Source organism: Medicago sativa, chromosome 1, assembly GCF_051527215.1.
Source record: "Medicago sativa cultivar Bolivia chromosome 1, Bolivia_mono, whole genome shotgun sequence".
Classification (NCBI taxonomy): domain Eukaryota; kingdom Viridiplantae; phylum Streptophyta; class Magnoliopsida; order Fabales; family Fabaceae; genus Medicago; species Medicago sativa.
Genome location: NC_140749.1, coordinates 35,139,095 through 35,211,183, shown reverse-complemented (window position 1 = coordinate 35,211,183; position 72,089 = coordinate 35,139,095). Strand labels below are relative to the sequence as shown.

At 34.0% G+C, this 72,089-nt stretch overlaps 1 protein-coding gene, 1 long non-coding RNA gene, 1 other non-coding gene and 1 pseudogene across 3 annotated transcripts; 1 reads left to right on the top strand and 3 right to left on the bottom strand.

Moving 5' to 3' along the window:
- Positions 1–1,506: 1,506 nt before the first annotated feature.
- Positions 1,507–2,080, top strand: LOC146954581 (uncharacterized). Its single transcript, XM_085758769.1, has one exon. The coding sequence runs from the start codon at positions 1,507–1,509 to the stop codon at positions 2,029–2,031; it is 525 nt and encodes a 174-aa protein (XP_085614895.1). The 3' UTR covers positions 2,032–2,080.
- A 5,248-nt stretch (positions 2,081–7,328) lies between these two features.
- LOC146954580 (small nucleolar RNA R71) lies at positions 7,329–7,435 on the bottom strand. The gene has a single exon (XR_015025124.1). It is a non-coding gene; the product is annotated as a small nucleolar RNA R71 (small nucleolar RNA).
- Positions 7,436–25,377: 17,942 nt separating this feature from the next.
- Positions 25,378–30,887, bottom strand: LOC146954579 (putative inorganic phosphate transporter 1-4; annotated as a pseudogene).
- A 14,873-nt stretch (positions 30,888–45,760) lies between these two features.
- LOC146954578 (uncharacterized) lies at positions 45,761–50,772 on the bottom strand. The gene is made up of 2 exons (XR_015014082.1): positions 50,586–50,772; positions 45,761–46,059 (listed from the first exon to the last, which is right to left on the bottom strand). It is a non-coding gene; the product is annotated as an uncharacterized LOC146954578 (long non-coding RNA).
- Between the last annotated feature and the right edge of the window lie 21,317 nt (positions 50,773–72,089).

The following is a 72,089-nucleotide window of genomic DNA, read 5'->3' as shown; positions in this document are numbered from 1 at the left end:
CGCTATTAGCGTGTTCAAAGAAGTGTCAAAGTCCAGAGAGATACGCTATTGGCGTATCTGGAGCTTAAAGAAATTTCGCTATTAGCGATTTTGGCGCTATTAGCGTGAGTTTGGCGGTTTGCTCAATTCAAGTGGCCCACTTGCTATTCTTGTTAGATATTATTTAGATATTATGTTAGATATTATTTAGATATTATGTTAGATATTATTTAGATATTATGTTAGATATTATGTTAGATATTATTTTAGATATTTTGGGCTAGATATATTATATATATTAGAAGTTCATTAGAGAAATAAGAATAGATATTAGTCTTAGGAATATCTCATAGTTTTCTCTTAGTTTTCTCTAAGCTTTTCACTTGTAATATCTAAGAGAGAAATAAGGTAGTTAATATAGAGTGAGAGTGATTTTGGAAGTTGGATCTTATTCCTTTGTTGAGACATCACTAGGAGAATGAATCCTTCCTTTTCAAGCCATCCTTGCAAGGCTTCCATGATGATGTGTAGCTAAATACTCTTTGTTGGGATGAGAGGTACTTGATCTTGCTAAATATGTAATCCTTTTGATTTTGCAAAATATGGTTCTAGCAATTTATATTCAATATTGTTGTTATTCTTGTGTTAATGCTTTCAATGAGATTCAAGATGCTTTGGACACAAACTCTTAAATCTAGAGCTAGAGTAGCAATATATCTTAGGTTAACTTACTTGACATCTTTGTTAATCTTGTGATAATCACCATAATCAAGAGTTAAATGCTTTCAGATATTTAATCAGGCTGGACACGGTCGATTAGGTTATTCGATCGACTTTGTTATCGTTTAAGGGATTTGGACACGAATGTTTAAACGATACCTTAGAGTTAATTATATCACTTTGGACACGAAGGATAGTTTAGAATTGATTGTGATAATATTGGTTATAAAGCTAGAATTCGTATGTTTCATTAGGCTACGTGTGATGCTTGGTTAAGGAACGCTACTCCTAACAAGTTTCAATCCTTATTAATCTCATCTTTTACTTTTTGCATTTAATTAACATAGTTGTAAATGAAACAATCACCCTTTTAACTTAGAATGATATTTGATGTTAATCTATCCGTGATGTCGCACTAATCCCTGTGGAGACGATACAAATACTTATCTTGTTTTTTATGCAAAACTAAATTCATCAAAAATGGCGCCGTTGCCGGGGATTGGTGTTTAGATATCATAGATAGAACGATTGATTTATCATTTTAAGCATTTGTACATAATCCGTAAATAGTTTTATTTATTTGATAAGTTGTTTGTACTAACCCCTTGTTGATAAACAAAGAAAAGTTCTTGTTAGTTGTTTCCGTTTTAGGATCACCACCTAGCCAAAATCATGGCTGATCATGGTTACTTCAACTTCTACACTCCACCCGAGTATGAATCCTATCCACAGTATCAGCAACATTCTTATGAAGATGAAAGATATTCGGCGATTGAAAATACTTTGAACATCTTCATGCAACAATCCATGATAAACATGCAAGATACCAACCAAAGATTGAAGACTTTATCACTTCAAATTGGGTTGATTCAAGCACAAATCATGGATAGCCAAGCCAACAATCAATCCACTCTTAGAGAACAAGAAAATAATCCAAACATGTTTGAGAGAGTTGGAGAGATTGTTGAAGAAGTTGTTGTTCAAAATGAGGAAGTTACAACATTAGAAGAATGTGGTGCACCACACAAAGACGAACTTCCTCAAGAAAGGTCAAATATTGAAGTGGCCAACACTGTTGATAATGGAGAAGTGATAGAGGTGGTAGAGAAAAAGGAACGGTTACTTAGCAAGGAAGAAACATTTGAACAAAAGGGGAAGAAAGTGAGCAAGGCTGAAATAGACCGGGTCATTGATGAAATTTGCGCCTTTTTCAAATCAAAGTTAAGGAGGACATGGACTCCACATCATCTGTACTTAAAGTTCATGGAATTCCTCCCAAAGAGAAGGAACACAAAGGATGATGTATTGTCCGTCTCATTTTGGCCACCCTAACAAAAAAGGCGTCGAGCTAACGACGTTAAACAAGCGCTTGTTGGGAGGCAACCCAATTTTGTGCGTTTATTTACTGTTTTTAATGCATAATAAGTTTAATAGTCATGAGCATGCATCAAAACATTCAAAACAGAAAACAAACAGAGAGCAGAATTCTAAATTGTCTCAACTCGCAATGGCGAGTGAAACAGCTCGCAACTGCGAGCAAATTGGTCATTGACCATTTTTGACTGCCTCTTAGCTCGCAACTGCGAGTAAAACTGCTCGCAACTGCGAGTAGCTGCAGTTTGGCCAGTTTTAATCATTTTTTTTTTTGATATTGGTGTGTGATGACAATTGTTCTTAATTAGTATAGTGATGTTAGTATTCATTTTTAGTATTGTATATAGTTATCTTTTGTTAGTTAAAATTATGTGTTAGCACTTTTGGTTAATTTAGTACTTCATTTTAATTATGGAAGTTTCTTGCGTATCACTCTTGCTTAATTTCAAATCTCAGATGATTGATAATGATTCATAGTTGTGATTAAAGCGCAAAGCCAAGGTACAAGTTTCCAGTTTTTCTAAGCTTTTACTCGAATATGGAACGAGTACTTTGTGCAAATTTCTTTTCATTTAGTTTTTCGCAATAATTTATTTATTTTTGAACCACTTAGTACTAGCTAAAAGTGAGGAAACCTCAAGTGTTTGTACATATGCAAGGAGACCGGTATTCATTGTTTAACTCGGTTGTGTTATTTTAAATCCAATAATTGTTTTTAATTGTGTGAAGGCATGGAAGTGATCAAGGCACATTTTTTGTTTATGAGTGAAGCTTACTTGACCACAAATAGCCTACCTTGTGAGAAGAGCGAGTACTTGCTAACCCACTTGAGCCAAATAAATCGGAGTCATCAATTTTGGACTGTCAATTCATAAGCACAATGCTTGATGAAGTTGCCTTTAAATTTTTCAAAATTCAGTTCATTCTTGACGCACTTTAAGACTCTGATATGTTTTTAATTGTTGAACCCTAAACCTTCAATGTTTATTTGTCCCTTATGCCTTAGAGTAGAGGAACATTCAAATAGGGTATTTTGATTCAAGTTGGGGAGAGAAGGTAGATGTAAATCTTATGTCAAGTATAATGGTGTAATTTTATCTTTGATCAAGACAACATGTTGTTGTAAATACAAAAGAAAAGAAAAACAATGTGTACATGAAAAGAAAAAGAAAGAAAAATCCAAAAAGAAAATAAGTTGTCAAGATCAAAGTTTGTCATGTTTAAGCACCAAGGGTTTGTAATGATTGGTAGATAAGATTGTGAATTTTAATGGTTGATACAAGGAATGTCCTCTTTGATAGGCTTTTTGATTTCAATTGCCCCACATATGACATTTCTTTTGTAGCCAAGCCAAGTTATAACCCTCAAAGACCTTTTGATCCATGTTTTTATGCCTTTTGAAATGATATTTGGATGGACACATAACTTGATTGGAATGTTAACTTGATTGCCGGATGTGTGTTCATAATCCTCATTCATTTGATTTCAATTGTTTATCTACTTTCATAGAAGTGTGTTAGGTGTGGTTCGTAAGTAAATATATCATTGTCTTGAAATATTTGACATGAACTTTGTACTTAGGATTCATCTCATATTAGTAGTAGAATTCGAAATTAGTTGGAAACTTAAGCTTGCCCGCGCATTCACTTTTAAATCATTCATCTGAAAGAATTTTCAAAGCCTTTTGTACTTGTGTCTTGTCAATAACTTGTTTGATTTTCAATCCTTTGTTTGAGGACAAACAAAGAGTTAAGTTGGGGAGAGTGATGAGTGTCATAAAAGTGTTAAATTCATGTTATATTTTAAGCACTTTTTGTTACTTGTTCTGCAAGTTATTGAAGGAAAAGCCGAGAAATAAGCGTTAAATGCCTTATTACGCTTTACTTATCATTACTCTATCCTTTTGTGCAGGAATTAGCCTCAAGACACTGATCAAAGACCAATTTATCATGAAAAAATGCGAAATGGTAAAAGCTGTCCAGCAAGCTTGAAGAAATGGCGCTAATAGCGTGTTCTACGCTATTAGCGTGTTCAAAGAAGTGTCAAAGTCCAGAGAGATACGCTATTGGCGTATCTGGAGCTTAAAGAAATTTCGCTATTAGCGATTTTGGCGCTATTAGCGTGAGTTTGGCGGTTTGCTCAATTCAAGTGGCCCACTTGCTATTCTTGTTAGATATTATTTAGATATTATGTTAGATATTATTTAGATATTATGTTAGATATTATTTAGATATTATGTTAGATATTATTTTAGATATTTTGGGCTAGATATATTATATATATTAGAAGTTCATTAGAGAAATAAGAATAGATATTAGTCTTAGGAATATCTCATAGTTTTCTCTTAGTTTTCTCTAAGCTTTTCACTTGTAATATCTAAGAGAGAAATAAGGTAGTTAATATAGAGTGAGAGTGATTTTGGAAGTTGGATCTTATTCCTTTGTTGAGACATCACTAGGAGAATGAATCCTTCCTTTTCAAGCCATCCTTGCAAGGCTTCCATGATGATGTGTAGCTAAATACTCTTTGTTGGGATGAGAGGTACTTGATCTTGCTAAATATGTAATCCTTTTGATTTTGCAAAATATGGTTCTAGAAATTTATATTCAATATTGTTGTTATTCTTGTGTTAATGCTTTCAATGAGATTCAAGATGCTTTGGACACAAACTCTTGAATCTAGAGCTAGAGTAGCAATATATCTTAGGTTAACTTACTTGACATCTTTGTTAATCTTGTGATAATCACCATAATCAAGAGTTAAATGCTTTCGGATATTTAATCAGGCTGGACACGGTCGATTAGGTTACTCGATCGACTTTGTTATCGTTTAAGGGATTTGGACACGAATGTTTAAACGATACCTTAGAGTTAATTATATCACTTTGGACACGAAGGATAGTTTAGAATTGATTGTGATAATATTGGTTATAAAGCTAGAATTCGTATGGATCATTAGGCTACGTGTGATGCTTGGTTAAGGAACGCTACTCCTAACAAGTTTCAATCCTTATTAATCTCATCTTTTACTTTTTGCATTTAGTTAACATAGTTGTAAATGAAACAAACAATCACCCTTTTAACTTAGAATGATATTTGATGTTAATCTATCTGTGATGTCGCACTAATCCCTGTGGAGACGATACAAATACTTATCTTGTTTTTGATGCAAAACTAAATTCATCAAATGACTACAGCTGAATCTGAGATTATCAGGGACTTTCCTTTCATCATTAAGGAAAGCAATCCTGAAATCTTAGCTAAAACAGTAGCTGAGTATGTCATGGAAACAGATGCAAGCCCACAGGAGGAAGCTGCTCCTGTTAAGACCAAAGGGAAGAAGGTCAAGGGAGTAACTGCATCAGAAGCCACAGATGATAAGCCCAAGCAACAGAAAGATGCTAAGAGAAAAAGGGGTAAAGCTGCTAAGGAGACGGTGCAAGAAGCTCTTGAGAGGTGATGAGTCATAGAATAGTATATTTTAATGCTTTATTTAGTTTAGTTTTAAATAAGATTTGATTTAATTATATTGCATTTTATTTCCTTTTAGAATATTTTACTTTAAATTGTCTTTTATTTTATTTTAGGAACGAATATATGGTGGAAGGTGTCTTGGAGCAAAAGAAAGAGGACTGGAGCAAATACAGTGCGAAAATACGAAGATACGGAACAAAAATATGTTCCCACCAAGTCAGAAGCTTGGCACGGCCAGTGCCAACATGTGGCACGGCCGTGCCACCTCCAGAAGCCCCTTTTGCTGCTTTTTCTTCGGGCCCAAGTTACCCTGTTGCAGCTTTACTGTTTTACCCTTTTATTTGCTTAGTTTCTAAGTCGTTTGTAAAGCTATAAATAGAGTAGCTCTCCACCATAAACATTCACCTTTTACTTTGTTTATTTGAAGCATTATTTCAATAAAAAGTCTTTATTTCCTTTTACTTCCTTTGCAATTTACTTTTATCGCATTCTCTCTTCTTCCCCCATGTCTACGATGAACATGAGTGAGTAGACTTCTTTGTCTTGGGATCGTTGGATAAGTCTAATGACGTAATCCGGATCAAGCCAAGCCTTAAACCCTAATTATTTGTTACCTTAATTCCTAATCTAAATTCACCGTTTTAACATGAATTAATTATTATCAAACTGTGGAAGCGAACGCGGAGGGTTTGATAATGGTTAATTCATCATCACAGTTATCAATTCATAAAGCGAACGCGGAGCTTTGATATCCGATCAAGTGAATTTAGACAAGGTTTGCGAAACATGAGAATTGTCTAGCAAACCTTGGGACACATAAAGTTTCGATCTTCAAGGGTCCCAAAGGCAATCACCCATGAGAATAGGTGTGGTTCTCACTGACTTCGAGAGGAGCTGTGATATGCTAAAGAGAAACTTGTCCTTAGTAATTAAGATTAACGTATAATTATAAGTTTAAGGCTTGCTTGTGAAAAGATTCGTTATTATGATGAACCAATGATCCCGAGGCTTTTTAATATTATTGTTATTTACTTTCAAAAACTGCACTCTCCAACTTCTTATTTCTTTCTCCTCTAATCATTTTCTAAAAGTTAATTAGATTGACCAACTCCTTAGCGGAACGATAACTCTACTTACTACTATTACTTCGATAGGCCGTGCACTTGCGGTTTGGCCCTATCAAGTTTTTTGGCGCCGTTGTCGGGGAGTTAACTAATTTAATTAGCTTTTTCTTAGTGATTAGAATTCTCTCTTCTTTCTCTTTTCTTTTTATTTTTAACTTTTTATTTTTTTGTTATCGTTAACTTCTTGGGTTCTCAATTTTTTTTTATGCGAAAAACCAGAAATCGAGTTGTAATAATCAACGAGATCGAAAGGTATTTGCATAGAAGAAGGAGAGCGGCACAAAATAACACCGCCATGGCCAATCGCACTCTCAAAGAGTATGCAACGCCGTCTACGGCTGAGCCACAAGCTGTTATTGTGTACCCAACGGTTGAGGATGACAATTTTGAAATTAAGCCTGCCCTACTTAACTTGGTGCAGCAAAACCAATTCTCGGGATCCCCTACTGAGGATCCCAATCTTCACATCTCTGTTTTCCTACGAATTAGTGGAACCATGAAGGAGAACCAAGAAGCCGTAAGACTTCATCTCTTTCCCTTTTCCTTAAGGGATAGAGCTAGCGCTTGGTTCCATTCCCTCGAAGTCGGTTCCATTACTTCATGGGATCAGATGAGGCAAGCATTCCTTGCCCGTTTCTTTCCACCATCTAAAACCGCTAAACTTAGAGACCAAATCACACGGTTCAACCAAAAAGATGGGGAATCTCTCTATGATGCGTGGGAGCGTTTCAAAGAAATGCTAAGACTTTGTCCCCACCATGGCCTAGAGAAGTGGCTTATAGTCCACACTTTTTATAATGGCTTGTCTTATACCACTAAGATGTATGTTGATGCAGCTGCAGGTGGAGCACTTATGAATAAGAACTACACGGAGGCGTATGCCTTGATTGAAGACATGACTCAAAATCATTACAAATGGACCGACGAGAGAGCCACCACTAGTTCTTCATCCTCCAAAAAGAAGGCAGGTATGTACGAAGTCTCTAACTATGACCACCTTGCTTCTAAAATTGATACACTAACCGAAAAACTTGAAAAACTCAATGTTAGTGCTATCAATTATGCTTCTACTCCTTCTTGTGAAATATGTGGTATAACTGGTCATGCTGGTGTTGATTGCTAACTAGGTAGTGCTATTAATGGTGTTGAGCAAATGAATTATGCTCAATACAACCAAGGGATGCGACAAAATCAAAATTTTTATAAAAACCAAAATCCCTATGGACAAGTAGCACCACCCGGTTATGCAAACAACCAAAGATTCACTCAGAAATCCAATTTGGAAATTTTGTTGGAAAACTCTATTGCCAACCAAACCAAACAACTTCAAGAACTTAAAAACCAAACCGGATTTCTGAATGATTCTCTTTCCAAGCTCAATACCAAGGTTGATTCTATTGCTACTCACTCTAAAATGCTTGAAACTCAAATCGCTCAAATAGCCCAACAAGTGGCTACCTCTTCCCAAACACCGGGAGTCTTTCCTGGTCAAACCGAAGCCAATCCCAAAGCCCAAGTTAATGTCATATCTTTTGGGGGTAGTAAGTTAAACGAAACTTTTGCTAAGGTTAAATACATTGGGAAAGAAAGTGTCAAGCCTTTAGGTGATAAAATTGTGATAGAAGAAGCAAAACCGCTTGAAGAAAACAAAACTCCATCCCCCTTAAATCTTGATAAGCTTAAACTAGAGGGTAAGTTTGAAAAATTTGTTAACATACTTAGGAAGATTTGCATTAAACTTCCCTTTGCTGAAGCTTTGTCTAGGATGCATCTATATGCCAAGTTTTTAAAGGAAATTTTTTCAAAGAAAAGGGCTATAGAGCATAATGAGACAATAGCCTTGGCCAAGGAAACTAGTGCAATCATTCAAGAAGCACCCCCTAAGCTTAGAGATCCAAGTAGCTTTGCCATACCATGTGAAATTGGGAATGAAACCATAAACAAAACCTTATGTGACTTAGGAGCTAGTGTTAGTTTGCTGCCTTTGTCTCTTCTTAAAAGGATAGGGATAGGAGAATTGAAACCTACCGAAATGGAATTAAAGCTAGTTGATCATTCTACCATGAAACTTGTAGGATTTGTCGAGGACATACCCGTTAAGATAGAAGGGATATATATCCCAACTGATTTTGTAGTCGTTGACATTGCGGAGGACGAAGACGTCCCCATAATCTTAGGTAGACCTTTCCTAGCCACTGCAGGAGCTCTCATAGATGTTAAGAACGGTAGGATAGTATTCCAAGTGAGTGATAAGATGGTAGGATTTGAGTTGGAAAATGTTATGAAGGGTCCCGCTCTTTACTCTTGTTGCATGCTTAACGATCATGTTGTGAAAGAACGTTTTATAGCATCATCTACACAATATGATATCTTTGATCCATTCTAAGGACTCTTTCTAACCGTCAAGCTAATGACATTAAAAGAGCGCTTCGTGGGAGGCAACCCACGCATTTAATTGCTTTTGTTTTGTTTTTCTTTGTTTTAAGTTGTTTTGTAGGTAATTGTCCAAGTGTAGTTCGAAAAAAATCAAGAAATTGAAGAATTCTGAAGCCCCCAGGACCCGAGAGGTGGCACGACCCGTGCTAGCATTGGCACGGCCGTGCCAAGTTTTTAAGGAAAAAGGCAATGTTGAAGTCAGAAAGATGGCACGGCCCATGCCAATAGGTGGCACGGCCGTGCCCGACCTCTTGTGCCTATATACATAAATTTTTCTCTTCTTCTTCCTCATTCTCAAACCACAAACCTCTCTCTACTTTCAAACTTCTCTCTAAACCTCCATAACCTTCAAAACTTCAAACCCTCATATCTCCCTCAATTCTTACCCAAATCACTCAATTCTTTCACCAATCAATCACAAACTTCCTCCAAAACAAAAACCACCAATCAAAAACATCTTTCATCCATCCAAACCCATAATTCACCAAAACCCTAATCTTTCAAAACATAACCCAAACACCACAAAACCTTAACCAATCTCCACATCCAAACCAACAAACCTTCCTTCAACATCAACCCCAACCCTAAACCAATCCTTTCCACCAAAAATCTTCCCAAACCCTAAACCTTCAAAACCAATTCCAACAAGGGTCAATGGCTTCAAGAAGAAGTGGTAAGGAACCAGCAAGCTCTCAAGGAGGACCTCCCCCAAAGAAGCAAGCACAAGTGAAGAATCATGGAATCCAGTTCAAAAACAACAAGCAAAGGGACAGGTATAAAAATCTCACCTCTAAACACTTGCATCCTTCTCGTTATCCTGATCCCAATACTTTGGATGTGCTAGAGCTTTTTGATTATGTTTCTAGGCTGATAGGAAAGTTAGGATGGACTGAATTGCTGAAACCTATGCGGGGTTATGAAAATTTCACTTATGAATTCTTGAGCTCAATAGATTTTACCAAAGATAAGTTGGATTATGATAACCCTAACCATAGAGTTGTTTTCCGGTTGATGAATATTGATAATGACATGTCACTTCAGCACTTTTGTGAGGCCTTAGGTTTTGCAAATGAAGGATATATTCATGATCATTGGGATCCTAGTCTAAAACCGGTTAACTATGACCCAGCTGCCTTTTGGAAACAAATCACCGGTCTTAACAAATACGTCCCTAGGGCGAACAAAGCTAGCAACATTCACAACCCCGTACTTAGGTACCTTCAGAGGGTAATGGCTTGCACTATTTGCGGTAGAACCGAGCTAGGAAACACTAGAACCGATGAATTGTTCATGTTATGGGCAATGCTCTACAACCACCCCGTCAATACTTGTTTTTATTTGATTGATCACCTAGACTTTGTCGGTACTAGACCGGCCGGTAGAGGAGACATAGTGGTGGGTGGCATCATTACATATATAGCTAGGTGTTTTGGAGTGGGTGAAGATGAGGGTATCAAACCAATTGAGGGAAACAATAGGCTTAACATAGAAACCCTTATTGCTATGAATTTCATCAAACATCGTCCACCCCTTCATTACCAACTTAAGCTAAATGTGCCAATCATGTTTTTATTGCCTAACCTATCTCGGACTACCACCGAGGTGGAAGAAAATTGGTTGTATGTTAATGATGTGCAGGTTCTTGGTGAGCAAGATGACGATGAGGGAGAAGGTGCTAACTTGCACCATGATGAAGGAAAGGGTGCTAACTTGCACCAAGAGAGGCACCATGGCCATGAAGCCGGTGAGCTTAATGAAAATCAAAGATGGACATGGATTCACAATGAAATCGAGAGGATGAGCACCGAGCAACAAAGGCAAGGTGTTGAGATCTCCGGCCTTCGCAATGAAGTTCAAAGGGGCAACCGTGTCAATGATGAAAATAATGAGATGCTCCGCCGGATGATGCAACACCTCCATCTCCAAGGTCCTCCTTATGGACCCCAATAAATTGTGAGCTTTCCTCTTCCTCTCTTCCCTTCTCTCTTCTATCCCTCTTTCTCCTACTCTTCTTCTACTCCTTCTTTCTTCTTCCTCTACTTCTTCTTCTCTTTTAATTTCTTTTCTTTTTGAATCATTGAGGACAATGCTTCCCCTAAGTGTGGGGGGGGGGGGCCTAATAAAGTGTCTAGAGTCGTAGTGTCCAAACTCCCTTGAACTTTATTCTTTTGTTTTGTTTTTATAGTGAGAGGCATGACTAGTAGCTTGTTTTTAATGTAGAAAATGGCATGAAAATTTTTGTTTTGTCTCTTCTTTAGGTTGCTTCTTATACATAAAAGTAGTTTCTTGTGTTTCTTATGTTCATGCTATACCCACATCTTGTTTTATTGTGAAAAATCTCCAATGAGAAAAGCACCCGGTTGCAATCCTTGAGCAAATGTATGAATAGGTATTTTAAGGAACACGTTCTAGCTTTAGTGTTAACTTAGACCCTTTAAAGACTTAAGAGTAAAAGTAGTATAAGTTTGTGTGGGAAATCAATGTTCTTAATTGCTATATTCTTGAATTGTTAAAGTTGTAATGGGGCGGGAGAATGGCACCAACATGTGGGGGAAAGGACAATCCCTAACTTCCTAATTGTGGTGGTCACTCCCTAATTTGAACTTAAAGTAAAACAAATTCATCAATGCTAGGGGGAAAGGACAATTACATCCAAAAAGACTTCCTACACGGAGATGAAACAAATGAAATTTTGCAGCACTGCTTAGGGTGATTTTGAATCTAGGGGGAAAGGACAATTACATCCGAGAAGACTTCCTACGAGGATAGATAGCCCCTAAGCATCTGCAGCCCCTTGTGCTTAATTGTTAATCTAATCTAATTTTAACTTAAATTCCCATCACTCTTATATGAAATGAAGAAAGGATTTTTCTCGGTTACTTTAGCACTAAGGATAGAACCTATTCCTCATAATATCTGTCTTATACAGGAGCAATAAAAGGGTTGGACTGTACACACACACTCACTTGAGACTTGATGTTGGGTAGAATAGGTTCATGAGAAGCATTTGAAATTGTAATTAGTATACTTGAAGCAAAGCCTTTCTTTTGAGACATGTGTTCTTAATATTGCCATGAATAAATCTTTTGTTGCTGCTATGTCCATTGCCTTTTGCTTGAGGACAAGCAAAGATTCAAGTGTGGGGGAGTTTGATGAGTCATAGATTAGTATATTTTAATGCTTTATTTAGTTTAGTTTTAAATAAGATTTGATTTAATTATATTGCATTTTATTTCCTTTTAGAATATTTTACTTTAAATTGTCTTTTATTTTATTTTAGGAACGAATATATGGTGGAAGGTGTCTTGGAGCAAAAGAAAGAGGACTGGAGCAAATACAGTGCGAAAATACGAAGATACGGAATAAAAATTTGTTCCCACCAAGTCAGAAGCTTGGCATGGCCAGTGCCAACATGTGGCACGGCCGTGCCACCTCCAGAAGCCCCTTTTGCTGCTTTTTCTTCGGGCCCAAGTTACCCTGTTGCAGCTTTACTGTTTTACCCTTTTAGTTGCTTAGTTTCTAAGTCGATTGTAAAGCTATAAATAGAGTAGCTCTCCACCATAAACATTCACCTTTTACTTTGTTTATTTGAAGCATTATTTCAATAAAAAGTCTTTATTTCCTTTTACTTCCTTTGCAATTTACTTTTATCGCATTCTCTCTTCTTCCCCCATGTCTACGATGAACATGAGTGAGTAGACTTCTTTGTCTTGGGATCGTTTGATAAGTCTAATGACGTAATCCGGATCAAGCCAAGCCTTAAACCCTAATTATTTGTTACCTTAATTCCTAATCTAAATTCACCGTTTTAACATGAATTAATTATTATCAAACTGTGGAAGCGAACGCGGAGGGTTTGATAATGGTTAATTCATCATCACAGATATCAATTCATAAAGCGAACATGGAGCTTTGATATCCGATCAAGTGAATTTAGACAAGGTTTGCGAAACATGAGAATAGTCTAGCAAACCTTGGGACACATAAAGTTGCAATCTTCAAGGGTCCCAAAGGCAATCACCCATGAGAATAGGTGTGGTTGTTGGAGGGATACACTCACTGACTTCGAGAGGAGCTGTGATATGCTAAAGAGAAACTTGTCCTTAGTAATTAAGATTAACGTATAATTATAAGTTAAAGGCTTGCTTGTGAAAAGATTCGTTATTATGATGAACCAATGATCCCGAGGCTTTTTAATATTATTGTTATTTACTTTCAAAAACTACACTCTCCAACTTCTTATTTCTTTCTCCTCTAATCATTTTCTAAAATTTAATTAGATTGACCAACTCCCTAGCGGAACGATAACTCTACTTACTACTATTACTTCGATAGGCCGTGCACTTGCGGTTTGGCCCTATCAAGAGGCTAGAACAAGAAGAAATGGAGCCTAAAAAGAAAAAGAAGATGGCAGATGTTAGGAAAATTGATGATGAAGCTGAACGGATGGTCATGAAGAAAGCTGATACTTCAGAAGCTGATGCTTCAAAGTCTACGTCAGAAGCTGTTGATAACACATCAAAGTTATCTCAGGTATCAAATGTCTCACACACATCTTGTACCACATCTTCTATCCCTTCTGAAGACACTTCTTTTTTAGATCACCTAGAAAGTCATTATCTAGGTGAACTACCCCAATCTAGCTTTAACACAAACTCAGAGAAAGCCTCTGAAATGACTCCAGAAGCATCTGCTTCTAACAAAGTCACTTCAGAAAGCCCCAACACCATGAACCTGAACCACAAAAGCCTTCACTAGAAAAGACCACCTCACCCCCACAACCTCAACCAGAACCTACAACTTTATCACCTCCACAACAACAACCTACTGTTCCTAACCTTCTGTTCCTTAACAAGCCATTCCTCAAAAGACCGTTCCTGAACATATTGTTCCTGAACAACCAGTTACTAAACCCATTCCTGAACCTGAATCTATACCAGAACCTGTATCTGAAGCTGCTGCTCCTGAACACAATGTTCTTGAGTCAACCCCTGCTTCTATAACTTCTTCACTAGTACAAGCTGTCAAGATCACCCACTACACTGGTGTGTGTGATATGGACACATATTCAGAGGATGATCAAGATGATCACTCCTCTAATATGAGAATTGACAACTTTGCTGACCAACCCTCAACTAGCAACACCTTACCTACAAATGGCCAATCACCATCTGACCTAGCCATTGTACCCACTGCCCCACCTAAACCCTCTAGACAACCTTCACCTCCTACCATTTTCTTGGACTCTCAAGTATTACAGGATGTGTGGGAAGACATTGCTTCTGAAGTTCTCAGACTGATAGCAGGAAGAAATGACTTGGGTCATACAATAGACTATCAGAAGAAATGGAGGAGAATCAAAGAAAGGGTCGTCAACCTGATCTCAACACTGCATGATTCGTGTATTGAGGCTCAAGAGCAAGCCAAGCAGAAGTTGGAAGATTGGTTGAATGGAGTGGAAGAGAATACTGGGGATGTAGAAATTCTTGGTACTTGGGTGAAGAATCCACTTAGTATCAGAGGTGAAAATCATGAGGAATTATTGCCTAAGGATTTAGACTTGATAATACCTTCTGAGATCCTCTTGAAGAATGGTGCACCCAACCTGGCTCTAGTTCAGGAAAACAAAGTGTTGAAGGAAAAGAATGAGATACTGGAAACAGAGCTTCTAGAGCAGAAGTTGAAGATATCAAAGTTAGAAGCTGACATGATAGAAGCCAGAATTAGGGATGAAAAATACAAGTCAGACATGGATCAGAAGTATGCTGAAGTTCAAGACCTTCTGAAGAAGATCTTAGAAAAGCCCAATTAAGCCAAACCCTTAGTTGCACACCTTTAGCTTACTTGTGTTTCTTAGGCTTCTGATATATTTTGATTTTATCTGCTTCTGAACCTTTTCGCTTTAGTTTTATATCTGCTCTGATTTTGGTGTTTGAAGATGGTTTATATGCTTTAGTTATATGGTTTAAATGCTCTGAATCTTTATCTTATGTTTTTCTCATCTCTCTTTTTGTTTATTTCTTTTTGCTAATGACAAAAGGGGGAGTATATGTGATAGTATTTAAAGGCTCTGAGCCTCATTAATAATATTTGAAAATTTTGAAAATTTCCATCCTTTTGTTTTACCTTAAAACGGTGTATCAAAAAGGGGAGTATCAAATTTCAAATAAAATTAATTGAACCATTCTTCTTATCTATTAATCAATTCTTTCAATTTTTTTAAGCTCTGATATTATTGTGCGAAAAATGAATTTAATTAACCTGGATAGAACTTAGGGGGAGCTTACAAACCTCACCTAAAGACTATCAGACTCAGGGGGAGTTAGAGCTTACAAACCTCAGACTCTGAGCTTACAAACCTCAGAACCCCAAAGTCAACTTGTTAATTAGATTAACAACAATTGATCAATTTTAAATACTATTGTTTGTCATCATCAAAAAGGGGGAGATTGTTGGAACAAAATGTGTTTAACAATGAACCTTAAAGAGTTTTGATGATAACAAGGTATTAAAAATTGTAAATTGGACAAGCTAATATTTGTTCAAGTGTACAGGACCACAGTTAAAAAGTTACATTATTTATTGGTTCTGAATGAGCAAATAAAGAGCAAAAGAAATCAATGAAATTGAAGCTTAGGCGCTTCTGAAGGCAATACGCTCCTGAAGATGGAAAGCGCTCCTGAAGTCTAGCTGCTCCTGAAGATGGAAAGCGCTCCTGAAGTCTAGCTGCTCCTGAAGAGAAAATAGCTGCTCCTGAAGATGGAAAGCGCTCCTGAAGAAAAACGCTCCTGAAGACTAGTGCTCCTGAAGACTGGAAGTCCTGAAGTGTTACGTCATCATCAGAAGCTACATTATCAGAAGCTGCCTCATCAGAAGTCATTTCACCAGAAGCTGAAAATCAACTGGATTTGCAAAGATTCAAGGATTGAAGAATCATCACTGCAAAAGCTGTCTATTGGATTCGAAAACACAACAAAAGATTAGTGGAATTTTGCAACGGTCATTTCAAAGGTGTTTGAAGGCATGTGCTTGAAATTTTGGATGAAAGCGTTGACATTGTACTTTTGGAGGAACTGTACAACCACCTTCTCCACTACTCTGTTTTGTGTCCACGCTACAAGACAAGAAAACAGCTCCAGAATACGGCTTTGCCTGCATAGATGTTCCTTTGGATAAGGAATGGATTTCAAATTGGTTCTTCATAGGACAACAACCAAATCAGGCAAAAGATCATTGGTGCAAGATCAAGCTTCAACAACGACTCTTTGATGTGCTGGCAATTTCACAACGTCTCTTTCACACCTCTATATAAAGGAGTGAAGACTTAGAGATTTGGCAATGCTGAACGAAAGACTCACAACATTATTACAAGTGCCAAACCTCTGCTAAAATTGTTCTGCATTCACTTAGAATTTCTGTGTCTCAAAGTTTCATTTTAGAAATTCTTAAGTTATTGAGTCTGTATCTGATTTGTATTGTGAGCACCTCTGATTGTATATCAAGTGTTCAACCTTAAACAATTTTCTGTGTAATTTTGTTTAGTTAGAAGTCTCTTGCAGTTGTGCTTGAGCAGGGAAGTCTCTTGATTGTGTTCTTGAGCATAGGAAGACTCTTGCAAAGTGTGCTTGAGCAAAGGAAGTCTCTTGCAGGTGTGCTTGAGCAATTGTAATTAGATATTACTCTTAGTGAAATCTCCTTGGAAGTGCAAGGGGGACTGGACTACTTCCGGATTGTGGAAGGAACCAGTATAATTTCTTTGTGTCGTTCTTCTTCTTTCTCTCTGTTTTATTCTGCTGCTTTCAGATTCTGATTATCACTTCAGAAGCTGTTTCACTTAGCTTCTAATCAGTGTGTTCAGTTTTAGGAGAAACGAAGAATTTTTCAAAACACAATTCAACCCCCCTTCTTGTGTTTTTCTCACTTTCAAATTTAACCAATTAATACTTCGACCTCCATTCTTCTTCGAACCCCAATAAAATGAATTCATCATGCGCTCTATTTCTTCCCCAACAGTGGTAGGGAGTAGAAAAGCACTCATACAGTAAGTAGGAATAGATTGTGCAATGGACTTAAGAAGCACTTCCTTACCTGCACGTGAAAGGAACGAGCATTCGAGTTTTGTATATTTTTCCAAATGCGCTCTTTAATAAATGTGAATATCAATTTTTTATCTCTGCCTATCATAGATGGGAGGCCAAGATACTTAGCGTGCCCCATAAATTCCACGATTCCCAAGAGATGAATAATATTGTTTTGGAGAGTTGAATCTGTATTTCGGCTGAAAGCGATGGAGGATTTTTGATAATTAATAGCTTGCCCACTAGAAGCCTCATAAGTATCCAGGATATTCTTGAGGGTTGTCACTTCAGAGATAGTAGCCTTACAGAAAAGAAAACTGTCATTTGCGAAAAGGAGGTTAGTAATCGATGGACTCCCCCACAGATGCGTGCCCCGTGGATGAGACCGCTATTCTCATGATGCCTGATATAAGAACTCAAACCTTCTGAACAAATAATATAAAGGTAAGGTGAGAGGGGATCCCCCTGTCGAAGGCCACAAAGAGGAGTAATAGGTCCCACACGATCATTGTTGACAAGCGCATGATAGTTGATAGAGGAGACACACTGCATAATCCAGTGAATCCAAATATTTGAAAACCCCATTTTTTGCATTACCGCTTGTAAATAACTCCACCTGACCCTGTCAAATGCTTTACTAAAGTCAAGCTTTAGAGCAATATTTCCTTCTTTACCTCTGGGTTTAATGAAGTACTTCAAAAGCAGTGAGAGCATTATCAAGAATATCTCTACCAGGGACAAAAGCTGCTTGGGTATCAGAGATGCACTTATGGAGAATTTGTTTGAGTCGATTGGCAAGGACTTTTGAAAGAATCTTGTAAATGACGTTGCAAAGTGATATGGGACGAAGGTCCTTCATGCTCTCTGGATGATCTACTTTTGCAATTAAAGCAATGTTAGTATCATTTAAATTAGGAGGAAAGCTACCTTCATAAAGCCATGAACAACATCCTTCGAAAATCTCTCTACCAATAAGGGGCCAGAATTTTTGAAAGAAACCTGGATTAAGACCATCAGGGCCTGGAGATTTGTCAGGGTGGATAGAAAAAATAGCATGTCTGAATTCCTCTTCCTTAAAGGGAGCCGTTAGAGACATATTGTCTTGAGGGGAAAGGCATTGAGGGATAGTAGCAATAATTGGTGAATGATCCCCATCACTAGGTGTGTAGAGGTTACAAAAATAGTCTTGGGCAATGTTACACAGGCCAGATTGATCTTCAACATAGATGTCATGAGCATCCCGTAACTTTTTTATAGTATTTCTCTTGCGTCTTGCAGTGGCTGATGCATGAAAAAACTTACTATTTTTGTCCCCGTCCTTAAGCCAAAAGACTTTGGATCGCTGCTTCCAATAAATATCTTCCTGCAACAAAACACAAGAAAGCTTGTTTTGGATGTTAGTAACAGATGCATCAGTTGTGTGGTCATTACTACTTCGGATGGCAGCAAGCTTGTTCTGTAATTTGTTGGCTTCACGATGAAAATTTGGAGTAATGGCTTTGCTCCAAGCTTCCATATCATCAACACAGTACTTTAATTTCTGTAAAACATTATTAGTTGGATAGTAGTGCCAGTTCTCATCAACCATATCAGAGAGACTTTGATCAAGGAGCCATGAATTTTCAAAGCGAAAACTACGTTTGGAATGAATATAACTCTCAGGATCCAGCTTTAGAAGGATAGGAGAATGATCTGAAGTGGCTACAACAAGATTAATTAATCTTGCATTCGGGAATAAAGTAAGCCAAGAGGATGTGTGGAACGCTCTATCAAGTCTTTCTTCTACCTCACGAGGGGTTCCAAGACTTTTAAACCAGGTAAAAGGATATCCTTCGAAAGGAAGGTCATGCAAGTTACAATAATTGACTGCTGAACGAAAACCATTATAAAGCCAAGTCGGTCTCTCAGATCCCCCTCGTTTGTCATCACTCGTAAGAAGATCATTAAAATCGCCTATGATACACCAAGGGTCGTTGGACATAACAGCAAGATCTCGAAGAAGATTCCAAGATTGTCGACGCTGAGCATTCTTAGAATAGCTCCAAAAAGAAGTTAGGCGCCAATTGCCTTTGTCAGACTCATAAATTTGCAAATTAATGAAATTAGATGAATAATTGATGATATTACATTGAATAGAGGACTTCCAAATAACAGCAAGACCACCACTACGACCGTCTCTATCAACAATAAAATAAGAATCATAACCAAGCAAATAACAAACTTCTCTTATTTTATTAGAATGCGACAAAGTTTCAATAAGGAAAAAAATATCTGGTTTATAGACACGGATAAGGTTTTTAAGACTAGGAACTGCCTTAGGATGTCCCAGACCTCGGCAGTTCCAACATAAAATACTCATTTCGTCTAGCAGGTCTGGGAACCAGACTCTGTCGATAAAAAATGTTGTGTATCCACTGTGGTTTGCTTCTGAACTGTAAGTTGTACACCCTCCATAGATGTTGAAGTACTTCCTTGTGGGGTCTTTACTGCATCATCAGTTATGACTTCTGAATTATCATTATTGCACCTTGGTCTCTTTTTTAATGTGCCATCTAATTCCTCCTCCATTAGTTCTTCCTCATTAAAGACATGATCATGAACTTCCTTATTTTCTTTACGTGGCACTTGGGGAAATAAAGTGGATGGATTGGTAAAAGCTTCAGCCAAAGAAATTTGTTCTCCTAATTTATTGACAATTATGGGCGGCTTTGACTGCTGGTTATTTCCTCCATCAGTGACGTTAGCTTTTGTAATGTTTCGTGGATTCTGTGTTGCACCCGCAGTCCTAATCGGAACTTCGTCCTCTCGCAGCCACTTAGAGCCATAACCGCAATTGTTGTTTCTTTTTATTTGAGCGCGGAGATCAGAGCTCCACATACGTGTTCCATCATCAGTAGGATTTTCAAAAAGAGTGCTACAGAAATCATCTGTATGGCCCAACAAACCACAATAATAGCAGAAAGAGCCTAATCGCTCATATTTGAAACGAACTGCGTGCGGACCAATCTTTGTCTTGATCTTCTTAAACCTCATCAAAGGTTTACGAACATCGATCAATACTCGAATACGCATATAGGTAGCAAGAAAATTGGAGTTATTCTTCTCATCGTATTCCATGAATTCACCAAAAAAGTTAACCGAGTTGTTTGCCTGCCGTTAGAGACATACAACCGATAGGAACGTCATGGACTTGTACCCAACAAGGGATGTGATTGAGTGGGACAGATTTGGGTGTGGTTCGTTGTTGCAGAAGCCCTAGAATAAGGGTGCGGCCATCAAAAGACCAAGGACCTTGTTTGTTAACCCGTTCCATGTCGCGAGGGTGAAAAAATTGGAAAAGTTATAGGTTAGGTTCAGCCTCCTTGATAGAAACTTTGCAGACAGGACGCCAAATTCGGCCATCTTTTCTTTCATCATATAGAATCTAATTGGTCGATCCGTGAGAAAACGCCCTACCAGGACATAAGACGCTCCAACGACGTCATTAGTTATTTGTCTTTCATCAACTAGAATTTCCAATTCATCTTCTTCACCTTCAATGTAGAGGTGCTCCATGATGAGTAAAAGGAATTGAGGAGAACGTATAAGTGTAAGGGAAAACAATTAGGGAAGAGAGAAATCAGAGATCGACGTAAACTTCTCACTGAGGAGAGAAACTTCTCACTAGGTTTTTGGAAACCCTAGGAGAGAAAAAGAATCGCAATCGTAAAACGTTAAAGAATCGCTTTTGTTAACGGTTTTGAAATAATTCCATAGGAGTAATAAAAGTTGTTACAAGGAAAAATTGGTAATAATATGGAATAAAAGTTGTTACAAGAAAAAATTGTTAATAATATAGAATAAAAGTTGTTACAAGATAATATAACCTATAACCTAATAATAGTAAAAGTTGTTTCAAGGATAATATAACATAATAATAATAATAAATGTTGTTACAAGGATAATATTGAGATTTTAAATTAATATAAGGATAATTTTGAAGGTGCAATAAAATTTTCTCCCCTCCCCTCCCCTTCTAAAAATTGAACCAAACACTTCAAATTAAAAATCTCCCCTCCCCTCCCCTCTAAAACTCTCGAACCAAACGGACCGTTAGTCTCTAAACTCCTGGTATTTATAATAAAAAATTATGTTGATTTTTTTTTTTTTAAATAGAAAAGTTATGTCGATATATTTTAGAAAACAATAATCTTATATTTCTTATATGAAAAAATGACATTGTATTTCCTTTTATTAAAGTTTGTCATTTATTTCTACGGGTACAAATTAAATTGCTAGATCACCACCAATAAAAAATATTAAATTGCTAGACTAAAACTCAATTATATTTTCTTGCAAATCAAGCAACACCATTTTCGGATCTTCTAGACTCTTGATTTCTTTCTACCCAACATAAAAAATATATTTTTTTATTTTATTAATCAAGGTGGCCTTTATTAGAACTAGTAAGATTTTAGGTTTTATCTAACCTGACTAACAATAGGAAATTATACCCTATACTCCGACACATGTATTTTCACTTCTACACATTTTCATAAATTCTAATATTATCCTTTTATATATCTAACATGTTTCGGAAACACTCATGTGTATGTTTCCAAAATATTTCCGGAATCTCATGTTTAGGTTTCCAAAATGTAGACTGGAATACTCTTTAAATCCTTACCGAAGTAGTAAACCGGAAAATATATATATATATATATATATAATAGTGTTCCAATGTAGTTTTTTTTTTTATTCTTTTTTTAAAACTAAGAACTTGCGTAGTTTGTATTATTTCCTAAGGACACGGGGAAGAAATCACCTTTGTTGTCCAAACACGCACAAAGCATTCTTTTTATACACACATTAATATTTAAGACCTGCTTGTTTAGTTTTGTAGAGGACAATACACAAAGCACACTTTTCTTGTTGAGTTCATATCCTATAACATATTTAAGTTTGCTCATGTTGCTCCTCTGCTTGATGTAAGGCCGGTTGATCACGAACCACCACATACCACATGATGTTGTGGTTCGTTTGGCCCTATACATGCCACTGGTTTAGCGGGCCAGCCCGCCATATAATTTTTTTGAAAAATTAATTTGTCAAAAATAAAAGAAAATAATGAAACTTGACAAAACTGAATCACATTTACTATATTCACTAAAGCTGCTTGAATCACAATTTTGGATTGAGGGGACCATCCCTTTTCACAGAGCAGCCAAATCTCCTCCCGAGAGGTATATTGAATTGTCAAATTACGAACTGTCCACAGTGGATCTTTATAACTAACTAACTAACGGGTCTTGTTAACCAGTGCCCCAGGGGCACCGGTTAACATTTCCCCTAACTATTTAATTAGCAAGGTAACTTGTTGTCTAAGTAAACTAATTCTACTTAACTTCTTTATAACAATCTTCTTGATGCAATATCCTCACACAAGTTGGAGGTTAATAGAAATCTATCAAGTCCAAATTGTTATCATTCCCCTTAAAATATTTCCTTACATTAATCTTATCTCAGCAAACACATTTTCATGAATTTTACACTATAGTTAACATAGAGACTAACAACTACAAACTAAGGAACTTCACATGTAGCTTTTTCGATGTCAGTACTTTGAATTTTATATTAAGCCTAGAATACTATGCTATAAATCTTCCATTTGATGCGCAGTACTTCAAATATATTCTATTTTGTATTTGCCTTCTTTCAATTTCGTCTCACGGCTTATATTGCCACACTGCATAATATTCAAACCTGCAAAAACAGGGGAAAGAAAGTATATTGGATAATATATAGGCAAGAAGTATATAGTTTATTTATTTGTACACAAATATAAAATAAACACCTGAGAAATGCTAACAAATGTCTTTAGAACACTCTTTAAACATCCAAATTAGTAACTTTTTATCGAAATTTATGTTTCAATGCTTCTAAAATAAAATATTTGACTTTTTAATTGAATAATTTCTTAATGTGGAATCCTTAAAGATTGCCCTTAGGGCACTTGTTAGCAAGACTCATTAAAATTTTATTGAAAAATATGTGTTTGGTACACAGGATATGTGTTTATTGAAAAAATTGAAATCAATCAATTTTCTCAATTGATTGGGAACAAGAAACAATTATCTCGTTGAAATTGAAATCGACGGGGAAGAAAATCAGGAAAAAAATTAAAAAAGATTAAAACATGAATAAACGTAGAAGCAGTGGGAGTCGAATGATGTCTTGTGAGGAATAAAGGATACGTATTTGATAGTTTTATGCTATAAGGTTTCTAATCCACCAAAAACTAAGGATAAATATAACAAAGGATGAGTTACATGGAAGGAGTTGTTGTATCTGAGGTCATATGTACTTATGAGCCCGATAAATCCTTGAGAACAATGGCTATGTCAGACCTTAGGTTTATGTAATGGTTTATTATTTCACTAATGCTACATCTCGCGAAACAAAATTCACGAAATATTCACGACAGCCTAATAATTACTATAGCACACCTTCCCTTTTACTTCCACCAACCTTTTTATTCCACAAATCACGTGATCCAACGGCTGTTGTTCCTTCGCTATACCTTCGGGATAAAAAGTCTCGCTGTCAATAGCATCACTCTTATTATTTTGTAGGTTATTATTTTGTAGCATCACTCTTCATGTTGTTGACTTTAAATTAGCGCAATAATGAGGATCAATAAGTTTACATTATCTCTCTCGTTTATTCTTGTTAATATTTTAATTGATGCTTTTATTTATATCTTGGTTATCATTTATAGATAATTGTTATGACTAATTTATACAACAAACAAAAGGCAAAAAATAAAAACCAAAACCACAATTTTTTAATGATTCATCCACCAACGTAAAAACACAGAAGGGAAAACCCAAGTTGGTACATCACAACATTTGCATTTCTTGTCTTCTCATCGGCTTATGCAGCTCCAACCACTACTTGCATTCTACCAAACTCACTTTAACCTAATTTTTTTGTTATAGATAATCAAAATCAGAACATAGAAGGAGGAGAGAAAACCGAAACATATGAAACAAAAACAAAAAGATATTACGTCCTCAACAAAAGCTGATGCCGTAATTCACTCATTTAAACTTTTGTATGATGGCATTAGCTTTTGTCGAGTACCTAATATCATTTTGTTGATATATTGAATAGATTAATATTTCTTTAATTTTGATTTTTTGTAAAGTTGTAGATCATCATATTGTATTGATTTTTCACTCATTTAAACTTTTGTAATTTATTTATTTATTTATAGGATAACACTTGGTCAGTGCTTCTCGTTCTTGGGGATGAAGCTAACATCAGCATCTTTTGCATCTAATGTGATGAATGATCTGTACCTTCCATCACCTTTGTACTTGCAATAATTTTCAGTAAGGTAGTTATTCTAATTCAAATAGTTAAATAATACAAGAAGAACCCTAAATGTAGAATGTGGTTTCGTTATGATTCTGGATGCTGTTGATCTTAATCACACTCATCGTTGTCACACTTTTGGTACAAATCAGTCAACAATGGAGCACTAACAACGTCATACAAGAAGAAGTGTGATGAATGTAGAAAGTGATTTCGTTATGATTCTAGATGATGTCGGTCTAAATCACAGTCCTCTTCGTCACACTGTTGGTACAAGTCAGTCAAGAAGGTTTAATCGCTTGCTTCCTTAATGTTATTGGCCACCATAGCCACGCCAACAAGGTTCCGGTTAGTGGAAGTTTCTTTTGCAATCTTCCGAGAATAAAAGTGAGAGAAGGAATGATAGAGTCTGAAACTATGGCATGCTCTGTGTGCCTTGTAGAGCTTTTCGTTGGATCAAAAGCGGTTCCGGTCACATTCCTATCATGAAGAGTGCATTATGAAATGGTTAGATAGATCTAACACATGCCCTTTGTGTCGTAGGGTTGTTTATGATGTTTCCTCGTGACATGTATTAATTGTTAGTTTGTTTTCTTGTATTTGTTAGAGAATATAAAATTTCTTTCAATGATATTTGAGTTATTATTTTTTATCTTTCCTTTCTATCTTTCTTTATTTTCTATTATATTAATACATATACAAAGGCATTGCGTTTAAGACACCCCCTAACCCCTTCATGTTGTAACGAAAAATGTTTTTGATTTTATAAGTATTTTCGGCAACTTGGTCACGAAATTGCAACAAATATCATATATATTTCAATTAATAGGCTCACCTTATTATATTATTAACATGTTTAATTCAAATGTCAAAAATGAAAAATATAATAATAATCAACTAGATATCCCATCAAATGGATAGTAAATGTTCCTCTATCTTGTCAATGAGAGCCACAGTAAACCAGTAGCTTGAAACTACTGCATAGAGCAGTATGTATTTTAGCAGCTCTTGCAATTAATCTCAACGTGCAAAATCTTAGGCATATATGTGATGTCTTCTTAGCAACTAAAGCGGTGTACCAAACAGTTTCCGGCATCTTCATCTGCCAATAGTAAGTCAATGCATCTGGGAGTGCTCCTATCCTACCATCACAATTATCCTCCAAATGTAGTCTGCCTAGGGAATAGTTGAACCGAATGAATCATCTGTGTAAGGTGGAGGACCAAACCAGGCCTTGAAAGCATCTGAAGTTATAATTGTGAAATACCTCCTCCCAAAATTCACAATAACTTGAAACTTTATGAAAAGATTGACCAACACTTCGATGAGCCAATGGAATGGGACTATCATGTCAACCATCGCTGCAATACCTTCTTTGCTTTTTTAGTTCAATTCAAGCCTTCCTTGGAGCGGGATTAGTACCCTAAGCTCTGAACATACTCTCGGCGGAATTTCTTGAGAGGGAAGGAACTTGTTTAAGTGCTAAGTAGTAGGCCAAGATCAAAGCAATAGCATAACTTAAGCCAGAAAATGCTCTGACTTCTATGAAGGTTATGTGATTAAAGCATTTAGAAATTTCAAATTGAAAATATTCCGAGTCTCACTTTTGTTCCTATGATGAAGTTTTTAACAAATGGTTTAATTAAGTTTTTAGTCCTATAAAAATTTCAAATTTCGTTTTTAACAAATGAACTGTAAATGTTGTATCAGCGAGATAATTAATTAAGTGCTTATGAAACTACGTTGAAGCCATTTCTTGAAATATGAAATATGATGAAGCAACATTGATCATCATCTATACAAAATCATGCCACCTTTCAAATATGTTTGAAGCATCAACATCACAATAATCATACTTGACAAAAATGAAAATGGACATTTCTTGAGCCTTATCTAAAATTTGATAACTAGTTAATGAAACTCTTTCTTTCTATCATCATTTGATATAAACTTTAACGTTAGTATCATATGGTTGGCGGCAACAGTTATGATTTGTTATCCAATGGCCGAGTGATTAAAGAGGAAGGAAGAGGCATGTATGTATGTATTCCATTATTATTATTGTGATAGTTCCGAAGTTGTCCCACATCGAAAGTGTGTAAATAACATAGACAAACACATACCTATAAAAAAAGGATTGTGTACATACTTTAAATCACATTTGGGCATCCATGTTTTATGGTTGAGCTGTCCCATGTATTTTTGTAGTATATCACTAGTCATTGCTCGGGCGACAGTGTTGGGGATTCTAAGTGGATGCTTTTTTTGAATGCCTTAATTGCATCATCATAGAATCCTTCTTCCTGTCGCTGTCGAGTAATGGTGGTATATATTAAAATTATTAATAAATCATTATAAATAAAAACTTTTATCTACATGCTATAATTTTTTCATGAGAAATGTTAAACATACTCTCTTTCTAACAATTAATTAATGTTTATTTTTGTAAGAAGTGAGTATTGTGGGACTAGAAACAAACTGCAAATAACTTTAACACTCACCCTCACGCGGGTATTGGTCAAATTACCACATTGCAATCTTTGACCCGGCTCTAATACCATGTTAAATAAGTTTGGATCTCTCCCAAAAGCTAGTTTAAAATATGAGGGTACTCAAGCATATTTATACACTCAACAACTCAGGAACCTGAGCAATGTGAAACTAGAAACAAATTGCAAACAGCTTCAAAACCAACTTCAATAATTTATACATGTGGGACCAGTTTAAGTACCCTAAAATAGGTGTCTCCATTGTGGTTGCTCTAATGCTTCTTTTGTCTTGCGTCCTTGAATTTTGGGTAGATTAATTTCTCCTAGCAATTTTATTCTTCTGTCCTTTTTTTACCATTCAATTTTATTCTTATGATAAGAATATGGCGGAGGTTAACTAGATCCCTTTCAAGTGTTGATTTCTAAAGGAGGTTAAAAGCTTAATAACAAGATAAGTAAATTATAATTTCAATTTAAGTGAATGCGGTACTGTACTACAATATAAGTGTCACTGCAGTCATTACAACTGACAAAATGATTTGAAAGAATTAACATGGTTGAAAGATTTAAAGTCTGATTATACTAGCTCTCAGGTTGTGGTTGCTAAATCCTTCATGCATTCTGCCGTGAAATTTCATGGATTTCCTGAGAGCATCATTGTCATTCGTGACAAGGTGTTCAATAGTCGATTTTGGCAACAACTGTTTAAGTAAAACGGCAAAGTTTGGCGACGAGCAACTCTTATCATCCTCAAACAGACGAATGGTTAGTCAGAAGCGCTTAAAAAATATTTAGAATTGTACTTATGTTGCTTCACATGGTCGGACACCAAGTCCTTGTCTCTGCTGTTGTCTTGGGCCGAATATTGGTATAATAAGTCGTTCCAGAGTAGTATTGCTATGACCTCATTCAAGGATGTCTGTGGAAGGGACCCCACTGGTCTTACCGGTTATGTACCAATGCCTTAAACCCCCAAACATGCAACTGTTGTTGACTTATGACGAGAGACACAATTCTACAGCAACACAACTTGAACATGTCAAAAGCTCAAGCGTTCATGAACAAATTTGCTGAAAAGAGAAGGTCGTTGTTAGAATTTTACATTGGTGAATGGTCCTTGTTAAACTCCTACATTCAGTCTCACTCCAAAAGAATCATAGATTGGGTCTTAAGTAATTTGGGCCTTTTCCTATTGTGGTCAGGATTGGACGTGTGGCTTACTAGCTTCAATTGTGTTTGAGTGGCAAGATAAAACCTATTTTCTAGCAGAAGAATGAGAGGGTGATCATTCTATTCCATATTTATCATTACCCTTGTTGTAGCAGAATGAACATGGACGACTGTTCGTGCCTTTATGCATTTTGCACCATTGCGCAGTCTCTAGCAACAGTCGGTTGATCAAGCAAGTCCTTTTGCAGTGTGATGGACTCACGAAGGCCGAGGCTACATGGGAAGACGTGTTGACATTACAAGCTGATTATCTCTCTCTTAAAGGGGAAGGTAATGTGACGTATGCAAACGGTAACAGATGGCAGCAGTTCTGAATGATCCGGAAAGGAGAGAAAATAGAAGTCATAATGCATATCAAAATTTAAAAATTTTAATCAATAAATTGAAAGAAACTACGAGAACTCCAAAATATTATCATCTAGTTGGATCCAAAATTATCGAGATAATAGTGTATGTTGCCTAAGAGTAATTTTTATTTTACAACTTTATGTTGCTTCTCCTTTTCAGGTAACCTTGGCGCAACTGGTAAAGTTGTTGTCATGTGACTGAAAGGTCACGGGTTCAAGTCCTGGAAACAGCCTCTTGTGTAAAAAACAGGGTAAGGCTGCGTACAATACACCAAATGGTGGGACCCCTTCCCGGACACTGCATATGCGGGAGCTCTAGTGCACCGGGTTGCCCTATGTTGCTTCTCCTTTTCACTATAAGGTACTTATATGATATGTGAAGGCTACATTAATTAGCACTTAGCAGTAAATGTATTGATTTGTGCTCGCCACACTTCCATCTTTACACAAACCATTTGCGTTCATTCACAAGAATCGTAAGATATACCTAAGTTGATTGAAGGAAAAGAAGTTGCTGGTTTTCCACAATAACAATTCAAAGTAAAAGGAAACATGAATTGTAGTCTACATATGCAGGGGAGAAGAAAGAGATGAAAAACTCACGAGAATCGCAGCCTTTGATGTTGTTTGCCCGTTATCTTTGTAGCTTCTTCAATAGGATCATCATCCATAGGAGGATTCGTGGTAGTTTTTTTTTTCCATTTCTGCTAGTTTTTTTATCATTGTTGAATGCTAGGTATGTAAATCCTGCAGTAGCCAAAGAACAACCAATTTATATGTGTTAGAGATTCAGAAAAGGCATAACACAAGCCATGCACTGTAAAGAATTTGAATAAAAAATTCATCAACACAAATATGTGCCGTGTTATGGTCCAATGTAGTCAAACAAGCAATGAAACATATAATAATATAAATTCTTCAAATTTGAACAGAAATGGATTAAAGTTCTAATCATAAATACAAAGCCAAGTTAGTAAAAGGATCAAAGAAATCAAAACTCGGATGAGTGGCAATAGCTTTTTTTGGTTCATTTATGCACATCAATTGATTGCATTTGATTTGTAAAGGATTCAAATCTAAGACTTAGAGACACGTTATCATATTTCAATAGCTCACTTTGTTAAGTCTCCTTCTCTGTTCTCTCCCCAAATCTTCTTCTATTCCTCCATCCTTTTTCTACCTTTTCCCTCCCCGGAAGCATCAATCACCTAGAAGGGAGAAGATTTGTACATATTAGTAAGGAAGAAGCGTGTATACCATTTATGTAGTTTAGCAGTCCCACATCAAAAGTGTGGAAACAACACATAGGAATATCTACCTATAAAACTACAATGTCGACCACTTGATTTCATACATATTAAAATCATTAGTTATTGTTCAGTTTTGTAAACTTGAAAATTTTAACTTGATTTAATTTGATGCATTTTTTTATGCCTCTAGTCATTTAGAATTTTCGGTTTGCACTTTCTGAATAATAGCATGGATGATTTTCTAGTTTATCCTGATTTGGTCAGTCTAATATTAGACATGCCCATTTATTTATTTTTAACTTTTATACAAAGGTTCCCTCAAAAAAAAAAAAAAACTTTTATACAAGGAGAATCTTTTGAGTGCATTGATTCAAGTATTCTTTAAATCTCAAACTGCAAATAAGTGATAGGTTTTTCGAAAAAATAACTAATCAATTTAAGCATGACAACATTCATCTTAATCTTAATATTAGACTATTAGAAGAAAGCCTGTTTTAGGTATGTTTTGACAAGTGTCAATTTTTTAAGTCATCCACCTATACATCACAAAAACTAAAAGGTACACTCTTAGCCAAACCAATGAGGTACCAAACCAATTGCGCTCAAAATATTGTTGTTCAGCTTTAATCTCAACGTGCAAAATCTTAGGCATATATATGCTGTGTCTAAGCAACTAAAGCGGTGTAACAAACAGTTTTCGACATTTTCATCTGCCAATAGTAAATCAATGCAGCTGGGAGTGCTCCTATCCTACCATCACAATTATCCTCCAAATGCAGTCTGCCTATGAAATAGTTGAACCGACTTAATTAACTGCGTAAGGTGGAGGACCAAACCAGGCCTTGAGTGCATATGAAGTTATGATTGTGAAATACGTCTTCCCAAAATTCCAAAACCTTTCATGGGGCGACTCTAGCAATGAAGGCACCTCGAATCTTATTATAATACTCTGACATTATGGTAGCCGAAAGCAGGTAGTTTCCACCAATACTGAACCCCGACCAGAAGTGGAATAAGCAAGGAGTTGCCATGAAAGATGTTGCAGTGTGCCAAAAAGAAATGCCATGACCAATACCGTCATTGTTTAACAATAACACATCAAAATCAAGATGTTAACTAATGAAATCAAACCCATCATATAGATCATATTGATTACACTATGCATGATCATGATCAATTACCTATAAAATTCTGAATAACTTGAAACTTTATGAAATGATTGATCAACACTTCAATGAGCCGACGGAGTGGGACTGTCATGTCAACCATTGCTGCAATACCTTCTTTGTTTTTTAGTTCAATTCAAGCTTTCCTTGCAGCGGGATTAGTACCCTAAGCTCTGAATATACTCTGGGCGGTATTTCTTGAGAGGGAAGGGACTTGTTTAAGTGCTAAGTAGTTGGAAAAGATCGAAGCATAACTTAAGCCAGAAAGTGCATTGACTTCTATGAAGATTACATGATTAAAGCATTTGGAAATTTCAAATTGAAAATATTCTGAGTTTCACTTTTATTTGAAATAGCCAAATTCTTTTTCTTAATAAATCAAAGCCATTGTCCTGTGAAATTATTTTGTATTTGTAAATAGTTAAAAATATTATGAGACTCCATTGATACATACAAGTGAAATTTTCATGGAATAAAGTTTTATCCAACTCCAAGTTGAATACAAGTTAGCATTAATAAATACACTGACTTTAATTGAAGGTGTTCTTCCATCACATAGAATGTCACACATAATGAGAAGCCCTTGTCAACCATACAAATACAAACCAAAAGTTCAAACCACAAAAACAGAAAGAAAACAATTTATTTAGGAAACATAATCAATCTAATAAGAGATAACACTATATAGTTTAATATAATCCTTATTTATCTAAAATAATGTTCTGATCCTCTAGTTAATAGCCTTATGTCGAAATGTTCCTGCGGGTATGTTTTAAGACAACGACACGCGGTACTGGGATGTAAAAACGATAAATTATCAAATGCAACATGATGTATATAAATTTAAATCATACACTAATTCCATTTCAAACACGTTTCGTAAAAGAATTCATTTCATTTTAATTATTTTAGATTCCAAATAAACAGGAGTTAAAGTATGTTCAGTTACTGAAGCTTATTAGACCAGTCTAAACGTCAAAGAAAAAAAATATTAGACCAGTCTCTGCAGACCCCGGAACAACGAGTTGGGTTCCATAAGTTCATTCTTTATGACTTTAAGATTGATTACAAGGCAGACAAGGATAATATACATGTGGATCCTCATGATGGTTCGGTAAAATTAGAAAGTTACTTTAATGATCTTCTAATAAATTCTCCCAAAAATAGAAGTCAGACAATTACACACTCCCAAATATCTAATAACAGTATGCAATCAACTTTATTTTTTCCTCTCGTGTTTACATGTCATTCATCAATCCATTTTTTAGTTTGTTGCACAATACACTTATGTATCCTCATGTTGGAGCAATAGCAACATCTCAAATAATTTGGGACCAGGACGACGAGCAACATCACAATAATCATACATGACAATAATAAAAACGGAGATATCTTGAGCCTGGTCTAAAATTTGACCAAAATCAAATTATGTTCAACTCACTTTTAACCAAAATCAATTATGACAAAATCAATTTTCGTCACCGCACAACCAAACACACACTAAGTGCTATGAAACTACATTGAAGCCACTTCTTGAAATATGAAATATGATATGTATCAATGTTGACCATCATCTATAAAAAAATCATGATACCTTTCAAATTGAAGTATCAACATCACAATAAATCATACTAGACAAAAATAAAAATGAAGATTTGTTAAGCCTAGTCTAAAATTTGATAATTATATATGAAAATGGTATAGTAGAGCTGGAAAATGGCCATTGTTGAAAAGTGGATTAGTTCAAAATCAGTTTTCAAGTATGATTATCCATCTCTTAATATGATGTATGCAAACGGTGGCGTATGCTAAAAGCCAAATTCTGTTATGTTGCAAAGACAGATGGCAGCAGATCCGAATGATCTGGAAATTAGGAAAGCAAGTAAAAGGCGGGTGACAAAAAATGACGAGCCATGAAATTCTCATAAGCAAGAACTGACGAACCAATCACTGAATTAAAATTAAAACAATTGAAACTATATTTGAACTTATTCACTTGGCGACAAATTTTTTTGCCATCAATACAAAGGCAAGGGTGACTCTGTCACTGTGAGTGAATGAAATCAAATGCTCCTCCTTTCCATTTTTCTTAAATTTGCTTGATTCCATACTAGAACGGCAGTGTTCCAAATAACATCTCCATGGTTTAAATCCCTCTCATTGTGCTTATAATCACCATGGCCAGGTTCTGCAAATTCATAACTCTTGTTCTCTCGTGTACAAAAGGCAAATGGCATCATTCATGCTTCTTGTAAGCATAATTCGTATGAATCAAACCAACCTTAAACTAACCCTCACAACCTGAGTTTTGGTTAAAGAGGAGCTTTCATAGTGTACCAACCTACCGCAAACTCAAATAGCGTACCCGACTATATATGCCCCCACACATACCAAATTCGTACCACATATGAAGCGAAATACGAACCGTGAAAGAAACTACAGAACTCCAGAATTTTATCTAGTTGTATCCAAAATTATTGAGAAAATAGTGTCAGCTACATTAAGGAGAAGAATAGTGCCAGCTACACACTTTATTCATAGTAAATGAATTCTCTGATGAGTAGACTACAGGAAAACATTGACGATTGTCTATACAAAATCATGATACCTTTCAAATATATTTGAAGCATCAACATCACAATAATCATACTTGACAAAAATAAAAATTTAGAATTTTTAAGCCTGATCTAAAATTTTATATCTAGTTAATGAAATGGTATAGTAAAGCTGGAAAATGACCATATGAAACTTATGATATCTAAAATTTTATTTTACTATGAAACTTATGATTTCTCATTCAAACTATTTCTTCTATCATTTAATAAAAACTTAACGTTAATATCATATGGCTGGAATAGTCGTGATTTGTTATCCGATAGATGTTTGAAGCAATTAAAGGGAAAAGAAGAGGTGTGTGTATTCTATCACGGTAGTTCAAAAGTCCCACATCGAAAGTGGGTAGACAACATAGACATACACGTACCTATAAAATAGGAGTGTATACCTGTGTTTAACTCACATTCTAGGACCCATGTTTTACCGTGAAGTTGTCTCATGAATTTTAGTGGTATATAGTCATTGTTCGGTGATATGGTTGGCGATTCTAATTCGATGCATTTTTTAATGCCTTGATTTCTTGTCATTTAGAATCACCCTCTTTATCTCCTTCGAACAATGACAATATATATTAAAATCAATTGAAATAAATAGAAATACTTGCAGGATGTATATCTTTAAGAAAAATGTGAAATGTTAAGCATATTGTCCTTTTAACCCGAAATACTAATGATTTTAACCTTGGGGAAGTTGTATACTATACCCCAACATTTATACCTTCACCAAACAAATCATTTAAATTTCCAATTTTACCCCTTTATATTTTGACTTCACCCCCACAATATATTTCCCACTTAACTATTGTTCCTGGAAAACTCAAGATAAGTTGTTCGGTTCAAAAATATAAATGAGTTCGGTTCAAAAATATAAATGAAAAGATATCCGGATTGATCTCCTGCGGATTGAGATTAATCATATTCGAGAGATGTCCTCGTGAGCTTTGGTATGGACAATGCATAAAATATGCAAGGTCCAGGGTTCGAACCCCGGCCACCACCAAAAAAAAAATCATATTCGAGAGATCAATAGGCCATAATTCGTAACACCTTCCAAAAAAAAAATTGTAGCATAACAAAATTTGAATTTGTCATCTTGTTTGTTGAATGTAATTTAACCCAAGACAATTTATTGAATTTGTTGGGATTAACACCATAGATACGTGTCATCTTGTTTCAAATTCGTTAGTTTCAATGTTAGAATCTATGGAATCAAAAACCAATTAAACCTAATTACCATTTGCAATAAATAAATTACTTTTTATTTTCTTTATTTATTGATTTTTATTTTCCAGATTTGTGATCATATTTTGTTCCAATGCACTATTGCAACTTGTAATATGATTTTTTTTACAAGGGATGGATTTTATTTGTTAATTATCATTTTTTATACAACTATTTTTTACGAATGGCTGCACCATTATTGAGAAGTGCCGCACGCCGTCACACTCAATTTCTCCACCACTATTTTTGGAAATCCTATTAAAGTGTTGCGGTTTAGAATTTGGAGGAATATGATATGATGAGTTTTAGTATTTGGAGGAATACGATGAGTTTTAGAATTTGGAGGAATACAATGAATTTTAGTTCCAGAAATCTTTCTTCAATTGTTCTGCTATACAATTTTGACAGTTTCTGAAAATATTGTGGGGGTGAAGTCTAATGAAAAAAGGGTAGAATTGGAATATTTGGTGGTTTGTAGGGTGAAGGTATAAATGAAGGGGTATATGGTATAATTTTCTAACCTTGGGTACTGTTCTGGACCGAATTCTGCTCTTTACCCAAATGGATTTGCTCATTCCCAAAGTAAATGACCAAAATGTCCTTGTGTGAGTTAACTCATGCAGCTTATGTATGCAATGTGACTTAAGTCAAGTTTGAGGAAAACAAAAATAATCTCACGGAAGTTAAGTCCCGCTGGCTGTAAGAACAAAAAGCAACCATCTTAGATAAAGCCTTCACCAAATTTCATTACACATGCAACTATTATATAATTGATACGATGTTATGGACCCATTATTTTCCTTTCTCTAGAATCAGCTTTTCTAACCTTTCACCAAAATCGAGAAAACATTGGTTGGACTTGGACCCACGAATTAGTTTGATTTTTATTTACCTTCTTCCCTGTAACAAACACACTAATAGTTTGGTGTTGAAAAAAATAATTAATTTAAGTTCAAAGGAAAATTGGTGTCAGACAAAATGCATGACCTGTCCCACATGGATAACTGCAGTTTTATGCACATCTTGGTTTAACGAGATTTATTGGAGCAGGTTTATGAAAATTGGTGTGGGCTTCTGTCAGCGGGACTTAACTCCCGTGAGAAAATTTTTTTTCCCTCTAACGTAACTTAAGTCACGCAGCGTGAGTTAAGTCACGCAGCGTGAGTTAACTCACGCAGGGGCATTTTGGTCATTTGCTTTGGGAATGAGCAAATCCATTTGGGTAAAGAGCAGAATTCTTCTGGACCGGCTAAAGATATTTAGGCCCAATTACTTCGACCCAATACAAACACAGCCCAAATTCCTCATTTAACAACATTACTCGCAGCACGCCACGCGAGGGGGGTGCTCGGATCTTAAACTTTAGTAAGGCTAAGAATGCAAATAAACTGGGATTAAATTCACGAGGATTCAATATAAGAATCAAGTATGTGATATCAACCTCCAATAGTAGTTTCGGTATTCTTTGTTGATTCCATTTGTGATATTTAAGATAGCACTAAAAAAAACTTGTAGACATTGTGATATCCATCGAAACCATAGTGTTATAATCTAACCAAAAACATGATATATGTAGTTCATTAGATTAGAACCAAATAAAATAAAAATAGGCTAAATAAGATTTTGATCTTATCAAAGTCAAATTTTGTTTTTAATAACAAAAGAATTGTAAATGTTGTATCAGCGAGATAAGTGAGTGATTAAGTGCTAAAACTACATCGAAGCCACTTCTTGAAATATGAAATTAATATGAAGCAACGTTAACCATATCTATACAAAATCATCCTTAAAAAGAAATCTATACAAAATCATGATACCTTTCAAATATGTTGGAAGAATCAACATCGCAATAATTATACTTGACAAAAATAAAAATGGAGATTTCTTAAGTTTGATCTAAAATTTCATAACTAGTTAATGAAAATAGTATAGTAAAGTTGGAAAATGGTCATTGCTGAAAAGGCAAAAAGTTCAAAATCAGTTTTCTTTTTTATTAAAAAAAAAAAAACTAGATTAAAAAATTCTTATATGAAACTTATTATTTCTCATTGAAACTCTTTCTTCTATCATCTAATAATAACTTTAACATTAATATCATAGGGCTGACTGCAATAGTTATAATTTGTTATTCAATGGCTGTTTGGAGCGATTAAAGAGGATGGAAGAGGCATGTATGTATTCCATTATGGTAGTTTAGAAGTCCCACATCGAAAGTGTGTAAACAACATAAACAAACATGTACCTATCAAACAGAACTGTGTATACCTTTGTTAAGCACACATTCATGGACCCATGAGTTCTAGTGGTATATTACTTGTCAATGTTGAGCGACATTGTTGGAGATTCTATTCTATGTGAATACATTTTTTAATGTCTTCGATTTCTTGGTCACTTAGGATCTCCTTCAATGTTGTTATCTAACAATGACAAAATATATTAAAACCAATTTAAATCATTACAACAAATTTATGTGCATGATGTAATATCTTCATGAACAATGCTATCACTCATTTTTATGAGTTTATCCAATAGAAGAACCTGCTCCACAACTCTCCAGTATAACCCTAGATGTCCCAACATGTATTTCAATTGATTTGGACCAATCACATTTTAAGGTTTTTTTTATTTGTCTGCCATTATTTTAATTTCCTAGACAAGTGGGTTTGAACTTTGAACCTCTACTTTAGTGGAGTCATATTTCATTATTTTGTCTTGTGTCCTTGACTTGTGGATTAATTTTTCCTTGCAATTTTAGTTTGTTCTTATTTGTCCTTTTTCCCCGATCAACAAATACTATTATGATAAGAATATGATGGAGATTAACGAGATTCATTTCAAGTGTCAATTTCAATAAGGAGGGGAAAACTCATATGAGGGTGTCCGTCCAGTGTCCTTCATGGTCAAGGGAAGCTTATGTTTTGACGGTTATTAATTTTATTGTCTCATTAGGTATGACAATACCTTATACCGGAAATTTCGTCTTCATTGTGGTCTGTCCCTAGTCACCTAATAGCAGCATTTGGCTAGTCTTCATTGCAGCCTTTTCAACACCTTCATTGTGTTGGGTTTGAAGGGGTGTGGATTTAATCCCACATTGCTTGGAGATATGGCTTATGTAGTTTTTAAAAAGCATGGGCATGCCTCACTTTGCAATTCGATTTTCTAAGAATAAGTTTAGAAAAAGTCTATTACGTCTAACTCCTTATCCCAAACAATCCTCTAACTCCTTATCCTCTTTAATTAAAGTTTTCTTTTTTATTTCATTCTTAAATATATTTTTGGACTTTTTATTTTTTTCCTGAATTCATGTGTAGGCTGAAAATTAGAGTACAAAAGGTGTGTTTTCTATGTGATTTTGATGTATTCAAGAGTTCATTTTATCATTATAATTTTTTAACGCCCTTAAGGTTGGGACTTGGAGTAATGTCGATAACACTGTTTCGGATCAAGGTAATTTTGTCCTACATCCGCAAATTCTCAATTGATTCGATTGATTAATTTTGTCCGAAACCATTCGATAAAACAGACTTATGATGTGATGGAGACAAAAGGATATGACAATTTCTATGAAAGTTTCAAGGTAATGAAGAGTTGAAACTTAACACAAGTACAAGAAAATATTGTCTAGGATGATGGAAGAATCGGCCTTTCATCGATATTCATTCAGCGACATATAGTAAAAAACTGTGTGATCAGTGCTCTTTTGTTTATAATTCATGCTCAAATGTGTATCCAAATGCTTGCACAAATTTAAATAAATATATATCTGTATGCTTTTATGATGATTGCAATTACTATTTACATTGTAGGAACTCATTTTCAACCTATGTAGAAACAATTCACATTCGGTCTCAGTCAAACCTACAACTGTAGTTGACTGAGAGAGACACAATCATGCAGCAACTCAAGTTGAACCTGTCCAAATCTACAGCCTTCGCGAAGAAATTTGCTGATAAGAGAAGGCAGTTATTAGAAATTGGTGAATGGTCCTTGTTAAGCTCCAACCTTACCGCCAACATTCAGTGTAACTCCGAAAGAATCATAAATTGGAAGTAATTTGGGCCTTTTTCTGTTGAGGTCAGGATTGGATGTGTGGCTTACTAGCTTCAAGGGTGATCATTTTACTTCCTATCTATCAGCAGAATGAGCATGGACGACTGTTTGTGCCTATATTCATTTTGCAGCAATGCACAGTCCCTAGCGACGGTCGGTTGATCAAGCAAGTCCTTCTGCAGTGTAATGGACTCACGAAGGCAGAGGCTACATGGGACAACTGGTTGACATTACAAGTTGATTCTCCATCTCTTAATTGGGAAGGTTATGTGAAGTATGCAAACGGTATCATACACAAAAAGCCAACTTTTATTATGTTTCAAAGACAGATGGCAGAAAATCTGAATGATCTGAAAAGGAGAGTATATGCCTATGAGATAGTTAGACATTGATTGGTTTATCTCACTTTCTCACCCTCTGCAACTCCTGCCGTCTAATTGTGTCTTCGCCTCTGATTGTGATCCTTCAATTCAACCAGCTTTATTCACTATCACTGCTTGTTTTCCAGTCCTCCTGTACACAAATTCTACTAACTTCTCAGTGTCAAGTATTCCCTTCACTGTCACTAGTGAGTTCTTCAAATCCGGCTCTACTAATGCAATGTTTCTTTTAAAATGAGAGTGATTAAAGTTACACATAAGTTGAATTCTTGCATGCAATTGCAACCATATTTTGTTTTGAGTAAATAAGAGCCAGTTCATGAAAATTCGTCATGAAAATCACTTAAGCAAGACTGACGAACCAGTCACTGAACTATAATTATTTGATCTTATTCATTTGAGACAAAAAATGTGCCATCAATACAATTGCAGCCATATATGTGACTCTTTTTTACTGTGAATTAATGAATTAAATATCCAATGTGAGACTATTAGTATATCTCAATGTTTTCAATACCTCTGTATTCCATTAACATCTCCATGATTTAAATCCCTCTCATATTGCTTATAATCACCATGGCCAGGTTCTACAAATTCATACCTCTTTTTTTCTCGTGTACAAAAGGCAAATGGCATCATTCATTCTTCTTGCAAGCATTGATTTGTTGAAGAGATCACAAAATATGTTTGTTAACCTTGGGCTTGAGGGTAATAGAGTTATGAATTAAACCAACCCTCACAACCCGAGTTTTGGTTAAAAAGGACAATCATTAACCCTCATAGCGTACCTATGTATAACCTCACACATACCGAATTCTTCAAGAGTTGCAAACCGCGTCCCCAAATTTGTACCACGTACCGAAGCGAAATACGAACCGTTGCCTAATTGTATAAGAAAATTTACAAATTTTAACCAATGAATTGAAAGAAACTACAAAAACTCCAGAATTTTATCATCTAGTTGTATCCAAAATTATTGAGAAAATATGCGGAGGAGAAGAATAGTGGCAGCTACACACTTTATTCAAAGTGAAAGATTAATTTGCACTTAACAGCAAATGTATTGATTTGTGCTCGACACACTTCAATCTTTACACAAACATTAATGGCATTCATTCATAAGATATATACATAAGTTGATGAAGGAAAAAAAGTTGCTGGTTTTCCCAGCCTCCATCACATGTAAAGTTGCTGATTCTGTACAAAATCATGATACCTTCCAAATATATTTGAGACATCAACATCACAACAATCATACTTGACAAAAATAAAAATGGAGAATTTTTAATTAAGCCTGGTCTAAAATTTGATAACTAAATAATGAAGGAGAATGGTATTGTAAAGCTGGAAAATGACCATTGTTGAAAAGGGTTTAAGCTCAAAATTAGTTTTCTTACTTTATAAAATAAATAAACCGATACGAAACTTATGATTTCTCATTCAAACTATTTCTTCTATCATCATTTAATAAAAACTTAACGTTAATATCATATGACTGGAATAGTCATGATTAAAGAGGAAGGAAGAGGTATAAGTATAGTTCAACAAAAATCCCACATCGAAAGTGTGTAGACAATATAGACATGGATGTACGTATAAAAGAGTATTGTGCATACCATTGTTTACCTTACCGCACATTCGGGGACCCAGCTTTATAGCTGAGTTGTCCCATGAATATTTGTAGTATATACTGGTCATTGTTCGGACGATAGTCTTGGAGATTTTAAGTGGATGCATTTCTTGAATGCCTTAATTGCATCATCACATAAAATCTTCTTCAACTATTGTTGCCGAATAATGATGGTGTATATTAAAATCATTTATAAATCATTATAAATAAAAACTTCATAGTGTCCCTGTGAGTTTAGTTGGTAGGGATATTGTATAATTTATGCAGGGGCTGGGAGGTACTCCCTCTGGTCCTTATTATAAGAAAAAGTTGAATTTTTAGGTTCATAGAATAATTAATGTATCTTATTGTAAATATAGACTAGATACATCACTTATACAATGAATCCAAAAAGTCAATTGTTTCTTATAATGACCTGAGAGAGTATATCTTATGAATGAATGCCATTAATGGTTTGTGTAAAGATTGAAGTGTGTCGAGCACAAATCAATCTATTACTCCTCCATCATCAATTAAAAAGAGAGTGTTCTATTATTCCTCCATCATCAGAGACACAAATGGATAGGACCTAAACAATTGTAGCAATTGAAGATAATTTTTTTTTTTAATTTTACATATTTATCCATCTATTTAAGTATTTTTTTTCAACAATTTTTTCTGTAGAAAGAAAATGCATTTGCATTTTAAATTTAAACAGTCTTGCTAACAAGTGTCCTGTTAAGGATTCAAATATATAAATAATTGATAAGTTTTATGTAGAAAAAAATTACTTTTTAAAGTTTCAATACATTGAATGTATCATTCTCAAGACAAAGTTTCTTTTTAAACTTCTAAACAAATGTCTTCAGTACACTTGTTAGCATTTCTCAAATTTAAATATGGGTTTTTATAAACAAAGAGTTAATGTTTTTGAAATTTTATAGAGGGTTATTTATTTAGGGACAAAGTATTGATTGTAAAGAATTTTAAAGTAAATCGTGAATGCAGTAATATCTTTACAACCCAATTAGAGGTAACGCTTTTATTTAATATAATTCTTTGTATTGATAAAAAAAATGACATGATTTAAATGAAGACGGTTACACGAAAAGTACTACACTACCTGCGTTTTTAAATATAAAACCCCCTTAGTAAATCACAAATTAAACTAGTTGGCTGTGGTATTAAATTGTTAACAAACATCATACAAATTATAGTCACGATCTGTGATTTATTATACGCATACATATAATATCAATGATTAAATTATATGTTAATCAGTGGCGGAGCTATACATATGCTGGGGACGGGTTTCAAACCTTGGACAACCCACTTTTTCACGTTTAAAATGTGAGCTTCAGTTATCAGGCTACTTGACAAAAAAAATCATAATATATTTCTTGTGTTACAAGTGATTCATTTGTAATAAAATTTTGTTTCAAAATAAATTATAATTTCAATTTTTAATGCAATCTTAATTACTTTTTCTTATTGTACATTAATAGTTGCACTATTCTCAAGTATAGGTGGAAATAGGTCAGACCGGCCTACAACTTAACCTACATCAGGTCAGGCCAGACTTTTTTGTTTAACAGAGAAGGCCAAAACTTTTTTAGAACCCTTTTACCAAAAAAAGGTCAAGCTACGGTCAGAGAAAATGTCTCTTAGGCCTACATGACCAACCTACTAAGTACATACAAATAACCTGTAAAGTCGAGCTCATACCTGCCTATTCCACTTTGTATTTATATAACTGTAAATATGTTAATATTTGATAAGAGTAATTTGACAACATTACTTCTGAAAAAAATGGTTTGAAACAATTAACATGGTTAAAACCAATGGCCAAAAATTGGAATCAAGTGCTCAAGTATTCATAAACTTCTTTAGTAATAAGTTACAGACATAGAATGCACATATTCTAGAGTAATTACAATTTTTACCTTTTAAACAAAAAAAAATGAATTATACTTCCAATGTTGATTTGGAAAGATGTGGCTATGGACGTCATCGCAAGCATGCCACTTTCACATCGCTTTATTGTCAATTTTGTAGTTATTGACCGTTTGTTGAAATATGCACATTTCACGGATTTGAAGTCTTATTATACTAGCTCTCAGGTTGCGGTTGTTGAATCCTTCATGCATTCTGCGGAGAAATTTCATGGTATTCCTCAAAGTATCATTGTCAATCACGACACGGTGTTTGCAAGTTGTTTTTTGTAACAACTTTTTTAGTTAAGCGGCACAACTTTGGCAATGGGCACCTCTTATCATCCTCAAACGAATGCTTAGTCAAAAACGCTTGAAAAATATTTAGAATTATACTTATGTTGCTTCACATGGTCTGACACCAAGTCCTTGTCTCGGCTATTGTCTTGGGCCTAATATTGGTATAATATGTCGTTCTAGAGTAGTATTTCTATGACACCGTTCAACGATGCCTACGGAAGGTACCCACTGGTCTTACCAGTTATGTACCAATGCCTTGAACGCCCCCAAACCTGCAACTGTTGTTGACTAAGAGAGACAAAATCCTGCAGCAACTCAAGTTGAACCTGTCTAAAGCTCAAGCCTTCGGATAAGAGAAGGCAAACTACGTAGTGTAACTTCTAGAAAACAAGTGGAATTATTGTATTTGGTTTTGTCTCGACAAAAATTAATTTTAAATTAAGGTGAAATGATTTAGATATATTTATGTAAACGTGAATTAATAATAAATTTGTGCGTTACAATCAATTTTAGAATCAAAAGTTTCATTAGGGTTTAGGGTTTCAGCCCAGAAATCATGGAGAAGCTGAATAGTCTTCTTTTTCACTTCCGCTGTTGTAATTTTAGATTGGTGAATGGTCCTTGTTAAGCTCCAACCTATTGTCAACATTCGGTCATATCAGTTGCAAGAAGGAATTGAGCAAATGCGATAGTTACTGTTATATGAAAACATAAGTTGAATTCTTGTATGCAATTGCAGCCATATTTTGTTTTAAGAAAATATGCACTAAGTTAAAATGTATATGAAAATTTACAAATTTCAATCTATGAATTGAAAGAAACTACGAGAACTCCAGAATTTCATCATCTAGTTGCCTAAGAGTAATTTATACTTTACAACTTTATGGTTCCTTTTCTCACTATAAGATACTTGTATGGCATGTGATGGCTACATTAAAATAAGGTGAGGATAATTTGGTCACATAAGGAGAAGAATAGTGTCAACTACACTCTTTATTCAAAGTGAAAGATTAATTAGCATATGGATATTTCTTAAGCCTGGTCTAATACTTAGATAACTAGTTAATGAAAATGGCCATCGTAAAAATGGAGAAAAATTCAAAATCAGTTTTCCGTATTGTAAAAAAACTAGATTAAAATTAAAAAATTCCGATATTAATTCTAGTGGTATATAACTAGTCATTGTTGGGCGATATTGTTGGAGATTCTACGTGGATGCATTTATTAATGTCTTGATTTTCTTGTTACCTTGAATCTCCATCAAGAGCAATGCTATATATCTAGAAAAACAACATCAAGAATTCTTCAAGAATAAAGAGCAGTCAATCACAATGCATTATTTGCCACAATTCAAGGAGGTGTGGCTGAAAAATAGGAAGTGAACAAATAAATCATGCAATTAAAACTTGCCAACTGTGTCTTGAAAAATTCTTGATGCTATTTTTCTAGAGAAATAGCATTTTCCCTCCATCAATATCTTGTTTAATAATGAAAGAATATATTAAAACCATTTTAAGTCATTGCAACAAAAAAATAAATGGTCTTATTATTTGTAAGTTTTTGTATCGTTAGCAAATTGCCCTTGAATTGAGAGTAAAGTGAGGAATATCAACTAAAGGTTTATTTGTTTTTAACTTGCTTAATTTTTTTTAATTGTTTAAGGGGTCTTATTTGTATTTTTCCTCTATCATATGGTCTTTTTATTCACTCATATAATATTTTCCTCTATCAAGGTTGTTTTAATTCATTTTCCCTTATTTTAATTTCCTGGACATGTGTGTTTGAACTTTAGTAGAGTCATATTTCATTTGTCTTGATGCTTCTTTTGTTTTGTGTCCTTGACTTTTGGGGTGGATTAATTTCTCCTTGCTGTTTTATTCTTCTATTCTTCTGTCCTTTTTTTCCAATCAATTTGATGACAAATATTTTCCTAATGCATGTTTTAGTTGAGAATAAGAAAATAACAAATACTATTATGATAAGAATATGACAGAGGTTAACGAGATCCCTCTTCAAATATCCATTTCAATGAGGTGAAAACTCATATGAGGGTGTCCTTCATGGTCAAGAAAAGTTTATGTTTCGTCCTCAATATGAGGTTGGGACTTGGAGTAATGCCGGGACTTGGAGTAAATTTCGATAACACTGTTTCCGAACTTCTGAGCCCACATCCGCATACAAACTCTGCCTTGCATATTGAGCAAATCTTTGTCCCAAAACATTCAATAAAACAGACTTGCATAGTGATGTGAAAAAGATGTGACCATCTGGGACGATATGGCCACCCATCTATCTTTAACCATTTTGTCCACCACTACGACCACCGTCAATCACTACTTTGACCACCGTTGATCTCCATTCTCCACTTAGACAGCCGTCTATAGCCACATCCGACCATATCTTTCAACCACTACCATTAATATTTAATTAACTTAAATTTCTTTTTTATTGTGTTTAATCAGAGGTAGTGTGATTCACAGGTCAGAGAAACCATGAGTATTGTCAAAATAGCCTTCTTCTTAATAGTTGCCCGACTATAGTTCACGCGACGTGCTTGCAAGTTTATGGTGTCGATTTGTTCCTTTCTCGAATAAACATCACTTCACTGTAATTTGTCCACAAAAACACCTCTATTTAATCTTTAAAACATTCTCATAATTACAAAAATCCATTTAAACTAAACACAAACAAAATAGCTGAAAGGCCAAATTGGCCTCCATTGACTTGTGCTAATGCACACATCCACGAACTTTCAAAGTAAAAAAAAAGGGGAGGAACAAAAAATCTGAATGCTGAGAATGAATACTACAATTTTAAAGCCTCCTTGAAACGAATGCTGAAGTTATTTTCTAGACCTTTCTTACCAACCATGGGAATATTTCCTTTCTGCATCATAGCTGCAAACTCGTTATAATCTATGCGCCCGTCCTGCACAAAATAATGTGTGGTTGATATTAATCATAAATGTGAAGAACAATATCATATTTTTGTTTTAAGGTGTTTAAATTTTTGCAGAAACATTGAATATTAAACACTCCGTTCTTTTACTGTTCTTTTACTTTATCTGGATAAACCCTTAATTAATTGTTTATAGCATAAGCGCTTCTCATATAAGTGCTTGTGTATTACCTATTTCTAAAACAAAAGATAAAGTCAAATTGTTCTCATATAATCTATATGCTATTTTCATAAACATATTATAAATTGTTCTGGAGAGCTTACAGAAATAAGTTGGGAACAGTTCATTAACATGTAATAAATTGTTTCCATAAGTCCTCTCATGCACTTTATGTTAGTAGATAAGCTCAAATAAGTCAATTTAAGTTTACTCCTAGTTCTAGGCCCAAATTTTAAGACTTGTCACGTTAGCAGAACCAATTTAAGAAAAGGCTGCAAATAGATGATCTTCTCTTTCAATCTTGTTAAGATGCAATGTTGCCGCAATGAACTCACCACTGTTATCTACATCAGCCTACAATTTCAAGGTATAATGATATGTTAGAGATTTGAGTTAGCCTGTTAAATAGAACACATTAACTTATCATTTGTTCCTTTCTACTTTATAACGAGTCCTTTATAAGATACTTACCGCTTGCATTCAATCATAAATTTCAGATTAGCACCAACTTTTTTCAAACCATTTTAAGTTCTTCAAAAGTGATTTGGCCACTGTTATCTGTATCTATCATCTTGAACATTTCTTTTAATCTTGGTCAACGTTAATGTCCTCTGTCTGCAATAGTTATGATTTGTTATCCAATGACTATTTGGAGCGATTAAAGAGGAAGGAAGAGGCATGTATACTCCATTACAGTAGTTCAGAAGTCCCACATCGAAGGTTTGTAAACAACATAGACAACCATGTACCTATAAAAGAAGGGTGTGTGCCATACTTCAAAACACATTCGGTGACCCATGTTTTATACTTGAGTTGTCCCATGAGTTCTATTAGTATATAATTTGTCAATGTTGGGCGATGTTGTTGGAGATTCTATATGGATACATTTTTTAATGTCTTGATTTCTTGTCATTTAGAATCCCTGCAAACATCGTTGACAACAATGATAAAATATATTAAAATCAATTTAAATCATTACAAAAACTATAATAACTCATTTTTATAAATTTATCCAATAAAAGAGTGAATGTTGAATTAAAAAAAAAAAAAAGTAAGAAAAGGCTATGGTTCGGTTCGGTTCGGTTCGGTTTGGATAACTGTGGTTATCAATGGTTCTGTTCGGTTAATTAACTGTTATCAAAATAATGGTTCAGTTCAAAAATTTGTGAAATGGTTCAGTTAATTTTGATATGGTTCGGTTCGGTTCGGTTTTTGGTTATTTTTGCCCACCCCTAGTCCTTAGGGTACTTGTTAAGGATTCAAAAATACAAAATAACTGATAAGTTTTATGTAGAAAAAATTACTTTTTAAAGTTTGAATACATTGAATATATCATTCTCAAGACAAAGTTTCTTTTTTAAACTTCTAAACAAATGCCTTCAGGACACTTGTTAGCATATCCCAAATTTAAATATGGGTGTTTTTGTAAACAAATAGTTAATGTTTTTGAAATTCTATAGAGGGTTATTTATTTAGGGACAAAGTATTGATTGTAAAAAATCTTATAGTAAATCGCGGATGAACTAATTTTTTTACAACCCAATTAAAGGTAACGCTTTTATTTAATATAATTCTTTGTTTTGTTAAAAAAAATGACATGATTTAAATGAAGACGGTTGCACAAAAAGTGTTACACTACCTCCGTTTTATAAATATAAAACCCTCTTGAGTAAATCACAAAAATTAAATTAGTTGGTTGTGGTATTAAATTGTTAATAAACAACATCATACAAATTATAGTCACGACATGTGATTTATTATTCACATACATATAATATCAATGATTGATTTATGTGTTAATAATACTGATCACTTTACTCTCTTACTTTATGAGATGATTTAAGCACTTTAGAAGAACCAGATAACTGGTCCATAGTATTAACTTTTTTTTTTTGAGAGAGGTCCATGGTATGTATTTCAATTAATTTGGACCAATCACATTTTAAGATTTATTTTGTTCACTTCCAGCATTGCTACTTTCACCAAAAAATTAGTTGAATACCAAAACCAAAAATTGTGCATTGAAAACTGGCTATGTTTTCAAACACTATGCAGAGGAAGAATAAGAGAATGGAAAACCTCAAAGGTTAATGGCAAGAAAACATAACTTAAACCACCATTACATTAAAACAAACCAATTACATGATGCATGTGAGATTAGAAATTTGTGTAAAATTTGTACACGTGGGACCCATTTAAGTATCTTAAAATGGGTTCTCCAATGTGGTTGCTCTAATGCTTCATTTGTCTTGCGTCCTTGAATTTTGGGTAGGTTAATTTCTCCTTGCAGTTTTATTCTTCTGTCCTTTTTTTGCCAATCAATTTGATGACAAGTATTTTCCTAATACACGTTTTTGTTGCGGGAATAAGAAAATAACAAATACTATTATGATAAGATAACAATATGACGAAGATTAACGAGATAAGAATATGATAAGAATAAGAAAATTACAATTATTTAACTTTTAAACAAAAAATAGAAAGAAAGAAAGAAAAAGAATTATACGCCTGCTCATCGCGCGGGTTTGAGACTAGTTCCAATGTAGATTTGGGAAGATGTGGCTATGGACATCATCACAAGCATGCCACTTTCACATGGTTTTATTGTCAATTTTGTAGTTATTGACCTTTTGTTGAAATATGCACATTTCACGGATTTGAAGTCTTATTATACTAGCTCTCTGGTTGCGGTTGTTAAATCCTTCATGCATTCTACGTTGAAATTTCATGGTATTCCTCAAAGCATCGTTGTCGATAGTGACAATGACAAGGTGTTTGCAAGTCGTTTTTTGCAACAACTTTTTTAGTTAAGCGGCACAACTTTGGCCATGGGCACCTCTTATCATCCTCAAACGGATGGTTAGTCAAAAGCGTGTGGAAAATATTTAGAATTATACATATATTGCTTCACATGGTTGGACACCAAGTCCTTGTCTCGGCTGTTGTCTTGGGCCTAATATTGGTATAATTTGTCGTTCTAGAGTAGTATTTCTATGACACTGTTCAACGATGCCTACGGAAGGGACCCCACTGGTCTTACCCGTTATGTACCAATGCCTTGAACGCCCCCAAACTTGCAACTTGGATAAACCCTTAATCAATTGTTTATAGCATAAGCGCTTGTCATATAAGTGCTTGTGTATTACTATTTTTAAAACAAAAGATAAAATAAAGTCAAATTGTTCTCATATAAGTTATATGCTATTTTCATAAGTTATCCTAGAGAGCTTACAAAAATAAGTTGAGAACAGTTTATAAACATGTCATAAATTGTTTCCATAAGTTCCCCCAAACAGTTTATGTTAGTAGATAAGCTCAAATAAGTCAATCCGTACACACTACTAGTTCTAAGCCCACTTGATGCCTCACTTGGTAATTATTTTAACTCAAACCATATATTTGAATGAATATCAGAACCACTGTCAACCACGACGAATTTCTATTAATGAAGAAATCAGATGTAAGGAGAAAAAATTTGTATCAAGAAATGTAAATACAATTCTATTGAACTATATAGGCCTAACTAGGGATGGGAATAGGCTAGACCGAGCTAGGCTTTGCAAGGCCTGCCATATTTTTTTTAAAGCCTAAGTCTGGCCTGCGGCCTGTCATATGCCTACTTTTTAGGCCTGAGCCTGGCCTTTTGAAAGCCTGATACGGCCTACAAGCCTGTTTAAAAGCCTATATCTTATGAACATATTTAAATAAGCAATGTGATCCAAGTTTAAATGGACTAGCGAACTAATAGTTCAATTATATTAAACTCTCTCTTGATAATCAACACGAGGTTTTAGGGAATTCGACTATATATTGTATCATATTTCTATTCTAGTTTATAATAATACATTTATACATGCAAAAAATTAATGTATGCTGATAAAGCTTAAATTATTAAAAAAGTTTACAAATTTATATTTTAATTCAAAGCACAAAATATAATATAACAATAAATAATATTATTCATATTACTTAAATAGGCCAGCCTAATATGCTTAAGAGGCTTTTTGAGAGACCTGTGGTCTGGCCTTTTAAGCTAAATAGGCTTAAAAAAAAGCCTACGCCTTCTCCATTTAATAAAAAAGATTGGCCTGGCCTGGCCTATTCCTATCCCCTGGCCTAACACTTGAATTTGAAAGTGTGGCCGGCGTCCGACAAATGTCTTTGTCTGACACAGACACAACACCGATACATGTGGTTAGGTTCAATCACTTCCACTTTCTCAAATAATTATGGTGTCTATGTGTCAGTGTTAGTGTCGTAATGTGTCAGTGTTAGTGTCGTAAACTACAAATATTGAAGAGAAGGATGACAAAGTCAACAAGTTAAGACCACTTACATTATCTTCATCGATTTCTTTGATTATCTCTTCCAAACGAACATCTTTAATGCCAAACTCATCGCAAGCTTGTTGAAGTTCTTCTTGAGTAATATAGCCACTTCCATCTTTATCAAAGTAAGAAAAGGCTGCAAATAGATGATCTTCTCTTTCAATCTTGTTAAGATGCAATGTTGCCGCAATGAACTCACCACTGTTATCTACATCAGCCTACAATTTCAAGGTATAATGATATGTTAGAGATTTGAGTTAGCCTGTTAAATAGAACACATTAACTTATCATTTGTTCCTTTCTACTTTATAACGAGTCCTTTATAAGATACTTACCGCTTGCATTCAATCATAAATTTCAGATTAGCACCAACTTTTTTCAAACCAACTTTAAGTTCTTCAAAAGTGATTTGGCCACTGTTATCTGTATCTATCATCTTGAACATTTCTTTTAATCTTGGCCAACGTTAATGTCCTCTGTCTGCAATAGTTATGATTTGTTATCCAATGACTATTTGGAGCGATTAAAGAGGAAGGAAGAGGCATGTATATTCCATTACAGTATTTTAGAAGTCCCACATCGAAGCTTTGTAAACAATGTAGACAACCATGTACCTATAAAAGAAGGGTGTGTGCCATACTTCAAAACACATTCGGTGACCCATGTTTTATACTTGAGTTGTCCCATGAGTTCTATTAGTATATAATTTGTCAATGTTGGACGATGATGTTGGAGATTCTATATGGATACATTTTTTAATGTCTTGATTTCTTGTCATCTAGAATCCCCATCAACATTTTGTCCAACAATGACAAAATATATTAAAATCAATTTAAATCATTACAAAAAAAGTATGTGTACAATGTAATACTTTCATGAACTATAATAACTCATTTTTATAAGTTTATCCAATAAAAGAGTGAATGCTGAATTAAAAAAAAAAAAAAAGTGTTCCAATATCATAGGTTTATTATCTGTATTTTTTGTTTTGTTAGCAAAGTGTCCTTGGATTGAAGATCAATTTTCGTTAGTTTAAAATATTTATCCATCTATATAATTATTTCTCAAACAATTTTTCTTAAGACAGAAGATTCATTTAGTTTATCTTGATACTTCTTTAACATACAATATACAACTTGTATATTTTAAACTAATCAATTTAAACAGACAACATTCATTAACATACAATATACAGCTTGATACTTCATTAACAACTCAAATAATTTGGGACGAGGAAGACGAGGCATTGGTGTTTGGTCTAATAGCTGGCCGGTCGTTGATGGGGACAGACTAGGAGTGTTCGTATATAGAGAAGTAAAATCAAAACCAGAATTTAAACCTTAATATTCTACAGGTTATAATATCAAAACCTAAAACTGCAAAAATCCACGGTTGCAGTTCCTAGAATTAGGGGTGTTCAAATTCAAACCAATCCAAATTAAAACCGCAAACCGATCCAAAAAACCGAAAACCGCACAAAACTCAATAAAATTGAATGTGTTTGGATAATATTTTATGAAAACAGCTCGGATTGGATCAGATTTTAGATTGATTTTTCAAAACCGAACCAAACCAAACTGAACCGCATAGATACATTTTAATATATATTTCCATTTTTATAAGTATAGTATTAGGGGTGTAAGCGGTTCGGACTAAACCAACGAAACCGATAGTCCAAACCGAAAAAATATCCGACCTTGTTTGGTTCGGTTTAAAACCGATCCGAACCAATTGAAACTGATCTAGTTTGGTTTGGTTCATGGCTTTTCATTTTGAGATCCGTGAAACCGGTGAACCAATCCAATGATAACCACACTCCTTATTTTACTAATATTATCCTACCTCAAACAAACTTATGGTTAGGCTCAAAATTAAAGTCCAACATAAAATACTTTTTAATACATTCACTTACTCCCATCTTGGATTTAGTTTGGATGTTATTATTTAATTTCATGGAGACCATAATTTCATGATGTTTAAATTTCAGGATGTTTTAATTTCAGTTTGCATTAATTTGTTATTTTGACTATGTTTTAATTTTGGGATGTTCTTTTTGGAATTTTTGTGTTTGTTGATGAATGACGCATGTATGGATCATGGATGATTGAAATATTTGAGTTTGATGAAGTTGTTTTTAAAGAATGATTGATGAATGAATCTTGGATCATATGTATGAAACATTGAGTAAGGTTATTTATAAAAAGTTGTTTGAAAAATAGAGAATGAAAAAACAAAATATGAAATACATTTGTACAAAGTTGTATGAAATATTTTCTAATAATATGAATTTTTTTTAATTGTATTTTTTAACAAACCGATCAACCGTACCAATCCAAACCGAACCAAATAGATTAGTTTGGTTCGGTTTCTTTTTTGAAAAACGGTGGAAAACGAACCAAACCAAACCGATGAAGGTTTCATCGGTTCAGACATTTTTTTGACTGAAAACCAATCCAAACCGAACCGTTACACCCCTTTATAGTATATTATATTCTTTTTTTTTTTTGAAGGAATAGTATATTATATTCTATTAAGCTATTATTATTTTTCTTTATAATTTTTTTAATACTACATATGATTTGAATTTAATCAATTTTGTTTCTATTTCATATGCTGCAAAGATAATCAATCATCTTTATTTCGTACTATTAATATTTTTGATAAATCATATGTTATATTTTCTTTCAAACCAATTATTTTATCATATTTTTATAAAATTGTTACTAATAAAAAAGTTACAATTTATAATTTGCATATCCAAAAACCGATCTAAATTAAACCACATTAAACTGGATCGGTTCGGATCAGTTTTATAGTTGAGTTGTCCCATGTATTTTTTGTGGTATATCATTAGTCTTGCGTCACCTTTATTTGTAATCCTTCAATTCAACCACCTTGGTTCACTATCACAGCTTATTTTCCATTCCTCTGCACACCCATTCCACTAACTTCTCAGTATCAATAGTTCTTAAGATATGAGACCAAGATATGCCAAACTTTTGTGTCACACTTCATGCTAATAATCATTTAACTAAGTAATGGTTCTTAAGATTTTGTTAAGTTGGATGACTTTATAATATCCAAGTTAAATAAATATTTAGTATAACCAATCTTTGATCAAAGAAATGTTGGTACTTGGTAAGGGTTAACCATTTTTTCAATAGTGATAATGATGTTTAGCTAACTGAGTCACACATTTCAATAGTTAACCATATTTTTTAATACTATGGCTTGTTTCTTTTAAAATGAGAGGTGATTAAAGTCACACATTAAAGAAAATATTTAACTAGAATCATATTTTAATGCTAACAAGGTATGTTTTTTTGGGATAACAAACTTGTCTTTATAAGAGTCATAAACTTATATCTTTATAATATGTTGAATTCTTCAAACAGAAAAAAATAACATAAGGTCATGAACTAAGTTTGTGTATTTCAGTTGCAATAGTTTACTGTTATATGAAAAACACAAGTTGAATTCTTGTATGCAATTGGAGCCATATTTTGTTTTAAGAACATAAAAGAGTCGCACAATTCAGTGAAAACGCAAATAGGTTCGCAAGTACCAGTTCATGAAAATTCGTCATGAAAATCACTTAAGCAAGAACTTACAAACCAATCACTGAACTAAAATTAAAACGACAATTCGCATAAACAAGAATTCAACAAACATCATATATTTCAATTGATCGGCTCACCTTATATTATTAACATGTTTAATTCAAATGTTAAAAATGAAAAATATAATAATAATCAACTAGATATAACATCAAATGGATAGTAAAAAGATTCATCTATCTTGTCAATGATAGCCACAGCAAACCAGTAGCTGAAACTGTACTGCATAGTGCATTCATGGTATAATTTCAACGTGCAAAATCTTAGGCATATCTGCGCTGTGTTCTTAGGAACTTATCACAATTATCAAAGTTATGATTGTGAAATACCTCCTCCCAAAATTCCAAAACCTTTCATGAGAGCGACTAGCAATGAAGGCACCTCGAATCTTATTATAATACTCTGACATTATGGTAGCCGAAAGCGGGTAGTTTCCACCAATACCGAACCAATTGCCATGAAAGATTTTGCATTGTGCCAAAAAGAAATGACATAACCAATTGAGCAGATTATGATCTTTGTTTAAAATGAATGCAAATTTAAGCATAACACATCAAAATCAGGATGGTATCTAATGAAATCAAACCCATCATATAGATCATATTAATTACATTATGCATGATCCATTACCTAGAAAATTCACAATAACTTGAAACTTTATGAAATGATCGATCATCACTTCAATGATCCGACGGAGTGGGACTATCACAACACTGCAACACCTTCATTGTTTTTTAGTTCAATTCAAGCCTTCCTTGAATACAAGTTAGCATTAATAAATCATGGTTCTGCCACTAAACACTAATTTTTTTTACTTAATGATACACTAACTTTAATTGAAGTTGATTCCATCACATATAATCAGCCATACAAATACAGACCAAATGTTCAAACCACAAAAACAGAACCAAAAAAAAATATTATATGGGAAAAATAATGTTCTGATCAGCAACAAGGACAACATTCAGCTCTAGCCTCATGTCAAAATGTTCCTGCGAGTACGGTTTAAGACAATGGCAGGCGGTAGTACTTGGATGATGCAAGTACAGGCGTTAGTAATTTTGTATCCATATTAACATTCATTACACTACTCAGAGTGCAATGATTCAAGTATTTTTTTCAATCTCAAACTGCTAATAAGGGATAGCTTTTGCGAAAAAATAACTAATCAACTGTTCAAAACTGCTAAAATTATTCACAATGCCTGACAAAATGGTTTGAAACAATTCACAATGCCTTGGACACTCTAAAGCTACAAATGTTCAAAACTCATGAAGAAATTTGCTGATGAGAGAAGGCGGATGGAATCAAAATGGTCAGGATTAGATGCGTGGCTGACTAGCTTCAATTGCCCTCGGGTGCTAAGATAATAATTCTATTCCCTATTCTTCACCTTGTAAAGGTCATCATTCTATTAATTCTTTCCTATTTTGATATAATTTAATTGTAAATCATAAAAACTTAACGTTAATATCATATGGCTGCAATAGTTATGATTTGGTATCCTGATTTGTTATCCAATGGCTGTTTGGAGCAATTAAAGAGGAAGGAAAAGGTATGTATGTATTCCATTACTGTAGTCCCACATCAAAAGTTTGTAAACAACATAGACAAACATGTACTTATAAAAGAGTATTGTGCATACCATTGTTTACCACACAATCAGGGACCCATGCTTTATAGTTGTGTTGTCTCATGAATTTTTGTAATATATACTAGTCATTGCACGGATGACAATGTTGGGGATTTTAAGTGAATGTCTTAATTGCATCATCACGTAGAATCTCCGTCTTTGTCTGATGGAGTAATGATGGTGTATATTAAAACCAAAATCATGATAAATAAAAACTTTTATGTTAATTTTTCATGAAAAATGTTAACCATACTCTCTTTCTCACAATTAATTAATTTTCATTTTTGTCAGAAGTGAAGTGTTGTTAAGTGTTAGAAAGAGAACGTTCTATTATTCCTCCATCTTCGGAGACACACGAATGGATAGGACCTAAACAATTGTAACTTTTTTTTTTTGTTAGCAAAGAGTTGTATTGAAGATAATTTTGTTAGTTTTACATCCATCTATATAAGTTTTTTTTTTTTCAACAAATTTTCTGTAGAAAGAAAATGCATTTGCGTTTTAAATTTAAAGGGTCTTGATAACAAGTGTCCTTAGTAGGGGTGGGCATGATTCGATTAACCATATTAACCGAACCGAAGCGTTGAAATGGTACGGAATAACTGAACCGAATCGTTTAAGGTTTGGAACTAACCGAACTGAACCAAAGTTATTGTTTGGTTAACCGTTTGTTTGCCTATTAACCGAACCGAACCGAACCGAAACCAAAATTTTGAATCGAAATGTATTTTTTTTATCTTGCTATAAAAATAGCCTACATATAATCAGTTGTTGTTTATCTTGCTTTAAAAATAGCTTACATATAAGCACTTGTATGATCACATGAATATTATGTATAGTAAAAAATGTGAGGATGGCAACTTGGGACTATATATAGCCAAGAGAAAAACAAATACAAGTCAACCAGCAAGTTTTTACTGCCTATATTTTATAGCTTAAGGGAAACATTTGATTATTCAAGTAAACTAATAACACTTCCTGTTAATCAATTTCCAAACACTATTGTGCAAGCTAAAGCTCCACGCACAATCAAAGCAATGGACATTAGTTTTATCCCTCTTCTGGTGTATAGTGCAATTCATTAAAACTGGTTAGAAAAGTGGCGAATCATGACAGAGGAGGTGCATGATGCTTTAGATTCTCCAATAGTGAATCCTCATTCTATTATTCGAACACTATCGAGTTCATACACTGTCAAGAAAGCTAAACATCAAGAACCAACTACCAAAGCAATAATTATAAAATCTATCATCTAACTACTACACCTCAACTTTAATATTCCTACATAGTAGTGTTAAAATGTTAAATTAAACCTACACTAAAAAAAACACTTAAAATATTAAATTGATGCTTTAGGGTTCATCAATTTGGGAATATGTTCATCGATTTAGGGTTTGCAAGGTTTTTTCATTTGGTTTCATTTGGTTCTCTGAAAAATAAGAGGTGTTGTGTAATTGTGTTATATGGCTATGGTTCGGTTCGGTTCGGTTCGGTTTGGATAACTGTGGTTATCAATGGTTCTGTTCGGTTAATTAACTGTTATCAAAATAATGGTTCAGTTCAAAAATTTGTGAAATGGTTCAGTTAATTTTGATATGGTTCGGTTCGGTTCGGTTTTTGGTTATTTTTGCCCACCCCTAGTCCTTAGGGTACTTGTTAAGGATTCAAAAATACAAAATAACTGATAAGTTTTATGTAGAAAAAATTACTTTTTAAAGTTTGAATACATTGAATATATCATTCTCAAGACAAAGTTTCTTTTTTAAACTTCTAAACAAATGCCTTCAGGACACTTGTTAGCATATCCCAAATTTAAATATGGGTGTTTTTGTAAACAAATAGTTAATGTTTTTGAAATTCTATAGAGGGTTATTTATTTAGGGACAAAGTATTGATTGTAAAAAATCTTATAGTAAATCGCGGATGAACTAATTTTTTTACAACCCAATTAAAGGTAACGCTTTTATTTAATATAATTCTTTGTTTTGTTAAAAAAAATGACATGATTTAAATGAAGACGGTTGCACAAAAAGTGTTACACTACCTCCGTTTTATAAATATAAAACCCTCTTGAGTAAATCACAAAAATTAAATTAGTTGGTTGTGGTATTAAATTGTTAATAAACAACATCATACAAATTATAGTCACGACATGTGATTTATTATTCACATACATATAATATCAATGATTGATTTATGTGTTAATAATACTGATCACTTTACTCTCTTACTTTATGAGATGATTTAAGCACTTTAGAAGAACCAGATAACTGGTCCATAGTATTAACTTTTTTTTTTTGAGAGAGGTCCATGGTATGTATTTCAATTAATTTGGACCAATCACATTTTAAGATTTATTTTGTTCACTTCCAGCATTGCTACTTTCACCAAAAAATTAGTTGAATACCAAAACCAAAAATTGTGCATTGAAAACTGGCTATGTTTTCAAACACTATGCAGAGGAAGAATAAGAGAATGGAAAACCTCAAAGGTTAATGGCAAGAAAACATAACTTAAACCACCATTACATTAAAACAAACCAATTACATGATGCATGTGAGATTAGAAATTTGTGTAAAATTTGTACACGTGGGACCCATTTAAGTATCTTAAAATGGGTTCTCCAATGTGGTTGCTCTAATGCTTCATTTGTCTTGCGTCCTTGAATTTTGGGTAGGTTAATTTCTCCTTGCAGTTTTATTCTTCTGTCCTTTTTTTGCCAATCAATTTGATGACAAGTATTTTCCTAATACACGTTTTTGTTGCGGGAATAAGAAAATAACAAATACTATTATGATAAGATAACAATATGACGAAGATTAACGAGATAAGAATATGATAAGAATAAGAAAATTACAATTATTTAACTTTTAAACAAAAAATAGAAAGAAAGAAAGAAAAAGAATTATACGCCTGCTCATCGCGCGGGTTTGAGACTAGTTCCAATGTAGATTTGGGAAGATGTGGCTATGGACATCATCACAAGCATGCCACTTTCACATGGTTTTATTGTCAATTTTGTAGTTATTGACCTTTTGTTGAAATATGCACATTTCACGGATTTGAAGTCTTATTATACTAGCTCTCTGGTTGCGGTTGTTAAATCCTTCATGCATTCTACGTTGAAATTTCATGGTATTCCTCAAAGCATCGTTGTCGATAGTGACAATGACAAGGTGTTTGCAAGTCGTTTTTTGCAACAACTTTTTTAGTTAAGCGGCACAACTTTGGCCATGGGCACCTCTTATCATCCTCAAACGGATGGTTAGTCAAAAGCGTGTGGAAAATATTTAGAATTATACATATATTGCTTCACATGGTTGGACACCAAGTCCTTGTCTCGGCTGTTGTCTTGGGCCTAATATTGGTATAATTTGTCGTTCTAGAGTAGTATTTCTATGACACTGTTCAACGATGCCTACGGAAGGGACCCCACTGGTCTTACCCGTTATGTACCAATGCCTTGAACGCCCCCAAACTTGCAACTTGGATAAACCCTTAATCAATTGTTTATAGCATAAGCGCTTGTCATATAAGTGCTTGTGTATTACTATTTTTAAAACAAAAGATAAAATAAAGTCAAATTGTTCTCATATAAGTTATATGCTATTTTCATAAGTTATCCTAGAGAGCTTACAAAAATAAGTTGAGAACAGTTTATAAACATGTCATAAATTGTTTCCATAAGTTCCCCCAAACAGTTTATGTTAGTAGATAAGCTCAAATAAGTCAATCCGTACACACTACTAGTTCTAAGCCCACTTGATGCCTCACTTGGTAATTATTTTAACTCAAACCATATATTTGAATGAATATCAGAACCACTGTCAACCACGACGAATTTCTATTAATGAAGAAATCAGATGTAAGGAGAAAAAATTTGTATCAAGAAATGTAAATACAATTCTATTGAACTATATAGGCCTAACTAGGGATGGGAATAGGCTAGACCGAGCTAGGCTTTGCAAGGCCTGCCATATTTTTTTTAAAGCCTAAGTCTGGCCTGCGGCCTGTCATATGCCTACTTTTTAGGCCTGAGCCTGGCCTTTTGAAAGCCTGATACGGCCTACAAGCCTGTTTAAAAGCCTATATCTTATGAACATATTTAAATAAGCAATGTGATCCAAGTTTAAATGGACTAGCGAACTAATAGTTCAATTATATTAAACTCTCTCTTGATAATCAACACGAGGTTTTAGGGAATTCGACTATATATTGTATCATATTTCTATTCTAGTTTATAATAATACATTTATACATGCAAAAAATTAATGTATGCTGATAAAGCTTAAATTATTAAAAAAGTTTACAAATTTATATTTTAATTCATAGCACAAAATATAATATAACAATAAATAATATTATTCATATTACTTAAATAGGCCAGCCTAATATGCTTAAGAGGCTTTTTGAGAGACCTGTGGTCTGGCCTTTTAAGCTAAATAGGCTTAAAAAAAAGCCTACGCCTTCTCCATTTAATAAAAAAGGTTGGCCTGGCCTGGCCTATTCCTATCCCCTGGCCTAACACTTGAATTTGAAAGTGTGGCCGGCGTCCGACAAATGTCTTTGTCTGACACAGACACAACACCGATACATGTGGTTAGGTTCAATCACTTCCACTTTCTCAAATAATTATGGTGTCTATGTGTCAGTGTTAGTGTCGTAATGTGTCAGTGTTAGTGTCGTAAACTACAAATATTGAAGAGAAGGATGACAAAGTCAACAAGTTAAGACCACTTACATTATCTTCATCGATTTCTTTGATTATCTCTTCCAAACGAACATCTTTAATGCCAAACTCATCGCAAGCTTGTTGAAGTTCTTCTTGAGTAATATAGCCACTTCCATCTTTATCAAAGTAAGAAAAGGCTGCAAATAGATGATCTTCTCTTTCAATCTTGTTAAGATGCAATGTTGCCGCAATGAACTCACCACTGTTATCTACATCAGCCTACAATTTCAAGGTATAATGATATGTTAGAGATTTGAGTTAGCCTGTTAAATAGAACACATTAACTTATCATTTGTTCCTTTCTACTTTATAACGAGTCCTTTATAAGATACTTACCGCTTGCATTCAATCATAAATTTCAGATTAGCACCAACTTTTTTCAAACCAACTTTAAGTTCTTCAAAAGTGATTTGGCCACTGCTATCTGTATCTATCATCTTGAACATTTCTTTTAATCTTGGCCAACGTTAATGTCCTCTGTCTGCAATAGTTATGATTTGTTATCCAATGACTATTTGGAGCGATTAAAGAGGAAGGAAGAGGCATGTATACTCCATTACAGTAGTTCAGAAGTCCCACATCGAAGGTTTGTAAACAACATAGACAACCATGTACCTATAAAAGAAGGGTGTGTGCCATACTTCAAAACACATTCGGTGACCCGTGTTTTATACTTGAGTTGTCCCATGAGTTCTATTAGTATATAATTTGTCAATGTTGGGCGATGTTGTTGGAGATTCTATATGGATACATTTTTTAATGTCTTGATTTCTTGTCATTTAGAATCCCCTGCAATACGTTGTCAACAATGATAAAATATATTAAAATCAATTTAAATCATTACAAAAAACTATAATAATTCATTTTTATAAATTTATCCAATAAAAGAGTGAATGAATTTAAAAAAAAAAAAGTGTTCCAATATCATAGGCTCTTATTATGTGTATTTTTTGTTTTGTTAGCAAAGTCTCCTTGGATTGAAGATAAATTTTCGTTAGTTTAAAATATTTATCCATCTATATAATTATTTCTCAAACAATTTTTCTTAAGACAGAAGATTCATTTAGTTTATCAATAAATTAATGTATATGAAATTTTGTAAAGGATCGAAAATATTCAAGAGACAGAACAAAACAAGAAGATGGAACACATGACAAAAAAATTTAAACTTTGTTATTCAATAACTCAAGGATAAGTTTTTGTCTCACATGCATTATATATCTATTTTTTGGGTACTCGGTATCCAACCAAATGAACAGTTAATCCGGAGAACCGATCCCACCATCCATCAATGGATGGTTCAATTGAAGTAATAGCAAAGTCATGTATGAACTAGTACATAAATTGTTGACATTTGGAGAGGATTCAAATCTAAGACTTAGAGACACATCATCATGAAAAAATTAAAGTAAATGATTCCAATATGTGTTCTGATACTTGGAGATCTTTATTTCTCTTGACTTTAATTTCCCAAATTGTGAATCATTTACCAAATTAAGCTCTCATGTCATCAAGCAGTTTGACTAAAAAGAGTGAATCTTGATACTTCATTAACATACAATATACAACTTGTGGTGTATATTTTAAACTAATCAATTTAAACATGACAACATTCATTAACATACAATATACAGCTTGATACTTCATTAACAACTGAAATAATTTGGGACGAGGAAGACGAGGCATTGGTGTTTGGTCTAATAGCTGGCCGGTCGTTGATGGGGACAGACTAGGAATGTTCGTATATAGAGAAGTAAAATCTCAAAACCAGAATTAAAACCTTAATATTCTACAGGTTATAATATCAAAACCTAAAACTGCATAAATCCACGGTTGCAGTTCCTAGAAGGTGTGTTCAAATTCAAACCGATCCAAATTAAAACTGCAAACCGATCCAAAAAACCGAAAACCGCACAAAATTGAATAAAATTGAATGTGTTTGGATAATATTTTATGAAAACAGCTCGGAATGGATTGGATTTTGGATTGATTTTTCAAAACCGAACCAAACCAAACTGAACCGCATAGATACATTTTAATATATGTTTCCATTTTTATAAGTATAGTATATTATATTATATTAAGCTATTATTATTTTTCTTTATAATTTTTTTAATGCCACATATGATTTTAATTTAATCAATTTTGTTTCTATTTCATATGCTTCAAAGATAATCAATCATTTTTATTTCGTACTATTAATATTTTTGATAAATCGTATGTTATATTTTCTTTCAAACCAATTATTTTATCATATTTTTATAAGATTATTACTAATAAAAAAGTTACAATTTATAATTTGGATATCCAAAAACCGATCTAAATTAAACCACATTAAATTGGATCGGTTCGGATCAGTTTTATAGTTGAGTTGTCCCATGTATTTTTTGTAGTATATCATTAGTCTTGCGTCACCTTTATTTGTAATCCTTCAATTCAACCACCTTGGTTCACTATCACAGCTTATTTTCCATTCCTCTATACACCCATTCCACTAACTTCTCAGTATCAATAGTTCTTAAGATTTGAGACCAAAGATATGCCAAACTTTTGTGTCACACTTCATGCTAATAATCATTTAACTATGTAATGGTTCTTAAGATTTTGTTAAGTTGGATGACTTGATAGTATCCAAGTTAAATAAATATTTAGTATAACCAATCTTTGATCAAAGAAATGTTGGTATTTGGTAAGGGTTAACCATATTTTTCAATAGTGATAATGATGTTTAGCTAACTGAGTCACACATTTCAATAGTTAACCATATTTTTTAATACTCTAGCTTGTCTCTTTTAAAATGAGAGTGATTAAAGTCATACATTAAAGAAAATATTTAACTAGAATCATATTTTAATGCCAACAAGGTATGTTTTTTTGGATAACAAACTTGTCTTTATAAGAGTCATAAACTTATATCTTTATAATATGATGAATTCTTCAAACAAAAACAATAGCATAAGATCATGAACTAAGTTTGTGTATTTCAGTTGCAATAGTTTACTGTTATATGAAAAACACAAGTTGAATTCTTGTATGCAATTGGAGCCATATTTTGTTTTAAGAACATAAAAGAGTCGCACAATTCAGTGAAAACGCAAATAGGTTCGCAAGTACCAGTTCATGAAAATTCGTCATGAAAATCACTTAAGCAAGAACTGACAAACCAATCACTGAACTAAAATTAAAACGACAATTCGCATAAACAAGAATTCAACAAACATCATATATTTCAATTGATCGGCTCACCTTATATTATTAACATGTTTAATTCAAATGTTAAAAATGAAAAATATAATAATAATCAACTAGATATAACATCAAATGGATAGTAAAAAGATTCATCTATCTTGTCAATGATAGCCACAGTAAACTAGCAGCTTGAAACTGTACTGCATAGAGCCGAACCAATTGCGCATTCATGGAATTCTCCTTAAGTGCATTCATGGTTTGTGCAGGATGTACCCAACCAATTGCGCTCTAAATATTGTCCAACATCACAATTATCAAAGTTATGATTGTGAAATACCTCCTCCCAAAATTCCAAAACCTTTCATGAGAGCGACTAGCAATGAAGGCACCTTGAATCTTATTATAATACTCTGACATTATGGTAGCCGAAAGCGGGTAGTTTCCACCAATACCGAACCAATTGCCATGAAAGATTTTGCATTGTGCCAAAAAGAAATGACATAACCAATTAAGCAGATTATGATCTTTGTTTACAATGAATGCAAATTTAAGCATAACACATCAAAATCAGGATGTTAACTAATGAAATCAAACCCATCATATAGATCATATTAATTACATTATGCATGATCCATTACCTAGAAAATTCACAATAACTTGAAACTTTATGAAATGATTGATCATCACTTCAATGATCCGACGGATGGGACTATCATGTCAACCAACGCTGCAACACCTTCATTATTTTTTAGTTCAATTCAAGCCTTCCTTGAATACAAGTTAGCATTAATAAATCATGGTTCTGCCACTAAACACTAACTTTTTTTACTTAATGATACACTGACTTTAATTGAAGTTGATTCCATCACATATAATCAGCCATACAAATACACACTAAATGTTCAAACCAGAAAAACAGAACAAAAAAATTTTATTTAGGAAAAATAATGTTCTGATCAGCAACAAGGACAACATTCAGTTCTAGCCACATATCAAAATGTTCCCGCGAGTACGGTTTAAGAGAATGACAGGCGGTAGTAATTTTGTATCCATATTAACATTCATTATACTACTCAGAGTGCAATGATTCAAGTATTTTTTTCAATCTCAAACTGCTAATAAGTGATAGCTTTTGCGAAAAAATAACTAATCAACTGTTCAAAACTGCTAAAATTATTCACAATGCCTGACAAAATGGTTTGAAACAATTCACAATGCCTTGGACACTCTAAAGCTACAAATGTTAAAAACTCATGAAGAAATTTGCTGATCAGAGAAGGCGGATGGAATCAAAATGGTCAGGATTAGATGCGTGGCTGACTAGCTTCAATTGCCCTCGGGTGCTAAGATAATAATTTAATTGTAAATCATAAAAACTTAACGTTAATATCATATGGCTGCAATAGTTATGATTTGGTATCCTGATTTGTTATCCAATGGCTGTTTGGAGCAATTAAAGAGGAAGGAAAAGGTATGTATGTATGTATTCCATTACTGTAGTTCACAAGTCCCACATCAAAAGTTTGTAAACAACATAGACAAACATGTACCTATAAAACAGTATTGTGCATAACATTGTTTACCACACAATCAGGGACCCATGCTTTATATTTGTGTTGTCCCATGAATTTTTGTAATATATACTAGTCATTGCACGGATGACAATGTTGGGGATTTTAAGTGAATGTCTTAATTGCATCATCACGTAGAATCTCCTTCTTTGTCTGATCGAGTAATGATGGTGTATATTAAAACCAAAATCATTATAAATAAAAACTTTTAAGTTAATTTTTCATGAAAAATGTTAAACATACTCTCTTTCTCACAATTACTTAATTTTCATTTTTGTGAGAAGTGAAGTGTTGTTAAGTGTTAGAAAGAGAACGTTCTATTATTCCTCCATCTTCGGAGACACATGAATGGATAGGACCTAAACAATTGTAACTTTTTTTTTTGTTAGCAAAGAGTTGGATTGAAGATAATTTGTTAGTTTTACATCCATCTATATAAGGTTTTTTTTTTTCAACAAATTTTCTGTAGAAAGAAAATGCATTTGCGTTTAAAATTTAAAGGGTCTTGATAACAAGTGTCCTTAGTACGGGTGGGCATGGATCGGTTAACCATATTAACCGAACCGAAGCGTTGAAATGGTTCGGAATAACCGAACCGAACCGTTTAAGGTTTGGAACTAACCGAACTGAACCAAAGTTATGGTTCGGTTAACTGTTTGCTTGCCTATTAACCGAACCAAAACCAAAATTTTGAATCGAAATGTATTTTTTTTATCTTGCTATAAAAATAGCCTACATATAATCAGTTGTATGTTTATCTTGCTTTAAAAATAGCTTACATATAAGCACTTGTATGATCACATGAATAATATGTATAGTAAAAAATGTGAGGATGGCAACTTGGGATTATATAGCTTCGGCCAAGTTTTTACTGCCTATATTTTATAGCTTAAGGGAAACATTTGATTATTCAAGTAATCTAATAACACTTCATGTTAATCAATTTCCAAACACTATTGTGGAAGCTAAAGCTCCACGCACAATCAAAGCAATGGACATTAGTTTTATCCCTCTTCTGGTGTCTAGTGCAATTCATTAAAACTGGTTAGAAAAGTGGCGAATCATGACAGTGGAGGTGCATGATGCTTTAGATTCTCCAATAGTGAATCCTCATTCTATTATTCGAACACTATCGAGTTCATACACTGTCAAGGAAGCTAAACATCAAGAACCAACTATCAAAGCAATAATTATAAAATCTATCGTTTAACTACTACACCTCAACTTTAATATTCCTACATAGTAGTGTTAAAATGTTAAATTAAACCTACACTAAAAAAACACTTAAAATGTTAAATTGATGCTTTAGGGTTCATCAATTTGGGAATATGTTCATCGAATTAGGGTTTGCAAGGTTTTTTCATTTGGTTCATTTGGTTCTCTGAAAAATAAGAGGTGTTGAGTAATTGTGTTATGTGGTTATGGTTCGGATCGGTTCGATTTGGATAACTGTGGTTATTAATGGTTCGGTTCGGTTAATTAAGTGTTATCAAAATAATGGTTCAGTTAAAAAATTTGTGAAATGATTCAGTTAATTTTGATATGGTTCAGTTCGGTTAACTGGTTCGGTTCGGTTTTTGGTTATTTTTGCCCACCCCTGGTCCTTAGGGTACTTTTTAAGGATTCAAAAATACAAAATAACTGATAAGTTTTATGTAGAAAAAATTACTTTTTAAAGTTTGAATACATTGAATATATCATTATCAAGACAAAGTTTCTTCTTTAAACTTCTAAACAAATGCCTTGAGGACACTTGTTAGCATATCCCAAATTTAAATATGGGTGTTTTTGTAAACAAATAGTTAATGTTTTTGAAATTCTATAGAGGGTTATTTATTTAGGGACAAAGTATTGATTGTAAAGAATCTTATAGTAAATCGCGGATGAACTAATATCTTTACAACCCAATTAGAGGTAACTCTTTTATTTAATATAATTCTTTGTTTTGTTAAAAAAATGACATGATTTAAATGAAGACGGTTGCACAAAAAGTGTTACACTACCTCCGTTTTTAAATATAAAATCCCCTTGAGTAAATCACAAAAATTAAACTAGTTGGTTGTGGTATTAAATTGTTAATAAACAACATCATACAAATTATAGTCACGACCTGTGATTTATTATTCACATACATATAATATCAATGATTGATTTATATGTTAATAATACTGATCACTTTACTCTCTTACTTTATGAGATGATTTAAACACTTTAGAAGAACCAGATAACTGGTCCATAGTATGAACTTTTTTTTTTGAGAGAGGTCCATAGTATGTATTTCAATTAATTTGGACCAATCACATTTTAAGATTTATTTTGTTCACTTCCAGCATTGCTACTTTCACCAAATAATTAGTTGAATACCAAAACCAGAAATTGTGCATTGAAAACTAGCTATGTTTTCAAACACTATGCAGAGGAAGAATAAGAGAATGGAAAACCTCAAAGGCTAATGGCAAGAAAACATAACTTAAACCACTATAAGATTAAAACAAACCAGTTACATGATGCATCTGAGATTAGAAATTTGTGTAAAATTTGTACACATGGGACCCATTTAAGTATCTTAAAACGGGTTCTCCATTGTGTAAAATTTTGTCTTCTGTCCTTTTTTTGCCAACCAATTTGATGACAAGTATTTTCCTAATACACGTTTTTGTTGCCAGCCTAAGGATTTGACAACATTATTTCTTAAAAAATGGTTTGAAAAAATTGGAATCAAGTGCTCAAGTATTCATAAATTTTTTTTTTGGTTACACTATTCATAAACTTCTTTATTAATAAGTTACAGACATAAAATGCACATATTCTAGAGTAATTACAATTAGTTACCTTTTAAACAAAAAAAAAAAGAATTATACGCCCGCGCATCGCGCGGGTCCGAGACTAGTTCCAATGTAGATTTGGAAAGATGTGGCTATGGACGTCATCACAAGCATGCCACTTTCACATGGCTTTATTGTCAATTTTTTAGTTATTGACAATTTCTTGAAATATGCACATTTCACGGATTTGAAGTCTTATTATACTAGCTCTCAGGTTGCGGTTGCTGAACCCTTCATGCATTCTGCGATGAAATTTCATGGTATTCCACAAAGCATCATTGTCGATCGTGACAAGGTGTTTGCGAGTAGTTTTTGTAACAACTTTTTTAGTTAAGCGCCACAACTTTGACCATGGGCACCTCTTATCATCCTCAAACGGATGGTTAGTCAAAAGCTCGTGAAAAATATTTAGAATTATACTTATGTTGCTTGACATGGTCGGACACCAAGTCCTTGTCTCGGCTGTTATCTTGAGCCTAATATTGGTATAATACAATGTTCTAGAGTAATATTTCTATGGCACTGTTCAAGGATGCCTGCGGAAGGGACCCCACTGGTCTTAGCCGTGATGTACCAATGCCTTGAATCCCCCAAACCTGCAAGTGCAACTGTTGTTGATTGAGAGAGACCCAATTCTGCAGCAACTCAAGTTGAACCTGTCCAAAGCTCACTTCTTCATGAATAAATTTACTGATAAGAATTTTACATTGGAGAATGAATCATAGATTGGGTCTCAAGTTATTTGGGCCTTATCCTGTTGTGGTCAGGATTGGATGTGTGGCTTACTAGCTTCAATTGCGTTCGAGTGCTATGATAAAACCTTGTAAGGGTGATCATTCTATTCCCTATCTATCATTACCCCGGCTGCAGCAGAATGAACATGGACCACTGTCCGTGCCTTTACGGATTTTGCAGCATCACACAGTCCCTAGAACCGGTCGATTGATCAAGCCAGTCCTTTTGCAGTGTGATGGACTCATGAAGGCAGAGGCTACATGGGACAACTGGTTGACATTACAGGCTGATTATCCATCTCTTAACTGGGAAGGTAATGTCACGTATGCAAACGTTAACATACACAAAAAGCCAAAATATGTTATGTTGCAAGGACAGATGGCAGCAGATCCGAATGATCCGGAAAGGAGAGCAAGTAGAAGGCCAAGAGTGTAGATGCATATGAGATAGCTTGTTAATGATTGGTTTATCTCGCTCTCCAGCCGTCTAATAATGGCTTCGCCTCTGATTGTGATGCTAACCTCTTCAACATTACAGACATTCCACTAACTTCTCATATGCTGACCTCTGCAAATCCGGCACTGCTGATGCTAACCTCTGCAACATTACAGACAGGAACAATTTATAGGACTGATATTAATAATTATTAATACTAAGTTGGATTCTTCAAACAAAAAATAAATAACATAAGAGGAACTAAGTTTGTGTATTTCAGTTGCAACAAGGAATTGAAGCAAATGTGATAGTTTACTGCTATATGAAAAACATAAGTTGAATTCTTGTATGCAATTGCAGCCATAGTTTGTTTTCAGAAGTCCCACATCGAAAGTGGGTAGACAACATAAACATACATGTACCTATAAAATAGGAGTGTATACCATTGTTTAACTCACATTCTTGGACACGTGAATTTTAGTGGTATATAGTCATTGTTCCCTGACATGGTTGGTGATTCTAAATCGATCCATTGTTTAATACCTTGATTTATTGTCATTTAGAATGACCTTCAATGTTATGGGAATAATGATGACATATATTAAAACCAACTTAAAAAAATAGAAATATTTGCATGATGTATTTTTTTTTATGCAATATTTGCATGATGTATATATTTATGAAAAATGTGAAATGTTAAGCATACTCTTTTTAATTGAGTACCATAGTAGTCAATCTTGGATAGTGGTACATAGCGGCTGACCTCAAAAGTGGGATAACGTATAGCAGTATGATAAATAGCAGTCACCGATATTTGATTATTTTATGAACAAATTACATGAATAATGGTATAAAGAATAAAAAAACTTATATATTTCTAAAAAAATAAAAACTATATTTAATATAAAATTAAATATAACATCCAAATCTCATGAGAAATTCATAAAATAAAACACCAAAAAACAAAAAGATATAGGAACAAATAAAGAAAGTCATAAAAACAAGAGAGACCATAAAACAAAATAAAACAGAGGAATTGAAAAAAAAACGGAGAAACCATACAACATAGTCAATTTGGTTTTAAGAATCCCCAAAATGTCCTAAGATCAATTTAGAAATTTGGAAACCAAACAAAATGTTTTAAAAATATGGTCAATTTGAAAATTTTCAACTAAGATCAAATAGCGGCTGAAGCGGCTACTATCCGCTCCACTCTGTCGCGCCGCTATAGCAGTTGTAGCAGCCACTATCTTATTCGGCACCCCTACGACGATTAGCATAGCGGTTCGTCGCCACTATTGATTACTATGTTAAGTGCTTTTTTTTTTGAAATGACAAATATTATTCACGATGGAAAATGCAAGATGCATCAAAACCGCGGATAGATCAATAGAGTTACAAAGACCTGAGTACTAATGGGTTATGTCTTCAAATTATTTATTTATGTTTTTTTTAATGAAAGTATCTCTATTAAGGATATAGATGTCAAATTGTCTGTCCGGTCTGGTGGGCCAGCTTATATAAATGGCTTAAATGCACTTTTCCTCCGATATTTTAAAACGTTACGATTTTGGTCGCCTGTTAAAAAAATGGATATTTAAACCTCCTAACTTTAGCCCCTCTTGCAAACATGGCCTCATCCCTCCTCCATCTTCGTCACCTCCCCCACCAAATGTCTAAGAATCCACCACAACCCTTTCCATCACTGCCACCTCCATATGTTTATCAATCTCCTCCTCCACCATCACCCTCACCACCTTCACCATATGTTTCTAAGTGTCTTCCACCTCCATCCCATTCACCTCCTCCTCCATATGACTACAAGTCAACACCACCACCATCCCCATCTCCACCACCTCCATATGTTTATAAGTCCCCCACACCACCACGTTCTTCTCCACCACCATATGTTCATAAGTTGCCAACACATTCCACTTTCTCAGTATCAAGTATTCCATTCACTGTAACTGGTGAGTTCTTCAAATCCGGCTCTGATGATGCTACTCCTGCATGACAACAATACAATGTTTCTTTTAAAATGAGAAACACATTACAGTAATAATTTAACTTGAATCTTATCTTATTACTTACTTTTAATATTTTATAAAATTGAATTGGAAGGACTGATATTAATTATTATTATTATTATTATTATTATTATTATTATTATTATTATTATTATTATTATTATTATTATTATTATTATTATTATTATTATTATTATTATTATCATTATTATTATTATCATCATCATCATCAAAGGTATTTTTGTTTTTAGATAACAAACTAACAAGGTCTTTACAAGAGTCGTAAACTTATATATTTATCGTAAGTTGAATTCTTCAAAACATAGAAACATAAGTTGAACTAAGTTTGTATATTTCAGTTGCACGAAGGAGAAGAATAGTGCCAGCTACACTCTTTGTTCAAAGTGAAAGATTAATTAGCATATGGATATTTCTTAAGCCAGGTCTAATACTTAGATAACTATTTAATGAAAATGGCCATCGTAAAAATGGGGGAAAAGTTCAAAATCTATTTTCTGTTTTATAAAAAAACTAGATTAAAATTAAAAACTCCGATATGAAACTTATGATTTCTCAATAAAAACTATTTCTTTTATCATTTAATAAAAACTTGAACGCTAATATCATATGACTGGCTGCAATAGTTATGATTTGTTATCCAATGACTGTTTGGAGTGATTAAAGAGGAAGGAAGAGGCATGTATGTATTCCATTATTATTATTGTGATAGTTCAGAAGTTGTCCCAAA

Bases quoted from the DNA above. Each gene is read 5' to 3' on its own strand.
- LOC146954581 (XM_085758769.1), top strand. From the start codon at position 1,507: ATGATAAACATGCAAGATACCAACCAAAGATTGAAGACTTTATCACTT.